Source organism: Phocoena phocoena, chromosome 11, assembly GCF_963924675.1.
Source record: "Phocoena phocoena chromosome 11, mPhoPho1.1, whole genome shotgun sequence".
Classification (NCBI taxonomy): Eukaryota; Metazoa; Chordata; class Mammalia; order Artiodactyla; family Phocoenidae; genus Phocoena; species Phocoena phocoena.
The window spans coordinates 59,464,422-59,525,369 of record NC_089229.1 but is presented as its reverse complement, the minus strand read 5'-3'; the positions used below and the strand labels follow the sequence as shown (position 1 = coordinate 59,525,369).

Sequence of the window (60,948 nt, the reverse complement as noted above, 5' to 3'; positions counted from 1 at the left end):
CGAAGTCCTGCCGCCCGCCGCCTGCGCTGCGCTCCGTGAACACGCACTCACATCCACCCGCGTGGGGCACACGCAGGCTCCCGCACCCGGTGCCAGCGTGCGTGCACTCGCCTTTGGGCGCTGCCGGCTGTGTCTGCCCCAGGCTGCCAAGCGTTCCTTTGGGAGGGGGAGGAGAGGCTGCAAGGAGTGAGAGACGAGCGCGCCGGCAGAGAAGGGAGGGGGAAAGGGAGGGGAAGCCGGCCCGGGGAGGAGGAGAGAGGCGAGGAGGCGGCTCCGGCAGCGCGCGGCGGCGGCGGCGGCGGCGGCGGCGGCGCGGAGGGCTTGGACTGGGAGGCCAGAGCTCGGCTGGGCAGCGGGAGAGGAGGAGCCTCAGGAACTGCAGCTCTGCCAGCTTGGGCCGAGCCTAGAGACACCGGCCTGGCTGGTCCCCGCCAGCCGCAGGTGGGAAGGGGCTGGGATGGAGGGCGCGGGTCTCCCGGCTAGCGGCTGAGGCTGAGCCGCGGGGCTGTCTCCTCCCTCTGTTCCGTAGACAGAGGCTGAGCATGGAGCTGTCCCCCCGCAGCCCTCCCGAGATGCTGCAGTCGGATTGCCCGTCGGCCCTGGAGCTGAAGTCAGCCCCCAGCAAGAAGATGTGGATTAAGCTTCGGTCTCTGTGAGTCCCCGGGCAGGGGAGTTGGGGGAAGGGATCTTAGGGAGCCCTGGAAAGGCGGGGGATAGCCGGAGCCAGGCCGGTGGATTCTCTCGGGCACACATGTTGGCAGGTGAGAGGAAATAAGCTGCCCTGACACGCGAGGCCAGACGACATGTGCAAGGCATAGGCATGTGCGGAGCAAGCCGGCCGGTTGGAGGGGGTTTAGGAGTTGCAGAGCTAACGATGTGCCTGCGGACCCCCCGGGTGACACATACAGCGCAGAGAGGCGGCACAATATTTGCGGTGTGGCAGGGCCGCGGACGGGCAGCATTCGGGAGGTGCCAGGCTGATTCACACGTATCCATGTGCAGGGGTGTGCAGATGTGAGACACATCACATGTGTGTGCATGACTGTCCCCGGGTCACAGAGATGTGTGTAGAGTGATTGCACACAGATGCAGATCTACGGCATGGGGATACTTGTGCTAACCTGTGGGTCATATGTATCTCGACTGGGATTGGTGGTTTCTGCCTCCTGCATCCAACGGGGGTGGGGGTGGGGGGGAGGGAGGGGATGGGCCGGGGCGGGGCACCCCATACCTGAGCTGCTCACCTCTCTGCATATTAATAATGGGGGACCCATCTGGGATCTAGAGAAGAGGTGGAACCCCTACCTGGGATCTGCAGGAGGGGGGGGTGGAGCCCCTACCTGGGAGCTGGGGTGGTGGTGAAGAGAGATTTGTTGACAGGGGCAAGGTAACTGTCAAAGCCTTTTTGTTGCTGTAGGGTCTCCCAAGGATCTCCAAGCACATTTAGGCATCTTTTCTTATTGTTGCAGGAAGAGGGCATGTGGGGAGGCATAAATGGGAAAGGGGAGGACTCCGGTGTCCCATACTCCAGTTCCAGGGAAGGAAAGGAACTTTTCTTCCTGCTCATCAGAGAAGGAGAGGATTGAGTCAAAGACAAGCCATGCATCGTGTTTATCTCCCTGGCAGCTGCCATCGGGTAATCTCCGCAGTCTGTTGATTCTTAACCAGAGCTAGGGAAGTGCTCCTCTCCCTGCTAAGACTTTCCATGGCCCTAGGAAAGAGGCTGCAGGTGTTTGGTGAGGAAATACACCTCACAGCCTCCAAACCCTCCAAACCCAGTTCCTCACCAGCATTCTCAATGGTGAGCACTGAAGCTTTTCATTTCTGGGCTCTGGCAGAGGGAGAGATGGGGGTAGAATATGGATAGATGTTTATGATTGTGTTTTTTAAAAAGCCTTCACCTGTGGTGATAAGATGATGCCTTTATATTGGGCCCGTGGGTCTGATTTACACACTAGCTGCTTAGAGAGGCCTTAGGGAGAATGGAGGCATAGTGGGCAACAACCGTGCCGTAGTGGAATCCAAATATGCTTCCAGGTCCCCTCCTTTGCTGTCTCTGACCAATGCAATTTGCGGGCTCCATGAAGTGCAGCCTTGGAATGAGGTTCTGGGATGGAGAAATGGAAAGCCGGATTGAACTGTTTTTTGTTGGGAGGAACACTGGGTGATTCTTGACAGAAAACACTGCTCTGTTAACAGGAACTAAGCTGGGAAGAAGGGTAGGTAGGGAAGTGGTCAAAAGGTAAAGAAGGGCCCACAGGGTCTATAAGTGGCAGAATTCAAGGTGTCCCAGGATGCTTCCCCACAGCACTAGTGGCTCATCATGTACTTCCCTCGCCTCCGTTCCAGGTAAGGGACGCTGCAAATGAGCAGGTTCTACCATTTCACTCTCTCCCACACCTTGCTAACCACAGGTCTTTTCTGGAAGCAAATTGCTATTTCTTCCTTTAGTGTGAGAAGTGGTCAATGGCAAGAGAAGAGGAGCCTCACAAGGAGGCACTGAAACCCAGGGAAAGAAGGGAGTAGAGGCAGCTGCCCCTACAGAGCGTGTTGGCTGAGATGTCCTTACAGGAGATCACTGTGGACAGGAGTCACTAATCTTATTGATGAGACTGTTCCGGTTTTCACTCACTCCAGCAATCTAGTCCTTGAGAGTGCTAGCTACATGTAATAACTTACCCAGAAAAGTACCATCTCCTCAATGTTAATTACCAGGAATAGATTCCCAGTCTCACTTTTTCAAAGCAGAGGCAGATCTTGATATCAAGTTAGATCCCGAGTCGATAGCTTACTAGATTTGGCCCTGTTTGAATATTGGGCGGGGCGGGGGGGGGCGTGCTTTGCCAATCAGATGAAGGGAAATAAAAGGATTTAGGACTTTTGCTTGGTAGGAGAGGGAAACAGCTCTCAGGGTCGAGTGGTTTCTGAAGAGGTGAGCAGAGAGAGCATTTCTTCCTTTAAATGGAAATAGAACCCTCACCCTCACCCCCAGTCACCACTGTCCCCAAATAGGCCTGGGTGGGAAGGGGCTATTTAGTCTGGAAATAGGTAGATGGATGTGATTATCTCAGGACTAGATACTGAACAGAAATGAAGACAGATGGAATATATAGATTCCCACGCTCAACATATCCTATCTCCCCCACCCCTACGACCCTTTTAATTTCTAATCTGGGACATCTAGATTCTCTTTAGGGAACCTGGGCCTGGTGTTTTTTTCCTCCGGTTAAAAAAGCCCATAGGAATATAAGTGTCCAGGGCAATTTCTTCTTGGGAAGGGCATCCATCCAGGAATTCTGTTTCCCGTACTAGCACTCTGCCAAAGCTAAATTCAGAATCTGGAGCATATTAGCTGGAGAGTCTCTAAGTGTGGGATTTCACCTCTACCTAGCAGGAAGATTTTCCTACCTAAGCAGACTAATAGGCTGAGGCATGAGAGAGGCTGAGACAGGCAGTTCAGGGATGATGGGTTGGCCAGGTGAGTTTCAGCATCTCTAACCTTAAGATGGAGGACTGGACTTGCCTACCCACCCTTCTCTGAGACCAGAGGGCCTTGAGGAGTGTGGGGAAGGGCCAGTAGAAGTTGAAAGGGTTTTCGGTGTCTTTTGTGAAACAAGAAAAGCTATGAGCAGAGATTGGTTTGCCATCCTTAGCTCATTCATTCATTTAACAACTATTAATTGAGTGCCCCCTGTGGGGCAGGTGATGTGCTGGATGCTGGGGATATAGTGGTGGACAAAACGGACTGAGTCCCTGATTCTGCGGAGCTTGTAATATGGATCAACTCCAACAGATGGAGTGGAGAGTAGAGAAGGCCTCCTGCTCCTTGTTTTGCCACACCATCCAAGTGGTAAAATTCAACCATTCTGGTGTCTGCCTCATATTTTCCTTTGGGGGGGTTACCTACACAGGAAAAGCACATATATGATTTCTCTCTCTCCCTCTCCCAGGATAGTACAAGCATCACTCTCTTCTCTCTGCTCCAGTTCCTCCTGGAATTTTACAGACAGAACTTCCCTCTTCCTTGGGATAGTATAGACACAATCCCTTTCTATTCTCCTTTCTCCACATGGTGTACACTCAGGCTCCCATGGTCTAGACCCAATGTCCTAAGCTGTGGTTCAAGGTCATTTCAGGGGACCTGGAGCAAAGACCCAGCTGGAGATTATTTTTGCCCATCTTTGTTGCATCAGAGTCTAGCGTGGGACCCAGAACATAATAGGCACTCAAAAATTGCTCTTAAATAAAGGAATGAACAAATGAGTTAATGAATATACCTGTATATGTCACAGAGCCCAGTTCTGTCTCTGATTGTGTGTTGCGTATGTTCCTGTGTGTAGGGGGTGAGGGGAGTAGGCATGGGGATGGAAGAAAGGGAGAGGTTGTTTTTGTTGTTGCTTTTAGAGGGTGATGTTCAAAAAGTGTGGTCCTCTCTTTTTTTTTTTTTTAATTTATTTTATTTATTTATTTTTGGCTGCGTTGGGTCTTCGTTGCTGCGCGCGGGCCTTCTCTAGTTGCGGCGCGTGGGCTTCTCATTAAGGTGGGCTCTCTTATTGCAGAGCACAGGCTGTAGGCACGTGGGCTTCAGCAGTTGTGGCATGCAGGCTCAGTAGTCGTGGCACACGGGCTTAGTTGCTCCGCGGCATGTGGGATCCTCCCGGACCAGGGCTGGAACCCGGGTCCCCTGCACTGGCAGGCGGACTCTCAACCGCTCTGCCACCGCAGGAGCCCTGGTCCTCTCTTTTGAGGACCCCAGACCAGAGCCTGGAACTGAAGGAGTTACAGAGAGGATACAGAAACAATCTGGATATATGAACGAGATGTATCAGGATGAAATTGTGAATGCCTGACGTGTATACATATGAATCTGGGTAAAGGCTGATGTGAGTGACAAGGACATTTGGTGGAGTGTGAGCTCCATGACGATGTCTGTTTTTATGTTTATAAATGGCATGTGTGATAATAAATATGTTGGGATAATAAACACACGCTTACCTGAATACCTGAAATTGTCCTATGTATGAATGAGATGATGTACGTGAGTGTGTGTATAGGTAATGGGGATAATATGTATGTGTGATCTGGTGCATGTGTTTGTGACACACCCAAATTTTGGACAATCCTGGGAAGATCAAATGCACAGGAGGAAGAAGCCCAGGGACTGGACTGGGTGCGTCACTGATCTATCCCACCTTTTGTCTTCATTTTGTATATGACCCACGGACTGATCTTCTGTGGCTCTGTTTTGAAAACTGTGCTGCTCTCCTTTCTCTGCATATGGCTGTGGAGCTGCCATGAAGACTGCTGGATAAACTGGCTCCCTGGACCTCTGGAGAAAAAGGAGCATCATTTCTCCCAGGCCTTGGCGGGAATGATTTTTAGTGCCTTCCTCCCTGGATTGGCCCTTCTTCCTTTATATTCAACCATGGCAAAGGGAATCTCTCCTCCCTGGGTTTTATATCCCCCTCTATTGTCTTGAATGAGGCAGCTATTGCCCCCACCAGCTTTGTCTTGAATGAGGCATCCCTCGATGGTAGAGGGTGGAAAACACCTGCAGTAAGGTGAAGGGGAAGGTGCAGAGATACGGGAACTCAAATTTAGACCAAGGGGAGAACTTCACAAACCTCTGGTCAGAACAGGTGGCTGGAGGGGACCGGGGACCGGAGTGGTGGCAGTGGAAGAGCAGAGGGAATATTGGGAGACTTGAGCTCGAGTTCTTGTTTCCACTCTGCCAAGTATTAGCTGCATGACCTTGAAGTCACATAATCTCTGCGTCTCTATTCTTTATTTGGTAGCGTCCGTATGAAAGTGGCTGTTAAATGATAAAGTCTGAAGTTCTTTCAGCATGGGAGTGCTTGCTGTGTGAAGAGGCAGCAGAATGGGAATAAATGGGTGGCCGTTGGCTTGGATGGGGAGAAAATAAAGACTCAAGAGGCAGGAATATGAATGACTTAATAGTTTCGAGTCCTGGTGTCTGGGACCTGATTTGGAAGAGTCTTGCTGTTGAGTGGTTGTCTGGAGGGGGTGAGGCAGGTGACTGAGAGCTTAGAGAATAGAAGGCCGGGTGGGATGCGAAGAGGGCTGTCCCGCAAAGGGTGTGGGCCCCTGAGGTCAAAAGAAAAGAGAGAAACTTACTCCTTGTCGTCTCTTTCCGATTGGTCAAACTAGAAGTGGATGGAGCAATTTTAAGTTTTGGGGGGTGTGGGCAGCCTAGGGACTGCGTTGGTGAGTTCCGTGAGCATTGGAGGAATTCCCCTCTGGCATTTATCCTAAGTCTGTAGGCCTGGGGGTGATATGACCAGGTATGACACATCCTATTCTAGAGAATCTCTAAAGTCCCTTAGAACCCAAAAGCACTCTGCTTGCCTGGGAGCCCCAGGAGGCCGGTTAAAAAAGGTAGAGGAGATCCCACGTTTGAGGTTGCCACTTATCACTTTTGCCAGGAGGAGGGTGAAGTAGGTTGGGGATGATGCTATGGGACTGGAAGGCCAGGTGACAGACTCAGGAAGCTTGGATGTCTCTAGACCCTTTCCACCCGCCCCCAGTCCAGGGAGCTCCTGAAGTCAATGCAGTGAGGGGTTGTGTCTCATCTTCTCCTCTTTATTTTTTTGGCTATTCCCATCAGACTGGGATGGAGGAGCCGGGAACCTTGAAACAGATCTTTCCCTCTTTTTTGAGTCTTTACGGGGATCAAGGATTTGTTTGCAGCTTCTCTGCTCCCTCTGCTTTCCTCTTCTTTGATTCTTCCTGCAGCCTTTCCTCTGCCCCTTCCCTCCTTTGTTCCCATCTCTTTCTGGTTTCTCTTTCTCTGCTGGGCTCTATTTTGCTCTCCTCTCTTGTCCCTCTTCCTCCGTTTCTTGGTCAGGAGCCAGGACCCCACCCCACCCCCCAATCCCCCACTGGCTCAGGTGTTGTTGCGGTGATTGCGGTGATGGTTCAGGGCAAGTTTGCTGCAGGCACCCTTTGGGGCCGCCTGATGAGTCCAGCCTCAACTCCTGTATTCTGCAAGGCTTTTCTTTTGCTATCTCAGTGACCTCATCCTCCCAGCTCCTCTGGGGAGGAAGCCAGGTAATTGCCTTTGGATCTCAGGGGGCTGATTTTCGCAGGTATGGAAGTTGAGTAGCTATTTTCCAACTCTCTTCAGGACAGCAGCAGAGAAAGGGGGACAGAACCAGGGCAGCAGGTGGGCTGCAGGCGAGACCACTGGGAGACTGGTCTCCCAGTTGTTATATAATGAGATTGTCCCCTAAGGGAGGAAGACTTAATGGTCTGCGAGAACTGGGGGAGAATCCTGGGAACAGTGAGTGGGGCAAAGATGGGACTTGAGGGGGAAGAAGGGCTACTGAGAAGGGAAAAGGAGAAAAGCGAGTTGTGATCCATTCATTGCAGGAAGGTCCCTAGTGCCAGTGTTCTTGCCCCTCTGTCTCCCATGCCCCCCGTCCTGCAGCTGCTCCCCTCCCCTCAGTTCCAGTGGCATCCTCTCCCTCTCTGGGAAGAAAACAGCAGGTTAGGATATGCTTCAGCATCTCAGACCTGGCAGAGGTCCACCGAGGGAGCTGGGATGGGGTTTTGGTGGAGAAGCAGGCTTGGGGGAGAAAGGGCATATCCAGGGAGAGGCCTGGGGACTCAGAGCTGGGAGAAAAGCTAGAAAGGGGGTACTCAGGTGGTACTGTTGGATCCAGCCAGACCCCCAGGTCAGCTGACTCCGCAGCTGCAATGAGTGGTCAGACTTGCAAATAATTACAGTGGCTGCAGCGGGATTAGCCTGCCAGCTGGTGTTGGCACCATTTAGGTTGGGAAGGGAGCTTGGCTTCCAGGGGGCTTAATGATTCTCTGGCAGGCAGGACCTGGGGACAAGAGAAGCTTCTTTCCTTCCTGTTCCTTGGCTTCTCTACTCCCCTGTTTATGATCTCTTGATCATCTAACTTGGCACCATCCGCCTAGTTCTCTCCTCTGCGCCCACCTTGTTTGGAAACTTCTCGGGGCCTGCGTTGAGTGAGCACACATGCCAACAGTATTATCAGGCTCCCTAAACTCCAACCATCTCTCTACAAACAGTAGCTTTAGAAATTCCAATCTGAAAGAAATATAATTAATCAAACTGCACCAGACTCACCCCAAAGACTTCTTCGTCCTGCCCATTCTCTTCCTTTCTGTTCTTCTTTGAAATGCCAAGAAAATGCTGTTGTTTTCATTGCAGCGAGATGGACTAAAGATAGATATGCAGGAGAACTTCCTGGAAATTTCACGGAGGTTAGAATGTAACCTTCCTACGGTAAAGAAGAAAGCCACCCTCCTCCTTTAAAGCATCAGGTTAGGGCTAAGTTGGGGGAAGCAGTGAGCCAGTCAGAAAGATAAACTCCAACCAGGGACTCGAGACCCAGGCACCCTACTTCCCTAGTGCCTCCAACCCAGGCAGTGACTCTGAGAACCATAATGTGTTACAGAGGGGGAAACTGATGCCCAGAAACAGTTGGTGAGGTGGGGGGCAGGGCTGAGACCAGACTCAAATCCTGCTGATTCACAATCTAGAGCTGCTCCCGTCACACTGGCAGTCAGTACCTTGCCAAGCTTCCAACTCACTCTCCCAACCCAGGCGCCCTTCAATATCTGTCAGGTCCCCTGGAAGCAGGGCATCTGCTGGGAACATCTGTTGGGATGTGGTTTGGAGGGCCGGTGGGGAGATCCGTGCGCAGGAGGTTAATGAGAAGAATTAAATAGTGCAGGGAGGGCGAAGAGGAGTGAGCGAGTGAGCCAGAGACGGAGTTCTCCTGGGCGGGGTTCTGGGAGCCTCCTCTCTGGCTACCCTTCCCCTGACCTTCTTGCCCACCCCTCCTATTTCCTCCCTCTTTCGAGGGCTGAAGCCTGAGGGAGACGGGATTCATTTGTGTGCTGGGCAGGCAGCTGGGGTATCTGGGTTCTTATTAGTCTGGCCTGAGGCTCCAGCTGCTTAGATTACCCCTGCCTCAGCGGATCTGAGCTGTGCTGGGCTGTTGCTAGGAACACCTGTTAGAAAGGGCTTCTGGTCAGGAGGCGTAGGGGGGGAGTTGCCTTCAGACACACGTTGGGTGTGAGCCGACCACTCCCCCTCTTCTTCAGTGTTTCCCAGACCTTCTTCAGCAGCGCTTTTCAAGTGTCCTTTCTTTCCTTCCCTGCCCCCTTAATACCTCCTGCCCCTCTCCCTCATCTCCCTCCACTCGCCTGGCTCCTGTCCTTTCCCCACTACCCACCAGCTTTCCCCAAGCCCTGCTCAATTCTCCCTCGACCATCCCTCCATCCAGCTCCTCTGTCCAGTACCTGGAGATCTCTCACCACCGCTGCCATGTCAACCTGAGGCCTGCCGCCTCCCGGGATGGCACCCCAGCTCTGTCACCAGGGGGGCTATTTTTATCTCTGGAGCCACCCCCGCCACTGTGCCCAGCCAGCTGCCAGAACTGGGGCTGCCTGTATAGCAGTGGGAAGCCAGGGGAGTGAGGGAAGCGGCAGTACTTGGGTAAGGTGGGGATCTGGTTGTTCCTGGTCTCTGGAGCTCCATGCTGTGCATGTCCCCAGCTTCCGCTTCTGCTGATTCCCTGGTCCCTGGAATAAGGAGCCAGGGAGGAGACCAGACATCTGGAATGGTGGTGGCGGGGAGACTGGGCTTTTCCACATCAGGGGCCCTGGGTACAAGGGTGGGCACGGGGGACTTTATTCATGGAGGAGTTGTAATGAACCTTGCTGAACTAACTAAAATAAAAGCTAAATAGTAATCTTTTGCATTTATGCATCACTTTATAGTTCCCAGGGTGCTCTCATATGATCTCATTTGATCCTTGTGAGAATTCTATGAAGCGTGTACTTACCCATTTTACAGACAAGGAAACTGGAGCCCAGGGTGTCTTGTCCAAGGTCACACATAGTGCTCAAGTCCAGGAAGAATCTCCTGATTTTAATTCATATCCTTTTTCTATTGGATTTAGATGATTTCCTTGATTTTTTTTCAGGTTCTGAGATTTTGGAGGCTTTAGATCAGCCGGGTAATTCCTTCCCCAACACCCCTCCACCCACTCCCCCTCACACCCCTCTTCTCTGACCACAGGCAGAGGCTCCTATGCTTTGCTCATCCCCTATTCCAGCTCCTGTTCTTCAGTGCAGGTGGGGAATGGTGGGGATGGACCAGGGAGGGAGGCATTATAGTTGGGCTCCTTGCTATTTTAAAACTACATTTAAGGGCTGAAGGAAACTTCATGCTGGGATCATCACATCTATGCCCTGCCTCCCATCCAGGGAACAGTCTCCTTAGCTCAGACAGAGGTAGAGTGTGGCATGTGTATATATGTGTGGGTGAGTGGATACGTGTGAAAAAATTTTTTTCCCAGGAAGGGATGGTGGTTGATCAATATCCTTTCTAATTAGGAACAGTTGATAATAGGCTGGGATGAGCATGTACGGGGTGCACGCTGGGATGATGCAGCATGTATCATGTGGGGTGATGTGGTAAGCCGTTATTTGTCCAACAATCTTTGGTTCTACTGGGCAAGAGAGCAGAGGGATGGACAAGACATCCTCTCTAGAGCTTTTCTAGTCTAAGAAATCTCTACATTTCAGTAGGATGGTTGAGGTTAGTGCCTACTTGGCTCAGGGCGCTGGGCCTGGAGTCAGGTGAGGGAGGGGAGCTGGCTTGGGTTGGTGTTTGCTGGTGTACCACCTGCCCCCACTCCCACCCCATCTGTATCTCTCCAAGCGAGCTTGTCTACAGAGCAGGCTGAATAACTTGTCCCTCATCCTCTGGGTGGCAGTTCTAGGTCTCTGACTCTGGGTCTAGTCCTTTCTCTCTAAAAACACTACCTAGCGCAGCGCCCTAGGTAGGCTGCGCTGCATGGCTACCAAGAGTTCACTAGAACACAACTTTGTAGACATTTAGCCTGCATTGCTGCTTCTTGCTGCTGCTGAAGCCCGCTTCCGCTGGTCCCAGTAATTTCCCAAACTTCATTTGTTTATAAGCCTTCAAGGCTACGGCACAGTGACAAGGTATTTTGATTTCTCCCTGCTTTTGGTGGGGAGGAGTGCGAGGCGGGGTGTGTGCGGGGGATGGAGCAAGACTTCCCGTCACAAAATCCTGGCTCTTGGCCCGTTTCCTTTCTTTTCTCTTTCTCCTGTCATACTCATCCCCTCTAGTCGCTTTTCCTCATCCCCACGTTCCCCCCAGCCCTAGGCCGTAGATTAAAGAGACTGTAATCGAGCGGAACTCTCTTCGCTCGCTGCGTTTGGCTTCACTCCGGTTCTCCTCCTTAGCCCCGCCTCGCCCCTCCGCTGACCAATCGCGGCCCCAATGCACTTGTATTGGTGACGTCACCCCACAGCCAATCCGGAGGCGGGCTGGAGCTGTATGCGCACTTCGCGCCGCAGAGGCCGGGTTCTCTTCTTCCTAACCTGAGCGAGAGCAAAGCCAGGAGGAGAAAGAGGGGTCTTGGTTCCCAGGCACTTTCTAGGCTATCTCATCACTTCCCTTCTCCCTCTGGGCTGGATTGACCTCTCTCCAGTTAATTCACGGTTATTCCCCAGTCCCCGTTTTACAGATGAGGAAACTGGGGCTGGGAGTATTAAAGAAACTTGCCCAGCCTCTCGGTTTCGATGAGCAAGTCCTTCTGACTTTCAGTCACCACTTGGGCGGGGGCTTCCCTCCCTGTTGAGCGGATCTCTGGGTAAGGATCCCCGGATCCCTAGCTTTAGCGAGCCCCTCTCCTGCAGTTCCTAGTTCTCTTCCGGTCTTGCTTCCATACTTTCAGGTGGGTTAAAGCTTATTTTGAAGAATGGCCCCGGAAAAAGACCCTGGGAGGGAGCCGAATCTGCCTTAGCCTCGCTGAGGGGCTCTTGCAGGGCCCTTTCCCTTCACTACAGACTTCCTCTCATGGACAAATTCAGGATGGTTCCCTGTCCCTGCACCCTTAAGCCTCCTGCTAACACTTTCCTTCTCCCCAAAGAGGAGCCCCACCTCCTCAGAGCAAGGGGCTGGCCTGTACTATTTCTGTCCTTTCTGGGATTCTTCTGAGAACAGATTCTTGTTTTCAGTCTGATTCAGATGTGAAACTTTTCCTGCGGCCTCTCACCCACTTGTTGTGGGCTGGGTCTCTCCCTCATCACTCCTTCCTCCAGCCAGGCTCCTCCTGTTCTCCTCCCCCAAATTCTCTCTGGTCAGTCACTTTTGCTGAGACCTGGAGGAGGAAGTCAGGGGCCCAAGAGGGAGCCATTCCCCTCAGGGGCCCAGGGGGCCTGGGGGCAGCATTTTGATACTTTGAAGTAGGAAACTTTGATTCCCATGGCAAGCCCTGTTCCTGTGCCGAGGCGCCACCTCCAGGGCCCCATCCTCAGGTAGGCGCCAGGGATGAGGAAAGGGGAGGGGAGGAGGCGGACAGGCTGCTGTGGGTCTACCAGTTGTAGTTTGGTGGAGGGGAGGGATCAAGACCTGACAGCCCCATATGCTGTGTGTGTGTGTGTTAGCAGGGGCAGGTGACTTAGCAGTGTTTCCCCTCTTTCTCTCCTTCCTGACCCCCAGCATCATTTAGGACCTCGTATTCCTCCAGTATCTCCTCATCTGGTTTTAAAACCTCCAGAGGGAAATAGGATTCTTCTCTCAACTCCCAGCCTCTTAGCTTGAGGCCGCCCTGTCCTAAGCCCTCTACTTACAATGATCTTTCAGGGAGTGTGGGTGCTGGAAGTAGTGGCAGGGGACTTTGGAAATTGTCAGATCGTCCGATGGGGGCTGGAGAAGCTGCACTCTTCTGGGGCGTTGGGATTATTACTGCTCAGAGCCCCCTTTTCCAGCTGGCTGCCTAGAGCTGGGAGCGACTGGGGCCTCCAGCAGTCAGGACCTGAGGCTTTCCCGTAGTGGTGTGGGGACTGAAGATAAAGGAGAAAGAAGTGGTGGTGGTGAACCAAGGCTAGGAGTGGAGTGGAAGGACTGTTGGGAAGCTTCCAGGTTTCGCCAGGCCAGGAAGTGTCGTGGGGAGACACGTGGGGAGAGTTATGTAACTTCAGGAGGGAGAAGTTCACCACCTGGATCCTTCCAGCTGCCGGAGTCCAGGTCCCTTCCTTGGCCTCCCCATTTGTCAAATTTATTCTTTAATCTTTCTTTTCCTCCCTCCTCCCCTCCTTCTGGTATCTGGATTTCAACAGGAGCTATAAAAGAGCTCCTGGACAACATCGAGAGGTGGAGATGGGAGGAACTTGGAGGGAGGGGTGTCTTGAAAGCCAGCCTACAACCGCACTCTGCTTCCCAAGCCCTGAGATCTCAATTGGGAGTGCTGGCAGATAGCCCCCGACCTGATTAATCTGCTCCCTTTCCCTTTTATTGTTTAATGAACATTTACTGAGCATGTACTGTGTGCTCTGGGCGCAGCAGCCAGGATAGAAAAGTCACTGTCAGTGCCATCAAGACACCCCCAGTTTCCTGGGGGTCTGGTGGTGTCTGCAGACACCATCACCCCAGGAAGGCTGGACGACTGACCCTGAAGGAGCTGTGATGCAGTGGGGTCCAGCCTCGCTTTTGGTGTTTGGGACACAGTTAAGCTCCAGTAGCGTGAGTTGTAAGCTTGCCGACCTGAGTGAGATTGACAAGTTGTGTGACCTCGGACGAGTCTTATAACCTCCCCCATAAGGAGACTGTGAGGCTCAAGTCAGGTTTGTAATTATAAAGGAGAGATCATGGTCATTATCATCCTCTCATTTCCTCTGTTAGGGGGCTTCCTAAGTACCAGCCTCCATCCAAACTAGGCTCACTCTTCTCCACCTGGACTTGGGATCAAGAAGGCAGGTAGGGGCTTGTTGGACTTGAAGGGAGTGAGGCGTGAGCTGGGCCAGCATTATGCTGGTCAGTTAATTCCAATTCAACTCATGTTTAAAGAGCCTCGTTTTATATGCCAGGCCTTTCACATACATTCTTTCATTTACTCCTCTTATTAACAGGTGGTTTACTATTATCCTCACTATTTAACAGATGAAGGAATTGAAGCTTGAAAATAAAGGTTCTCAAACTTTAGTGTGAATGAGAATTATCTGGGATGTTTGTTAAAAATGCAGATCCCTGGACCCAAACTTCAGAAATTCTGGTTCAGTAGGTGTGCAGTGAGGCCCAGAATCTAAAATTTTCACAAGTATCCCAGGTGATTCAGAGGCAGTGGTCTACAGGCCACACTTTGATAGACACTGATGAAGAATTAGTGACTTGCCCAGGACTCAGAGCCAGGAAGTGAAAGGTCTGCATCCAGGAGTCCTGCCTCCCAGAGTTGTGCTGGGAGCCTGGGTTTCTGCATTGGAAATAAGGACAGCACTGCCTTCCCGCCTCCCTCTCTCCCTCCCTCTAGGCCCACTGTGAAGACAAAAGGAGATAATGTAGGAGAAAGCCCTTTTTAAAATGTAGAGCGGGCAACATAGTCAGAGATTATGCAAATACATGCAAATGAGCACCCGTGGGCTTGGCTGTTCACTTGGGAGCTTGTGCTGGGAAGTGAGTTTCCCTAGGTGGCTCAAGAAAGAACTTTGGTGGTGGGCATTGACCCCTAGTGGGCAGAGTTTTCCGCTGTAAAGGGGGCTGATCGAAACGGAAGACTGGGGCTGGGATTGGGAAGAGATGGGACCAGAGGCCTTTTTTTCTTCCTGGGTTGTGTGTCCCCAGAGTTGAGGGTCCCTGGCCATGGGGACTGACCAGGAGAGGGAAGCCGTGTGCCCCGATGGCAGAGTGTATCTCTTTCCTCTGTGATCTCTGGTCAGCTCTCAGTTGCTCCTTTCCAGCGCATTGGCTGGAAAGCCTTTTTTTAAAACTTTAATTAATTAATTAATTAATTTATGGCTGCGTTGGGTCTTCATTGCTGCGCGTGGGCTTTCTCTAGTTGCGGTGAGTGGGGGGTGGGGGGCTACTCTTTGTTGCGGTGCGTGGGCTTCTCATTGCAGTGGCTTCTCTTGTTGCAGAGCACGGGCCCTAGGTGTGTAGGCTTCAGTAGTTGTGGCGCACGGGCTTAGTTGCTCCGCGGCATGTGGGATCTTCCCGGACCGGGGCTCGAACCCATGTCCCCTGCATCGGCAGGCGGATTCTTAACCACTGCGCCACCAGGGAAGCCCCCGGGAAGCCCCCGGGAAGCCCCCGGGAAAGCATTTTATCTTGTCAGCCTCTATTCCTCCTCCCTAATGAAGCCTGAGCTGGGGCTGAGCTTTACTGAACCCGGACTCTTCCTTGTGGAATCACCTGCTCTTTCCACATGGAGATGGTGCAGCAGGAAGGCTGGAAGTGATATTTGAAGATAGCCCACCGAGGAGGCTGCAGTGTCACCCTCCAACTTCCTTCCCCACCCATTTTCCCCCTTTCCCTTCTGCCCCATTTGCATTCAGACCTGTCTTTGGCCAGGACTGCTGGTCCCTGAGGTGACAGTTGGCCAGTGACGCTTCCTGGGGCTGGCTATTCTGGACGCCCCTATTCCAAAGCTGCTGAGACCCCGGGATTCTAGAGCTGCTTCTGTTCAGGAATACCATTGTTCTCCCTCCCCCCCACCGCCACCCCCACCCCCACCCCCACCCCGGCATCCCTGGGAATCGATGCTAATTTCAGCCTCCAGTCCCTGACTCATTCTCTTCTCCTCCCTGACTCATAGGGTGACCTTGGGATTCTGAAGCCCCTCTCAGTGGGGAACTGTGCTGGCCACCATTTCACACCATCTTGGTTTTAGGTGGGATGGGGTGAGGCAGGGCTGGGGGAAGGAGCCAGAGGGGAATGTTTCATCGCTTTCTTTAAAATCATCATCTAAAGTCAGAGAGCTCTGTTTGCTTTGTGACTGCCTGGTCTGGACTCAGGCAGTCACAAACCAGACTTTTAAGAAGCCTCCCTGTTAACCCCCCGGAATTCATGAGGGCAAAATATTGTTCCTTCAGGCAAAGCATCCCGAAGTGAGACCTCCAACCCCACCCTCCCCACTTTGGCTCTGTGGGAAGCTGCCACGGGGCAGAGGTAGGGGATGGGTACAGTCCCCCTTGGCCAGAGGTTCTCTCTGGAGTGGCACTGGGGAGGCAGGGGTTAACCCTGCTTTGTCCTGGTTGATGGATTCTGGAATCATAATCGATTAGCTCTGCCGGGATGGAGTGAGGCCAGGCAAAAGACCAATCCAGATTGGTCTTTGTTCTGTGTCTTTGCCATCCCTGCCAGAGACAGCGGGGCTGTGGACACGTAGCCCCTCCCTGCCAAGACCAAAAGACATAATGAAAGAATGCTGGGGGCTCTTTTGATGGCTGCTGATCCCAAAGCCCTCTCTTAGGGGGAAATAAGCAGTTTCAGCTCTTGGTTATTCAGACTATGAAACAGCTCATCCCCAAAACATCACCCCGGGAGCTTGTACCTGCCTAATTCTGCTGGGCCCTGGGCACTCTAAACAAGAGTTTTCAGGAAACACTGACTAAAATGGGGGCGTTGAGAGGTCAGAGGGGGTGGGGACCATGGAAGAGCCCGAGATTTAACTTTGGGGGCTAGGTAAACTTAGTAAGGCAGTGGCAATAGCCTGTGATGAAAAACATTAGCTGCTGTTATATTTTAAATTCCTTTTTTAAAAATTAATTAATTTGTTCATTTATTTTTGGCTGCATTGGGTCTTTGTTGCTGCACGTGGGTTTTCTCTAGTTGCAGCGAGCGGGGGCTACTCTTCGTTGCGGTGCATGGGCCTCTCAGTGTGGTGGCTTCTCTTGTTGCGGAGCATGGGCTCTAGGTGCACGGGCTTCAGTAGTTGTGGCACGCGGGCTCAGTAGTTGTGGCGCATGGGCTTAGTTGCTCCACAGCATGTGGGATCTTCCCGGACCAGGGCTTTTTTAAAAAAAATAAATTTATTTATTTTTGGCTATGTTGGGTCTTTGTTGTGGTGCGTGGGCTTCTCATTGTCGTGGCTTCTCTTGTTGGGAAGCACGGGCTCTAGACGCACAGGCTTCAGTAGTTGTGGCTTGCAGGCTCTAGAGCGCAGGCTCAGTAGTTGTGGCGCATGGGCTTAGCTACTCCGTGGCATGTGGGATCTTCCCAGACCAGGGATCGAACCTGTGCCCCCTGCATTGGCAGGCAGATTCTTAACCACTCTGCCACCAGGGAAGCCCAGCTGCTTTTATTCTATTAGAAAGATTAATGGGTTATGGAAGACTGAGGCTGTTTCTGTAAAATGCATCCTATTAGAGGTATCCTGTTCTCTTGACAAGGTGGCAGCGCCTAAGCAGGTTATCTGTACCCGGGCCCCTACAGGCTGCGCTACATGGTGAAGCAGTTGGAGAATGGGGAGGTAAACATTGAGGAGCTGAAGCAAAACCTGGAGTACACAGCTTCCCTGCTGGAGGCCGTCTACATAAATGAGACGCGGTGAGAGTGGTGACAGGGGGCTGCGGGGGAGAAACTCACACACAGAGGAGAAAGATACCAGACAGACACAGTGATTCAGGGAGGGCCAGGGAGTCAGACAGAAACCTGACCCGGCCAGAGCAGGGAGGAGGGGCGGGAGGGCAGATAGATCTATAGGTAGAAATATCGGCACAGGTACAGGCATAGAGTTGCAGAGACGGAGACAAACACAGACATCAAGAAGAGAACACTGTTCCAGAGCTGGAAGGGACCTTAAAGCTCATCTAGTCCTAACCTTCTTCCCAGTGCGAGGCCTTCCAGACCTGCGCGCCCGGGATGGGAGCCACTGGTCACACATGGCTGTGGGGCTTGAAACGTGGCAAGTGTGAATTGAGATGTATGTGTATGTAAAATACATGCTGGATTTCAAAAGATTTTGAAAGAATGTCAACTATCTCATTAGTATTTTTATATTGATTCCACATTGGAATGATAGTACTTTGCGTGTATTAGGTTAAAGAAACGTTATCATTAAAATGGATTTCACTTGTTTTTTTAACCTTTGAATGTGGCTACTAGACAATTTAAAGTAACTTATACGTGGCTTGCATTTTATTTCTGGAGGACAGTGCTGCTGGTCTGTAGCGTCCTCGATGGGTGGTATCCATTCCACTGTCTGCTTGAATACTTCCAAAGTTGGGGTGCTCACTACCTCGCATAGTCACCTGTTTCATTATTGGAGACATCAGATAGAGAAACAGAAGTAAAAAGACTTAGCGAAAGAAAGGAAAGGGAGGGTCAGAGAAGGGAGAGAGCTGGTGTGAGAGTTTCCAAGGTGTGGCTGGGCCCGGGCCTCTAGGCTGTGGAAGCACCTGCCGTCTTTCCTCTGTGACTCCCCTCCTGGGGCTTCAGGCAAATCTTGGACACGGAGGATGAGCTGCAGGAGCTGCGGTCTGACGCGGTGCCTTCGGAGGTGCGGGACTGGCTGGCCTCCACCTTCACCCAGCAGGCCCGGGCCAAAGGCCGCCGAGCAGAGGAGAAGCCCAAGTTCCGGAGCATCGTGCACGCGGTGCAGGCTGGGATCTTCGTGGAACGGTGAGGCTCACCCACGCCCTGCCAGCTTCTACCCCTAGCTGTGTCCCTCGTTCCCAGCCACCCTCGTCTTCCAGGACCCCACTGTACCACCAGCCCCACATGCCCACGGCCTATCCGCACAGCCCCGCCGGATCCGACCCCATTCCCAGACCTCACACCTGGGCTCCTTTTCGTTCTTCTCCCTCAGGATGTTCCGGAGAACGTACACCTCTGTGGGCCCCACCTATTCCACTGTGGTCCTCAACTGTCTCAAGGTGATCCCGGGGGTTTCAGGCAAGAGGAGAAGCTTGGAGGGGGGTGGAACAGTCCTTGGGACTTTCAGACGCTTTACGGGATGAATTTTGCCTTCCCTTTTAACTGTTGTTTCCGTATTCCTCAAAACAACTTTTCCCCACTCAAGAGACACACCCCTGACTTCTTGTCACTCCCCTACTGAATGGTATCTGGGAAGAAAGAGGCCCATTTACCACTTCTTTGTTTTCCTGCTTCCCAAGCCTCTGTAATCATTGGGAAGTCCTCCTTGAAGTCTACCTGCAGCCCTCGCTGCTGCAGGAGACGTCCCCCTTGGGAGTCTCCCTGCCTAGTTCCTTGTTTCTCCACAGAACCTGGATCTCTGGTGCTTTGATGTCTTTTCCTTGAACCGGGCATCTGATGACCACGCGCTGAGGACCATTGTTTTTGAGCTGCTGACTCGGCACAACCTCATCAGCCGCTTTAAGGTTGGGCAGCATCCTACCCCTGCCTCTGGGTAGGATTCTCTACTCCCGCCACCCTGTTCTCAAAGAGTCCCGACAAGCAGCAGATTCCACAGGCTCCCTGGCTCAGTCTCACTGTCAGGGAAGTCGCCCCGTGCACACCCCAGTCTAGCCTTTCCTTCACTTGCCGCGGTCCCAGCCTCTGGCTTCATGTACTGCTTTCTAGGGGAAGATTCTAGCCCTGCAACTGGCCAGCCTAGGATTCTGCACTCTCGCCCTTTGCTCTGTCCCCTAACTTGTCCTCTCCAGGCTGGCTGCAAGTTCAGCTCCCTGTTTCAGCCCTCCTGCCCCTGTCCATGGACGCTGGAGGCTTAGAGGTCAGAAGCTCTCAGCTGGTGCCCTGCAGGACTAGTGTCTCTCCACTTGTTTCAGGGAGGCCTTTCCCTCCCCTCCCCCTCCAGCTCTAGTCTCTGTCCAAGGAATTTTAGGGAGAGGGTCAGCTCTTGGCAAGGCTATGTAGGGCTGTAGGAGGGGAGGGAGGGTGTGAACTCGATTTGCTCTTCAGCTTGGCTGGCCAGGAAGTGTACAGGATTAACGTCCTCTTCAGATCCTGTGCCAGGAGGGAGGGTCTTTTGAGAACGGGGGCTGGTTAAAGATCACTTGCACGTGGAAAAACCACACTTGGAAGTGGAGGGTGAGGGGGGCTGAGGAGTCGCCATGGGGATATTTGGCGAGCACTTGGGTGAGGCGTTAGGGTGGAGGAGAGCATGTGTGTTCTGAGGGGTTTGGCGGGGGGGGGGTCAAAGGAGTCCAGCTGGAGGGCCCCTCCCAGAGGGCTCTGGGAGGTCACCCGGCCACCTGTGCCTCCACTTCACTGTAACAGACTATTGGTGTGTGAGAGCCTTTCCTCGACCTTTGACTCCTCCCTTTACAACTCCCAAGGGGTTTCCAGAACGTCCCTGCGATGCTCAGCTGAGATTTTCTTCAGTGCCTCCGGAGCCCTGTTCTGCAGTTGCGTTTTCTTCTTCTTTCCAATCCTGCCCTCTCCAGGACGGAGAACAGCAGGCTCTTATTTTTCCTAAGACTTTTCCCAGCTCGTGTTTCTCCAGACTGGTTCTCAGGCTTACTCCAGACACCAAGTTCTCCCACAGGTGCTTCCTCACCCGGAAGGACTGGTTCCGGGGAACTCCGAGAGTAACTGCATCAAATTGGGTTTGGCCTCGCCCCAGCCCACCTTGCTCCAAAGCAGTTAGAGAGAGAGGAGCCTTCTTGCTCTGGTAGTAGAGACCCCCTTGGAGCCGCCCTTTTCAAGCTCCACATTCCCTTCCTGGGTACCCAGCCCCTCCCATGCTCCTCCCCTTCCCTTCCCTTCCTCCAGGGACACCATGGCAACGCAAAAGCAAGGGCGGTTGTCGTGGAAACAGTCCTTTAAAATTCCCTGAATTTGGGGCACAGCCCTCCAGGGGTTGGGGAGGGGGACATTAGGGTCCGACTGACTAGTGGCACATCCTCTGTTGTCTCGTCACTACTGCACATCTCTACAGAAGCTTCCTCAAGTCCTGAACCCCCGCTCTCCTTGCAGCCTCAGAGATCTAGGGACAGGTACAGACACCAGCCCCGCCCTCTGGGAACCTTGGGCCTTTGAAGGAAGCAAACGTACCCCAGGGCACATGCAGAGACCGAGACAGGATTGAGACAGGATTGAATAGCCCGCAGCCCGACAGACCTCTGGTTCCTGGTGCTTGGGTGTGTGTGTGTGGTGGTCGAAGGGTGGGGAAAGGCTTCTCAGAGGAGGGGGTGATCCACATCTGGCTAGAGGGGCCTCTCCGGGTCATCTTATTCTTTCATTTGCTTCTGAGCCCCTCTCCATGGTATTGGCTTGGGGATGGGGTAAAGTGGTTGGAAGGTAGGAGGGAAACTTTCTTTCCTCTTCTTAAAAATCTCCAGGGAAATAATAATAATTATAGCTACTCTCTAGAGAACACTTACTGAATGCATTGTGCTTATCTCATTAAATTCAAGGTAGGTGGTATTATCTTCATTCTGCAGTTAAGCATCTGAGGCACAGGAAGGCACGTGACTTGCACAAGGTCACACAGCCAGCAGGTGGTAGAGCCAGGATGTGAACCCAGGTTCACCCGACTGCAGAGCCAGCGCTCTCCTATGCCCTGTTGCCTTCCAAAGAATGGGCCTTGCTGACCTCCGTCTTCGGCCGCCTGCCATTCCCGCACATCCGCCACAAATCTCGATTTCCTCTGTCCTATTGCAGATTCCCACTGTGTTTTTGATGACTTTCCTGGAGGCCTTGGAGACAGGTTATGGGAAGTACAAGAACCCTTACCATAACCAGATCCACGCAGCTGACGTTACACAGACGGTCCATTGCTTCTTGCTCCGCACAGGGATGGTGGTAGGTGCCCTGGAAATCAGTCTTCTGTGACTCAGGGTCTTATGGCCGCAGAACCGGGAAGTCTAGACTTTACTCCCATTTCCTTTTTTCTCTCTTTGGTTCCTCTCCTTTGGCATCCCAGAGTCTTTACAGATTCAGATTGGGCTTACTCACTCTAGAGTATTCCTGGGTGGACCGTAACTTCATGGGCAGCACGGGGGATGTGTGCCGGGATGTGATGGGAACGTTGCTGGTTGGGATGGAGGAAGGTCTTTGGCCATTCCGGGAGCTGAGAAACGTGGCTGCATCAGCCCAAGAGCTGGCCTCGAAGAATGGAGGGGCTGGGCTGAGCAGTCCTGCCTGTGTGTGGAGGTCTTTGGGCAGCGGCCGGCAGGGGGTCCGCCCCCTCTCATCGTCTGTCTCTTTCTCCCAGCACTGCCTGTCGGAGATCGAGGTCCTGGCCATTATCTTTGCTGCAGCCATCCACGACTATGAGCACACCGGCACTACCAACAGCTTCCACATCCAGACCAAGTGAGGGGTGGGGACGTGGCAGGGGCAGGAGGGGCCGAGTGGAGGTGCAGAGGGCCGGACACGGTGACTTGGGCTTTGCAGGTCAGAATGCGCCATCCTGTACAATGATCGCTCAGTGCTGGAGAATCACCACATCAGCTCTGTTTTCCGAATAATGCAGGACGACGAGATGAACATTTTCATCAACCTCACCAAGGATGAGTTTGTGTGAGCAGAAGCCAGGAGTGGGCATCCCTAGGGACCCCCTCACCCCAACCCTTTTTCCCCACTTCCCGGAACTCCTGCCTAGCAGTGCTGATCAATACTTGGGTTCTGTCCTTTCAGAGAGCTGCGGGCCCTGGTCATCGAGATGGTGTTGGCCACAGACATGTCCTGCCATTTCCAGCAATTGAAGTCCATGAAGACGGCCTTGCAGCAGCTGGAAAGGTGAGATATGATGGGGTGTGGCTGGGCATAGGCCAGAGTGAGGTGTGTGTGAATTGGGGGGGGGGGCATCCGCATGGGTAAAGGGTGTGACAAGTGTTTACCTGGATATAGAAACTCTCCTGGCTCCAGGAATCTGAGTGTATCTCGTGTATGTGATGTGTACAGCCCAGGCAGCCAGTCTACTGGAGAGTGCTTGGGCTGGGGGTCTGAGACGGGCGTTCTCAGGGCAGCTTCAGGTCAGGCTTACTCCAACTCTTTGGACTCATTTCTGTATCTGTGAAATGTGATAATGTAATGCCTCCTTCCACAATAGCTTGCCACCAGTTCCTACTCTCATAGGGCTACTGGGAGAGTCGTGTGAGGTTAAAAAAAAAAAAAAGCACAGAAGAAATGCCATAATTACATCTAATGTTGCTTAAAAGTGGGTGGGAGTATATAAATGTAAGGGAGAACAGACTGTGTTTGTGTGTTCTGAAGGTGTGTGTTAAAAATTATATGGTGTCGGACTTCCCTGGTGGCGCAGTGGTTGAGAGTCCGCCTGCCGATGCAGGGGACACGGGTTCATGCCCCGGTCCAGGAAGATCCCACATGTGCTGCGGAGTGGCTGGGCCCGTGAGCCATGGCCACTGAGCCTGCACGTCCGGAGCCTGTGCTCCGCAACGGGAGAGGCCACAACAGTGAGAGGCCTGCGTACCACACAAAAAAATAAAAATTGTATGGTGTCTGGGTGTGAGAGAGTGTGCAGTGTCAGAGCGTGTCATTGTTGGGAAATAATAATAATAATTATTATTATAGATTACGTCTACCGAGCACTTATTAGGTGCCAGACACTCTTCTAAATACTTATATGCTGTATGTCATTTAATTCTCAGAACAACTCTATGGGGTGGATTCTGTTATTGTTTCCACTTAGGATTGAGGAGAATGAAATATGTAAATTTTAAGTAACTTGCTCTTTGTCACAGCTAGTGTGTGATAGGTATGTGGGGATTCGAACCCAGGCCCTTTGATTCTGAGAGCCTGGGCTGCTTCCTATACATATATGTGTGTGTGTGTGTGTGTGTGTGTGTGTGTGTGTGTGTGTGTGTGTGTCTAGCCTCACAGGGTGTTTGAAGTTTGATCTGAGAGAGGGCTTGTGATGGGAAGTTAGGAATGGTCCAGGCTTCCTTCCCCTAAAAGATCAGTCTCCCTCCCCTTGCCATCTGCCCCGACAGGATTGATAAGCCCAAGGCCCTGTCTCTACTGCTCCATGCTGCTGACATCAGCCACCCAACCAAGCAGTGGTCGGTTCACAGCCGCTGGACCAAGGCCCTCATGGAGGAATTCTTCCGCCAGGTATGAGGCCTCTTTGCCTGCCCCCGCCCCCGCCCATGGGGCCTTCTCTCCCCTTTGTTCTCCAAGTTCCCTGTTCCTACTCCAGTCCTCATTCAGTGGCCTGCAGCTGCCAACCTGATCCCAAACCCACAGGATATAATGTCATCTCCGAAAAGCTTAACAGTAATCGCTAGCAGTGGCATTTGCATGCCACTCATTTCCAGGTCAAAGGCGCAGAGATCCCTCTTCTCTGCCAGAGATCCCCCGGCAGCCCCTTCTACCCCCAGCTGCACCTTGATCTGGTAGACTGAGGTGCTTCCCCGCCCTGTCTGCTCCCCCAGGGTGACAAAGAGGCAGAGCTGGGCCTGCCCTTTTCTCCGCTCTGTGACCGCACTTCCACTCTCGTGGCACAGTCCCAGATTGGTGAGTGTCCCTTCCCGCAGGGAGGAGAGAGTTGCGAAGGCTAAAGGGTGCTGGCTGGGCCGGGTCAGGACCTCTCCAAGTCCACCTCCTTCAAAGCCATTCTTCCCGTAGCGGCAAGCCCGCCGTGCTAGAGCATGGGGTCCTGGGGTGGAGTTCTCTGGGGTCGTAAAGACATCATCGCAAAGGCTGCCCCCACCAGGAACTTTTCAGCCCCAGGTGACCCTGTTTTACATGCAGCCGGGGGCACAGCTGTGCCGGCCATATCCTCTGCCCGGGCCCCCAGGTCAGATGGCTCCATTGTGTTACCCCTGCACCGCAGGTTTCATCGACTTCATCGTGGAACCCACGTTCTCAGTGCTGACTGATGTGGCCGAGAAGAGTGTCCAGCCCATGGGGGAGGAAGACTCCAAGTCTAAAACCCAGCCCAGGTGAGGGTGGCCGCAGCAGCCGGGGGCCCACAGAGAGCACTGACTCCCAGGGAGGAGGTACAGGTATGGCGGGCGTGGAGAAGCAGGGGACTCCAAAAGTGGGAGCCCCTCTACTGTGAGTCACACACAGGGGCGGAAGGATGGGGGCAGGGAGTGTGGTCTGCACCTCTGTTCCCTCCACCGTATTTATATCTCTCCCATTAGCTCTGTCTTTATTGCCTTTCTGCTAATGTGCTTTTATTTTCCTTCTAGTAGGAGGGAAGGTGTGGAGAGGGATGGGGACTGCGGGTACCTAGCAGAGGGAAAAGAGGAGAAGGATGGGGGGTGCCTGAGCCTACTGGTCTTCTACCCCCTCTACTCCGAGGGCTGTGAAGATGGCTCTGGGGTGGGCAGGGCCTGACCTCTGCAATGTTGGGGTCCGGCTTTTAGCTTCCAGTGGCGCCAGCCTTCTCTGGATGTGGAAGTGGGAGATCCCAACCCCGACGTGGTCAGCTTCCGCTCTACCTGGACCAAATACATTCAGGAAAACAAGCAGAAATGGAAGGAACGGGCGGCAAGTGGTGGGTCCATTGGGAGGATGAGGCCTTGCGGGGAGGGTGGCTGATACAGCAGTAGTGGGTCCCTTTTCCTTAAGCCCTTCCTCAGGCAACCCTTTGTCTGACTCCTTCCCTGAGTTGGGAAAGGGAACTGACTAGGCTGCAGTAAGATCACAGGAACGACTGACTGGCCGACTGGCCTGGACCGTTCTAGAATGCGGACTTGAGAGAGGATAGGGACGGCCACATGCCACGACCCGAGGGACCCCATGCACACTGCGGTCTGTCAGTGGTACCCTGTGGATATGGTAACCTGGTGGCCCTGGCTGGGACATCTCTTCCTTAACGTGGGAATTGAGGGCTGTGCGTTTCAGCAAGGTTGGAGAGGCTCTCCCCAGGTAGGCGTGGGTTGAACGTAGCTCAGCTGGAAGGAAGGGGGATGTGTGAGAATCCCTCACTCGTTGGGTTTGGGGGAAACATACTGCTTGGTCTGGTCCCAGCTTCCTTCCTGCCCCTTTGCAGGCGTCACCAACCAGATGTCCATTGACGAGCTGTCCCCCTGTGAGGAAGAGGCGCCAGCCTCCCCTGCCGAAGATGAACACAACCAGAACGGGAATCTGGACTAGCCTGGGGCTGGCCCAGGTGAGCCTGTCGCGGCAGACAGGGAGGGCTTTGAGGTTCTGCAGGGAGCTGGGCCAGCGGGGTGTGCCACAGCCCTCTTTGAAGGGTCATCTCCGGGGTTCAGTGGATGCAAGGTGGTCCTTCCCTCTTTCCCAGCAGGGATATGGAGGAAGTGAGCACACAGACTTGAGCGGGGCCTGAGTGGAGAGCAGAGTCCTCCCACCTGCAGGAAGAGAGGAGTGGGCTGAGCAGCTCCTTTGTGAGGGCCTGGGGAGAGGCGGCAGTCAGGGCCCAAGGCTCCGGGAGGTCAGCTGGGCATGACTTTCAATCCAGCCCCGCTCACGCCCTGGCTGAGCTCCTTCTGCAGGGCCTTTTTTGCTCAACTGTAAGCGGGACTGAGTGGGGATCCAGTGGGACCCGAGGAAGGTAAGTCAGGCTGGAGATGAAGGAGGAGGTCAGAGCACCGAGGTGTCTCCTCTTCCCCCAGGTCCTCACCGAGTCCAAAGTGTTCGATGTCGTCAGCACCATCCATCGGGACTGGCTCCCCCATCTGCTCCAAGGGAGCATGGACATCAAAGAACAGACACCCCACCCGAAGGACAAATGCCAGAGATTGCGGGATTGGGGAAAGGGCCTGTCCCCACCCGACACCCACTGGGGCGCACTTTAATCTCCCGGCGGCAAGACTGGGGAACTTCAGGCTCCCAGTGGTCACTGTGTCCATCCCCCCCCGCCCCCCCCCCCCCCGGCCTCTGGACTCTCCCTATGGCCAGATGGTCGGCTGGAGGGGAGCTTCCTGGAGGCTTCCCAGGGCCTGCGGGGGAGGGTTGGAGATGCCAGCCCCCTGGGTCCTCCCGCATCCTTTTTGCCTCCAAGTTTCTAAGCAATACATTTTGGGGGTTTCCTCAGCCCCCACCCCAGACCTTAGCTGGCAGGTCTGGGTCCCCCTTTTCCTCCCCTGGGAAGGGCTGGAATAGGATAGGAAGCTGGGGGTTTTCAGAGCCCTATGTGAGGGTAGGGGAGTGGGCTCCTTCAGGGCATGGTACCTTTCTAGGGCCTGGGAATGGGGGGCATCCTCTTTACCCCAGACCTGCACTGCTTCAGTCCCATCCCCAGCCCAGACCCTGCAATCTTCCCTCTCTCCCATTCTGAAATGGTGACTGGGGGAAGAGGAGCCATTGCCACCAGGGGCTGAGAGGAGGCCTTTCCTGGGGTGGCCAAGGACTCGGGACTGGTCTAGGCCCCTGGGGCTTGTCATCTGCCCTGGCTGAGTCCTGAACCCTTTGCCTCCTTCCTCTCCCCTGGGGCTGGGAGGCTCCCATCCGACCAATGTCTGTAAAGTGCTTTGAAGTCTCCCCAGCAAAGCACCTTCAGGATACATCCTACGGGCGGCACAGGAGGGGAGAGCTGGGTTGGGGTCAAGGGCGCATGGGGAGGGTGAGGTGTAACCCAGTAATCCTGTGTTGCCGACAGAGAGGGTCCCTCCCCCTCCCAGCCCCGGCCCAAGAGGCCCCTCCCCAGGACAAGTGGGGAGTGGCGGGTGGAAGGCAGACGGGCAGGGGCTCAGGACTGCTGCTCTCATGTCCTCTGGAGAGAGCCCGGCCAGGCCCCTGCCCCTTCCTCTCCTCAGGCTCCTCTCACCCGGCTTTGTCCCAGGAAGGGCCCAAGTCCAGGTGACTGCCCTCCTCCTTTCTTGTACCAACCATGCATTTGTACAGTGGGCCCTGTTCCTGTGAAGTCATATCCACGGTCTCTTCGACCTGCCACCTGCCACTTGTCCCTCCTGCCCCACCCTGAGTGGGGCAGAGACGCATGAGACTCACCCCCACCCTTGGTCTCCCAGAATCCTGCTATAGCCAGAGATCAATAAAGAGGGGAGACCTGGCCTGGCTGTGTGTGTTGTTTGTCGGGTGAAAGTGCACTGGGCATCTTCACGTGCGCTGTCTCTTCAAAACGATGAAACCCTGGTGCGGTGTTCATCCTGTTATATATGGAGGCCCAGAGAGGTGAGGTCTTGCCTGAGGTGCACAACAAGGGTGGCAGAAGGGGACCTTACACTTCTGAAGTTCTTTTTTCTCTCCATCACACTACTTCTTCAGTAAAGAGGGGTGAATCTCCCCTCCCCTCCTCTCCTCTCTCCACTGCCTGGAAAAATCAAAAGCAGTAGACAGGAGAGGCCTGGCTGTGGGGTCTGAGGAAGGTTCTTCACTTCTGCTCAGCTTTCGTCGTTTACCCCGGCCCCTTGGTGTCTTGGACAAGGGGGAGAGGTGACCTTTCCAGTTCCCAGCAAGGGCCTCTTCGTGAATAGCCACTGTGTCCTCAGTCTAGCTTAGCTAAGAGGTTGGAGTCTGGGTGGTGGTCTCCGCACAGCTGGAGAGGGAACACATCCTGAAGCTTGGGAATCACTGAGGTTTGGAGGGCAGGCAGGGAGGCATCCACGCAACGCCCCGCCTCTTTCCCATGGGCCAAGTGCCAGGGTGCAGTTCCCGGCTTTGTTCAGCAGATGGCGCCCACAGCAGCGTCGCAGCCATACGGGCCTTAGGGCTCCAAGGCCTCAGCGCAGCCCTGCCAGGTGGTTGTATCTTTTCCTCAATATGAAGAGAGCCTGGGGCCATCCTTCTTTCTTGGTACCCCGGAAGTCAGTCCTCCTACCTATCTGACCCTCAGCTCTCTTCCCCCAGCAAGTCAGGGCAAGGCTGGGGAAAAACTCCTCCTTTCTCAAGGCTCCTGCCCAGCTTCCTTATTTCCTCCTTCCTGGAGGCAGCTGGGCAAGAGGGAGGGGGGCTATAGAGAGGGCAGGACAAGACGGGAGGGAGAAAAGATTCTCCAAGTTGGGAAAGAAGGAGACCACCAAGGACTTAACATTAAATTTATCACTTTTAAAAACAAGATATTTTCCCCAAAAGTGAGGAAATAAGAAACAAATCCAGTGTCCGTGCATTCCCAACTGCAGTCTTGATTCCAAGATACCTCCTTCACTCTCAGACCTGTTGTGAGGGAAGCAGGTAGAAAGAGAAGGTGAGTGAGAGGCCTGAGGTCCTCTTGTCCCCTCCCCTGCTGGTGTACCCAACCATCCCGTTAGGCATCTAACTCCTAATGTCTGACTCCAGTCCCTGGCCCCGTGTCCAGTCTACACAGGGGAGGGGAGACTGTAAAATCAGAGCTCACAGGGTTATTTCATCAGTGTCTCCACTCCAGGCAGGACCACTGCTTACCAGCCTGGACAGGTGAGGATCTCCCTTTGGGTTCCAAATGCCCTTTATCAGAAAAGCCATGGTCTACTTCCATCACCCATTCCAGGAGCCAGAAATCCTCAGACAGCATCTAACCTTACTGCCTCCTGCTGCACTTTTATCCTGTTTCTCTTTGTCTGTCCTTCTGGGGAGATGCAAATCCTCTGGCCACAGACGACAGCTTTTCAGTGACTGAAGCTGGTCCTTTGTCCCCCTTTTCCTTGACTCCAGATCTTAGCCGTCCCCCTCCCCACACAGCCTGCTCTCCTGCAGACTGGGCAGCCCAGCCCTGGGGTCTTACCGAACTGGCTCCCTTGGAATCCAATGGTGGTCTATGGGTTGAGGGTTCCTCTGTGCTGGGTTTCTCACTGCCCCTCTCCTGAGTGTTAGGGATGGATTCTGCAGGCTCTGAGGAGGGAGAACAGGTGGTGGGAGGGACAGGTAGTATTCATGAGGGCTTGGAGAGAGGCAGCTGCTTCTACTCACCCTAGCCCATACTTCAATGAGCCCTGAGAAGAGCCCAAGACCAAGCGGAAGGCAATGGGGCAGGACCAACAGGGTTTTCTCTGGTCACAATGACTACTTAGGTTCACTAGTTTTTAAAAAATCTACAATCGGAAATCGAAAAAAAAAAAAACCCTCTAAAAAAAAGCTTAAAATTTGGGGTATGATCTCAAAGTGTGGCTAAATCTGACCTGAACAGAGATGAGCTTTTGATAGCCTATTTAACCCACTTCATGTGACCACTCATTTCCCTGCAGAAATCTTCATGTGTTTGATTACAGGGGGCTCTGCTGGGGGTATTATGGAACATATGGTGTATATACCGTGTCACCTTCATAAAACTGGAAACATTCTGACTTCCGGCCCACATCTGGGATAAGGACTCGTGGACAGGCAGGGTCCATTGCTTGCATACTTTGTGTTCACTGCTGGGCTAAGGACCAGTCTCACTGAATTTTCACACACAACCCAAGGCAATAGGCGCCATCATTATCACTTTACTGATTGAGGTTAAGCTGCTCAAGACCTCTGGGCTGATAAAGTGGCAGAGCCAGGATTCCAGCCCCTGAAGGCTGCTCCCATGCCAGCGGGCTCCCCCGATACAATAGGGAGCTCTGAAGTCCAAGTTGGGAGGGGATGGTGTCATTCAGTAAAGAAAGATGAAGAGACGCAAACACACGCCGTCCATGCAAAGATCCGTACTCTCAAGACAGTTTCTGGCTACTGCTAGGCCCCTCCCTACAACGGGGAAGGCTGGCCTCCCCTGGGGTTGGTCCCTCCCCAGCCTGAACATACTGTGTGCTTTCCCAGAGGTGCCCAGCCACGACTCTGCTGCTGTGTCTCCGATCCCAGGTGGGCAGGACTCCTGTGTCCCTGTGCTCTCGGCGGCTCCTTCAGGCTCCTCTCCCTCCTGCTGTTGCCCCAGGTGATGTTCGACCATCATCTGGAGCTCTGAGGGCAAACAGAAAGGGAGAGAGCATTGGACGTGACTGCCCAGCCTCCTCCATGGACCCTCAGATGTGACAGCCCCACTAGAGGGTCAGCACACACTGCCCGTGTGGCTTGACTTTCCCTTCTGAGATTGAACAAGGAGGGACATCTGCTGTACAATAAGGAGGGACTAAAGTTAGACAATAAAATGTACTTTTTTGAAAGGTAAGGGAGGGGAAAGGAAGAGCCTTTAAGATCAAAAGAAGCTCCTGATTTGCTGGGATACCTGGTCTCCTTTGGGGTCAGGAGAAAAGACTCAATTTAGATTCAAGAAATATTTGAGTACCTCCTCTGTGCTGTGCACTATGCCGGGTGAGTTCACATACTTTATTTAACTGCCAAAGTGAGGTAGTATTCAGGGCCCCTGTAGGTTAAGCAGGTTCTCCAAGGCCACCCAGCTAGTGGGTGGCAGAGCTGGAATGCAGCCCCGGGTGGTCCAGCAACAACTCTCCTTTAATAAAGGCAGATGTCATGACTTCCCAAGGATTCCTTCCAAACGGGTCATCCTGGCCACTGCTCAGCATCAGGCATAGCGGGGAAGGGTCTTCCGAACCTTTCATTGTGGGTGTGGTCCTCATCACCTTCTTCTGTTGCCGTGGAGACATGGACAAAGTGGACTGTGAAGGGCACAGAGCACAGGTGGGCGTCCGCCCTTCTCGCCCTCCTCCCTGCCGTGCCACGCTGTGGGACTGGAGACTGGGGGTAGGTGTGGGCTTCAGCAAGTGGGGGAAGAAAACTCCTGCTTCCTCGGCCCCCACCCCTATGATGGTGAGCAAGGAGACCGTGTATGGGAGAACGTAGAGGACCATGTGTGTACATCCACTCAAGAACATTTTGGGGGGGGGTACAAGAAAGAGGGAGACAAAAGGTCCTAAGAGGGGGGGTTGAGGAATAATCTTCTAATGGGTCTGGGGGTTCTCTGTGCTGGGCTGAGCGGGAGGGGCCAGCTCACCTTGAGATGCGGGTTGGGGACCCGGTCTTCATCCACCTCTGAGGGAAGGAGGGAAAGGAGAAAGTGATGAGGATGGGAAACCCAGGGGGTCCCGCAGACTGACTTCCCAAGGGGAGGAGCCTCTGCAATCACCTCCTTCCTGATCCGTCCCTCACATCTCTCCCTAGGAAGCTGGCCCTGACTGTGGCTGTCCCCAGCCTCTTCCCTCCAGCTCCCTCCTGCTCTGCTGGCTGGCTTTACCTCCTCCTGCTTCTAGTCCTGTCCTTGCCTCTGTGGTCAGTCTGCATCTACATCCTTGCCTCAGACCTGGAGGTTCTCGAAGGCAGGCTTTGTGGTCCTTTTGTCCTTTTCCTCCCTGTCTCCTTCCAATCAGCCCCCCACCCCCGATCCAGAACTGAAACATGCCTAGGAGGGAACACCGGAGAGAGAACAGCAAACTTATCCTGTGCAGGGCCCAGGACAGTCTTTTTTAGTAGTTGGAGGAAAGTTGGAGACTCAGGTTTCCTGAATTCCAGGCCGGCTTATTAGCATCACTACCTCGCTTCCACTCTCTCGCCAGCACCCCTGACATTCTCTGAAACCTTGTTCTCTCCCCAGACCTTGATGGAGACACTGGTGACCAGAATGCCAGCTGCTCCCTGAGCTGTTTCTAACCTTCCCCTTCCCCTCTGGGGGCCATGAGAATAGCTGATGGCGGCGGTCCCTCCCCCTCACAGCTGTCACCGCCTCTGGCGGTGGGGGCAGCAGCCTCTCAGTTGCTGGAGAAACCTGGAAGGCTGTTGCCACAGCAACCAACACTCCGTTGACCACCCCAACTCCTGGGGGGCTTAGGAACCAGGTTGTCTCCCCCGCTTCCTAGCACTGCTCTGTCTTTCCAAAGCGGAGGAAATCCCCCTGCTAACCCAGCCACCGCTTCCCTGTCTCCAGGACTGAGGAGACCGCGGGCTCCTCAGATGTGCCCTCCTGTCTAGCACCCACCTTCTCTCACTGGGACCCAGCTGTCTTCAGCAGCCCCTACTCCCTTCAGCGACCCATCCTGGGGTTACCTGGGGATGACTGGTCACTGGTCAGCACGAGGGTGGCAGGGGTGGGGCGGCGCCTCCGGATCTGAGGGAAGAGGTCAAGTACACGTGGAAGCATCACAGCCCCGCGCACACTCAGTAACATAATGCAGGCCGCCCACTTAGCACACCTCCAAAAGTGCCACGTTACACTGAACCCACGGTCTCCGGGTGGACGTTCTTGGGCCCATCCCTCTGCCCTGGGGACCCAGAAGACCACCTCCACTCCCTGCTTCTCCCAACCCCCTTTCTGTCTCCGCATCTCCCCGGGTCCTGGCCCCAGCTCTCCATCTCAGCAGCTATATCTGCGCTAGTGCATCGATTTCTGGCCTGCTCTCCTTCCGTCCATCCTGGATCAATGGTCAGAAATAACCCGAGAGGGCACAAAACTTTCCCCTTAGTCTCCCAGACCACTCCCCAAATGGACATAAACCTGTGGTGGGCCAGCACCTGCGGAGAGCGCCCCTCGATCCTCACCCAGCCTGGGAGGACAGCACAGAGAAGGTGGGTCTGAACGTGCCTTCACCTGGCCCATGCCCCTCCCTCCCTCATCTCCTCCCTATCCTTGTACACACTGCCTTTCTGATTTGTCAGGAAATACGGCCTAGAGAAATCCTTGTCATGGTAAATATAATATGAGGAGAAGCGTGAGGCAGGACCCTGGTCAGGGACTAAAGCTAAACTGAAAAATCTTATCCTGGGCTCTGGGGTCCGATTCTAAGAAAGTAACAGATAAGAGCGGATTCACTGCTGGGCCTCTGAGCCCCCTTTCCCCGCCTCTGTTCTTTTGTCTTGCTGCCAATAAAGTTGACTGTTGTTGAAGTCAGTCCAAGGACTCTTGGGACATGTAGTTTTTTCCGTTTCTCTGGAGGCTTGAAAGTGAAGGGTACCGTGGGGTTGGAGTCCCTGCGGCTCCCTCCAGGGCAGAAAGTGGGTATCAGCCCTAGCTGGGGGCAGGGTTAATCTGAGAGAAGGACACCTCAAAGAAGAAATGGGTACATAGAATGCGGGTAGGTTGGGGTAGGGACTGTTTTCTTAGGAGAATCCAGCAGTATCTGTTTTTGGTGGCATTTCAAGGTCCCTGGCAATACCAGTTCTGTGTGTGTGTTTGTGTGTGCATACAAGCACGCACAGCATAGACATTATCTGTGAGTCCGTCGCTGGCTATTCCTGGTGCAAACGTGCTGGGGGCCAGCAGGTGGGCAAGTGTGTTTCGTGCATGTGGGGTGAGGCCATCCTTCTCCTAAGAGAGGACTCCTCTCTATTTCTTTCCTGCCTTGGGGGAGGGGAGCTGAGAGAGGGAGAGGGTGCGGTGGGGGTGGGGATTAATGGGGGTTGGGAGCCTGAGAAGGAGTCTGCAAGTTTGACAGAAAGGACCTCTGAGAGGGCAGCAGGGCTCTGTGATCTTGGAGAGGTCCCTTAACCAATGTCCTTGCCTTGGACAAGATTTCTAAGCACTCAGAGTCCTTGAGAATTTTGATGTCCTACAGCAGGAGGCAGTAAAGTTAGACTTCCTGAAGTACCTCCCAGGCACCTGGACTACTAGCAAATGAGTAGGCGGTCTCTTATTTTCCATGCCCCATCACAAATCCTAGTTCTCAAGGACACTTGGTGCCTTTGCCTCTGATTTCTTTCCAAACCAGTTATGCCAAGGACCTGGTAGCTGTGGGCACCCCTCCATCCCCTGCCACTCTGTGCTCCATAACTCAGAGTTTCCAACCCCTGCCGCCCTCTCATGTCACTCTGGGTTAGGTGTTCCTGCCAAGCCTGGAACTTTTTGCCTACACACTTGGGTAACACGGCAAGGGGGGGTTGAAGTTAGACTGCAGGTAGAATTTCAGGCTGAGCAGACACAGATTTCTGAAGACGAGAGAAAAGCAGGCTGAAGTCCCGGCTCTTTTTCCCTCTGGCTCTATAGCACTGCCTCATTCTCCTCCCCTGCTCCCCAGAACCCTGGGCCAGCTGGCCTGCCCTCCCCCAACACACACCTACACCTGCCACATCTAACGCCAGACAGAGGCAGGCGTCAGGCAGTGAGCACTGGCTGTGCCAGTGGAAGGCATCTCTGCTTGGAACCTCACCCCTGAGCCCGTAGCTCACACTCCTGGGCCCTTTTCCCTGGGTCTGAGGTTATCTTAGCCGGCCCCCTGCCTCTAGGCATAATAGCCTTTTTCCTGACCCCAAGGGGACACTCCCCATGCTCCTGGCTCTCCGCCCTCCTCATCCTCAGGAGGTTTGCAGTCCTACCACCCTCCCTCCTACTGTCACACCTTAGAGGTCTGGAGATCCGGCTCCCCCCACAGGCCAGGGAGAGGATGGAGACACAGGTCCCTAACCCCTCCCCACACTTTGGGAAGCTAACGTTATAGGGAGCGCGTGTGTACCCAACCTTTCCCTTCACATCAGACCTTATTCCACCAAACAGCTGGGGCAGCAGAAAGAACACTCTCTCCAGCCCATCCCAAGAGGTCAGAGTTTTCTCAGGTGGGGAGGCCCAGCCAGAGCCCTGGCAGCCGGTTGGGGGAAACAGAGAAGTGACCTTGTGGGAAATGGATAGTCTTTAGGAACAGGGATGTCTAGGCAAATGGATAGAGAACCCGAAAAGAGATGGAGCAATGAGCAAACGAGCAAATACTTGGCAAATGGGCGGTAGTAGCGACCGCGGGTGGTCACCGTCTCCACGCACAGGCTCACTCTCCCTGATACACACACTTGCTCACACAGTCTCATACACTGCCGCCTCTGCCAGGCTGCTCGGAGCTAAAAATAGGCCAGGCCCGGAGGCTGGGCCAGGGCCCTGGACTCCCACCCCTTGAGCCCAGCCCAGAACAGTGCTTCTCCCTTGCCCACGCCCAGCTAGGACCCCAGTCCCGAGAAAGCCCTCGTTTCGCGCTCCCCAGGGCCATTCTCTCCATGCCCTCCCCTTCCCGCCGCCCCCCCACCCCGCCCCATTACCGATCCAAAGGGCAGGAGACTGGAATAAGGACCCAGTGTCCAGACCCGAAGAGCGCGGAGTCAGCCTGCAGACACGACCACTCCTCTCCCCCAAGCCCCAGCCCTCGCAGTTTTCCTCAGCCCTTCTTGTCCTCACCCTCTGGGGTCCGGCAGGGTCGCCCCCAATTAAGAGCTGGGGGGGCTCTTTCTCCTCTTTCAACTCCCTCCATTACCTGCCCTCTCCCTTAGGCCCTCCGACACCTTTGGGCGCCCCTTCCGAGCTCAGAAACTCTGGCGGGGTGTTGACTGGGTGGGGGATGAAAGACTGGCGAAGGGGGGAGGGTCGTGTCCTCAGGCAAGCCCCCTCCCCCAGGGCTGGGGAAGCAGGGAGCGACTCTCGCGGGGACCGGCTTCGAGGGCAGGCTCTCGTCCTTCAGTCCGTCTCGAAGAAGCACAGACGGGGAGATGGGGTTTCCACGGTGGGGGAGGGGAGAGAAGACCCCCACCCCCCGCAAACAGCGCGCCGGCGCTCGCAGGGGCGCACCGCCAAGGGAGGACTGAGCGGGGGTCTCGGATCGCACAGTCCAGGGGTCCCTCGTCCTCTGTGGGGCGAGTTCCCAGCCGCCCCGCCCCGCTCCGCACCTGCTCCGACGCCTCGGGGTCAAGGTGCGGCTCTAGCAGCGGGACGGTGAACTGGATCTTCCGGGGGCTGTGGTCTTGCTCCATGGCTGGGGCGGCGGCCGCTGGGCCGGCGGCGGCGGCGGCGGCGGGCGGGCAGGCGGCGTACTCGGGGCTGGGGCGGGAGCGCTCCCTCTTCGCTCCGCTCCGGCCCGGCCCCAGCCGGGCGCGCTTGGCTCTCGGCTCCCGGCTCAGCGCTCCCGGCTCGCGGCCCCGGGGACTCCGCGGCCGCCGATTGGCTCGGCACCCGCCCCTCCCGGCCCCCTCCCCTTCCCCACGCCCGGAGCCTTAACCCCGTGGTGGCTGCGCCACCGGCTGGCGGGGGTCACCGCCCCGCTGGCGGGCGAACCTGAGTCCCGGTCGCAGTGGACACAGACCGGATGGGTATGCGGGGATCCTTAGAGTTCTGGGCGGGGAGTGGAGGTGGGGAGTGGCCACGAAGAACTTCTCCAGGCTGGGGCAGAATTGAGGGGCTGGGAATGTGGAGGGGCGCTGCCAGAGAGGAGGCTGCAAACGCTAGAGGAATATTTCCTTTCTGATCTTAAAGGGGTCGCTTCATAGAGAAAAGAAAGAAAGGGGATCTAGACTTGCAGCAGGAGAGATTAAAGTTAGACCAGGAGAGAGACTTTCCACTGAGAGGAGACTGCTAGAGCAGAGGTGGAAACTTGGAGGGGAGACGTGGGGTCTGGGCACAGGTCTGGGTTCACTGTGCAGCGAGAGGGGGAACCGAAGACCTTAGAGGGTATCCAGAGCCTCTGTCTTGAAGTGCTGATGGCAGTGGGTGGAGGGCTCAGGGAGCAGGACCATCTGGGACTCAGCAGAAGGAGAAGCGGGTGTGGGGAGCCAGTAATGCTTGTGAAATAGGTTTCTCTTCTTGCTTGCTAAATTCTGGGGATGTAAAGCAGGTGAAAGGCCTGCCAGGGGAGAACCCTCCCCGGGGATGGAGAGGGAAACACCTTCGGTGGAGTGGCTTGTTTATAGATGGGGTTGGTTTCCAGTTCCACTATTGGCAGAATAATGAAAAGGATCTGCTGTAACTGAAAGGATGGAGGTGAGACTACTAGTTTGGTGTAGGACCAAGATGTCAATACTACTGAATGAGGGAGATAGGATATTCACCGGAGCTGGTGGGCACTCTGCCAGGGGCTGGGGGCCACTGGGTAGAGGGAGGAGAGGTGCTGGGCACTGAGGAGGGCAGGGCTGGATGCATCTTTGGGGGAGGGAGTTCTGAGGGAGGGGCGGGGCAGAGGCTGGGGCCAGAGATCTGTTTCTTTAGTCTTAAACTGAGCAACTGGTACGTTCAGTACAGATTGATGCCTGGCTCTCTGGGAACCCTGGGATCATCCTCTCCTTTAAGTGGTCAGCCTAAATCCTCAGTTGCCTCCTTTTCCAGGCAGCCCTTCCCTGGCCTGGATTTCACATTGCCCCTTTCCATCTTACCTCCCCAAATAACCTCCCCTGCCCTTCCCCCTAACCATATCCCTTTACACAAAACAGGTCTGGCTCACTTTTCTCAGGGCAAGGCTGGGGCTATAGGCACCCAGTGGGCCAGCCAGACCTCTATCTGCTGTTAATTCTCTCCTGTTTTGCTGTCGCTTGGACTCCAGAAATGACCCCCTACACCCAGCCTACACATGCATGGTCCCTTTGTGCTCTCTTTGAGGTAGCGGGGCCAGTCTGGATAACAGCTGGTTGGATCCTCAGATTCCTCCCTTCCAGTTGCTTCCCTCCCCGCAGGTGACATTAGAAGGAGGGTGTGTGAAGGCACTGAAGCCAAGAAGTTAAGGCTAGGGTGGGGGACAAGGGGGCCCAATAGGACCCAGGTGCTCTCTCTGGCTTTCCCTCCGCTCACCCATCTCCTAACTACACATACACAGAGCAAGGTCCAAGGTGTCCTTTAAATAGGTGACTTGTCCCTCCCCTACACCATTCCACCAGGACCCTGGAACCTGGAACTTGAAGCCAGGACTCCCACACCCCCGTCTCTGGGGACTCAGATGCCCCTCGCTGAGGCTTGATTTCCACATTTGTAAAATGGGCAGAATTGTCCCTACCTGATAAGGTTCAGTATCATAGGAGGTAAGGCACCTGGCACATAGAAGGCCCTCAATTAATTGATAGCTGCTGTTATTATTGTCGCGTTATCTCCTGGCAGGACAGCAGAGTTAGGGGAGTCACCTTTCCAGGTTCTCAAAAGAAGACCCTCCACACCCACCCCAGTCACCCACTTTGCCGTATTCCCTTCAAACTTGGGTTTGGTCATGGAAATTCCTCCCAAAGCCTCACATCCACACTTCCGTTTCCCTTCTCAAGCTCCAGATTCTCAGACTCCCTTCCGCTGAAAGCTCCAGGTCAGGAGAGGGCCCAGAGCGCTCAGGCTTTGGAGACATGGCTGATGGGGGCTGTGTAGGACAAGGGTTCCTGGGAGCAGCCAGCGCTGGGGTAGAAGCAGAGGAGGGGAGAGAGCGGGAAGGGAAGACAGGCAGCTCCTGCTTCTGGCAGGAGCGTGGGTGTGGGTGGGCAAAACGTTTATGGATAGCGGGGAGGGGAGTGCGGCTGGCTGCAGCCGCTGGTCCTGGGGTTGCTACACAAGTTGGAAGGGGTCTGTCTGTGAAGGCCTGTGATGTCGTTTTGACCTTTCTTATGCCCGGAGCTGGGTGGGTGACTGTGGTGTCTGTTGGGCTTGTGGGTGGAAGAAGACGTGGGTCGCTTGCACATGAGGCTGGGAGTTGCAATGCCTGCTCTTGGAGCCCTTCGTAGAATGAGTAAGAGCAGAGCCTGCCCCGTCCCTGGCTTGCACGTGTCTGTGCAAGGTGTGCTTGTGTGTGTGCAAGCGTTCACATGCCTGCCGCAGTCCCGGCCCCACCGGCGGAGCAGCAGCTGTTCCACGTGGTGTACTTCTGGGTCCATGAAATATTTAAGGTTACAGGGATGTGACTCGGTGATGCAATTGCTTCACAGCTCCCGCCCGCCCCTACCCTCCAAGCTGGACTCTGGCTTAATGTGGCGGCTCTTTGTGGCTCTCAGCATTTCTGCTTTTATTTGTCTGTCATCCTCACCCCCCACTAACCTTCTCCTGCGTTAATTTACTAATCCCCACACCCAACCAGGAATTATGACTAGAACCCAGGAGGCCAAGCCCTTACCTCTATCTTTGCATCTCCCTGCTGGTCAGTGTGGCAGGGCTAAACTCCTGCCTGTTGAAAACATGATGTCAAATAAAATTCAAAAAACAAAAAAGAAAACATGGTGCATGCGTACTTCCCACGCATTCAGCTCTGAGGACGTTATACTCCCAAAGGAGTAATGACCTATCCAAGTGGTCCCCTGCGAAGCCATATGCTCCTACCAATTTGCCGCAGTTTCTCAAACATTTCTGGAAACTCCTTTGGAATCATCTCAGAACTGGTGGCATCTGCTCTGAAAAATCCTTACTGGGGAGCAAATCTTTGTCCTTTGGGGTGGCTTTGCTCTTCTGGAAACGAGTGAGAGTCTATAGGGGTTGTGCCTTGTGAAGAAGGAGGGAAACCAGGTGAGGAGCAGAACTGGATCTAGAACTGAGGTGCGGGTATCCTGCAGTGAGGCTGTCTGCCCCCTGGGGCTCCAAAGCCCACCTAGAAGCCATGCCTGCAAGAGAAGTTTCCAGAACTTCTTGTGAGCCCCAGCAGCACCGTTGGAGTAGATGTGTGGCCTCTCAGGGGATGACTTGGAAGGCCCAGCCTTCTCCAGCTGCATGAGTCTTGGTTTGCCTGCAAAAAAACCGATTGTTGCGATTCTGCCAGGCTTGGGTGCACACCCCCTTGCAGATGGCACTGTTGGGAATGGGGCCAGAGCTGGTGATTCAAATCGAGGGGATGCTCATTTCCAAAATGCTTTGCCTCTTCTTGAACCACAAACTGGTAGAGGTGGAAGAGACGTAAAGATCAGTCAACCCAACCTCCTTGAGCTAGAGAGGGGAAACTGTGGCCGAGAGAGAGGAAGCAGCTCTCCCAAGGACTTGAACCCATGCCAATGTTTTCCCCAATAAGCCAGATTTGGAGGCAACGGCTGAATCTGAAGCAGGTGCATAGACCAGAGGACCTCTTGAAATGCATTTTAACCCTGTGATCATCGCTAGTCTAGAAGACCCAATCCCTCGCCTTCCACCCCAGCTCTCTAACATGTTGAATTTACACTTCCAACCAATCTTTATCAGGTATTCATATGTGCCAGGCATTGTGCTAAACACTGGGGATACAGTGGAGCACAGAACAAGTACAGTCTCTGTCCACTGGCATCTTACAGCCTAGCAGGGCTCCGGGTGGAGTAGGGTAACTAGGTAATTATAAATGACAAATACTGTAAAGTGAAAGTACAAGAATGAGGTGCATCAGGGAAGGAGGAAGGTCAATGACCTCTGATTGCTCGGATAACCGTCTCCTGGGTTCAAATCTTAGCTCTGCCACTTTGGGCAAGATGTTTAACTTCCCTGAACCTTGGTTTCTTTATCTGTAACTAACAGGTATCTCTATTATCCTAGTGAGGGTGGGGTAAGGTGATGTCCACAGAGTGCCGAGCTCAGTGCCTGGCGCCCATCCAGCTCTTGTGAAAGGAACGTGAGTAACGAGGAGATCATCTTAGCTAATATTTTCTCCTTTGACTCTGGAAAAGGCAGGGATGAAGAAATGGGAGCTTCAAAACTTTCAGAATTGGGAGGGGGTCTGCAGAACACCCCCTGCCCCTTTTTAGCCAGACCTTGCTCTTCCCACCCTTGCCTGGTCAGCTGTTCTTGATGGCCAGCTGTGTCCTCACCAGCACGGATCATCACCCTGCCCTGCTAATTAACACCCGCCCTGTTAATGATTAAATCTACTGACTTTGACTTGGGGGTGGGATGGAAAATTCCCCAGCCACAGGATGGGACTGAGGTAGGTTACTGGGAGTAGGAGGGAAGGGCCCCCTGGGCTCTGGGTGCGCTGTTGATGGTAGGTGGCCGGGGAGCGGATGCCTGGTTTTCTCCCGGGGGCCGCTCAGCAGGGGAGTGTGGTTGGAGAAGGGTCATTTGAAAGTCACAGCCCATCCTCCTCCCGCACTCCTACCAAGCTTGGCGGAGGGCACTGGGCCCCAGCCCAAGCCTTGGCATTCCTCTTGCCGGGGGTTGGCCATTGAATACTGCTATAGCCGGAAGGACAGGGGGAGATGGTGTATTAGTTCCTAGGGCTGCTGTAACAAAGTACCACTAACTGGGTGGCTTAAAACAATAGGGCATTATTCTCTTACAGCTCTGGAGGCTAGGAGTCTGAAATCAAGGTGTCAGCAGGGCCACGCTCCCTCGGACGGCTCTAGGGCACAATCCTTCCTTCTCTCTCAGCTTCCGATGGCCCCAGGTGTTCCTGGGTTTGTGGCAGCATAACTCCAGTCTCTGCCTCTGTCTTCACATGGCTTTCTTCCCTCTTGTGTGCTCTCTGTGTCCTCTCTCCTCTTCCTGTAAAGACATCAGTCATTGGATTTAGCACCCACCCTAAATCCAGGATAATTTCATCTCAAGATCCTTAATTAATTACATCTGCAAAGACTCTATTTCCAAATAAGGTCACATTCTGAGGTTCTGGGTGGACGTGAATTTTTTGGAGACACTCTTCGGCCCGCTACAGGTAGTGAGACTGCCTGGCAGTTCGGTGAGGCGGTGAGTACTCTAGAAGGCTGCGCCAGGGCTGGTACAGGAGGCCAAGGCTCTGGGTACACCCCCCTCCCCCAGAAGTAGAGGAAGTGCTCAGGACCCGTAGGTGGGGTTGGACTGGGTCTCAAGTGGCCTAGAAAGAAAGGCTACTGGTGGTACAGAGGCAAAGGGTTGGGAATAGGGCTGTTCTAGATTGGAGTCAAGAAGGCTGAGGGGACTTTGAAGGGAAAACCCTGGGTCCCTGTAATTTAGTCCCATTGGAGGGGAGAGTGTAACTCCCATTACATTATACATTGTATATCGTACATATTCTGTATTGTATACTGTACATGTTATTGTGTTATTATATACTATCTATTATATGACAACCACAACTTTTCATGTAATAAAAGAATGAAGTTGCATTCTGATTACCTGATAAGTTTGATTTCATGATGCAATCCTTTATACTTTATTGGGCCAGTGGGCAGAGAGAATTTATTCTCTTGCTCCTGGGAGAAAACCCAGGAAATCTTCTTAACTATTCTGCTCACTCTTAGATAAGAGACAGGCTCAATTCAGAGATTAGAATGACCGGCCAAAGTGTGAACCAAAACCTAAAACTGTTTATTTTTTGGCTTGCTGTTCTAGTCCTTTTTTTTTTTTGAAGTCTAGTTGATTTACAATATTGCATTAGTTTCAGGTGTACAGCATAGTGATTCAGTTTTGTTTCTTGTTTTTCTGTTTTTACAGATTACATTCGATTACAGGTTATTACAAGATACTGGACATAATTCCCTGTGCTATACAGTGCGTCCTTGTTGCTTATCTAGTTTATGTAGAGCAGTGTGTATCCGTTAATCCCATACTGCTAATTTCCCCTCCCCACCCAGCCCTGCCCGGTGCGGGTGGTGCAGAGCAGACAGAAAGGGGTAGGTGCGTTTTTTACACCCTTTGGCACTCAGCCTCCTCCTCCATCAGCTGACAGTGGCCTCGCCCTTCCTCTCTGATGTTCTCTGGTGACCATTCTCTCCTGGGTGCTCTCCTGGCTCCTCAGAGCTTTGCCGTCAGCTCTGCTTACCTGTGTTTCCTTATCCTAGAAACTTGAGCCTCCTTCCTCAGCTGCTGGGGTCTCTTTGTCCCTTGAGGAAGCCCTACTGGACAGTACCCAAGATGCATGCGTGGGGATACACCTGTTTCTCCTCCAGGACCCATAGTTGGTTCTTCCTTTGCCAGGCACACTCTGGGAGCCCAGGCTGTCCCGGAGCGTCAGCTCAGCCAGCCTGCCTACACGCGGTTCCCTGGTGCTTGTCTCTCCTTCTAAACTTCTGGGAGGCATCCAGCCCCCAGGACATGCTGCTCCCCACTCTAGGGGCCACATATTCAGCTCTTGGGGTAACCCGTGCCAGCATCCACTAGGTTTGCTGCAAGGGGGTAGGTTCCCTTCCCTTCCTTGGGAGAGAGGGGATGGGGCTCACAGCACAGCTCCCTCCATGCATTTCCTCCTTGCAAAATCCTCCCTTTGTTACTGGATGCAATGGGTCCATCTCTTGGGGTGCTTAGCCAATGAACACGCCAAGTACTTTTGATTAAAGCAGAAACATTTATTACTTGTGACAAGTAGGGAGATAGCTCTCAAAGCCTTGTCTCCCAAAACATCAGGATCAGGGAAGTTTTAAGCTAAAGGTGCACGCATATTCATGAACGGTCGAGTGTGATCTTCCACGTAGAGGTGGAGCTCCAGACGCGCTTGTGCAGTATGACACGTTCAAACATATGTTGTGCGTTCCAAAATGGTGGCAGTCCCTGCCCTTGGAGTGGAGATTTTAGCATTGACGTGAGGCAAAGGGCACTCTAGGCTGACAAAATCCAGGCACCTCGTTGAGTGAAGTCACGAGGGTCAGCAAAGGTCAGTATTGTCATTCCCTGGGCTCCAGTGATTCTGGTGGTTGGGTGGTTGAGGGCTTTGGATCCTACAGAACAGCTCAAGAATGTGCTTCAGGCTGACCTTTGAAAGAGAACTGGGTGTCTTTAAGGCTGATTTATTATCTTTGCTATGGTCACTTCATTTTCTGATAATAGTTTCTGCATTCTTTTTTCTTTTTAAAATAATTAATTATTGAGACTGATTCTTTCCACATGAAGACCTAGGAGGCCATAGTTCACCTTTCTCCGAATCATCAGTAAAGAGAACAGAGAGGGGTTCTGAAATGTTTGCTCTGGTTCTGAACGTAAGCTTGTCCAGGCGTGTTAATGCTTTCTCTTATTGCCTGGTACTCTACTTCTGCAAGATATGACATACTCTGGTTTAACCCCATCCCTTCCTTGTCACTGTCTCGCTAATACCTTCTCTCTCTATAATGATGCCTTTCTGTCTCCTTGATCTGGCTGAGGGGGTCAGAAACTAGTTCTTAAACACTTCTTTTGAAATTCTTCCTATGATGATTTGGTGCCTCTCTTTGAAACTCCATCTATTGTATCTTCAACTGGTGCCCAGTTGAAATTCTAATTTTAATATTCTGTTACAAAAGCATCTGGGACAGTTACGATTGTGTCGGGAGAGAGGGGCATCAGGTTTTAAATTCATACCAGCATCTTCTCTGTGTGGGGAACGAGAGGACGTCAAGTGAACGGCCCTGAGGTGGAATGGCCACCAGAGGGCAGCAGATCCTGCTTCAAACCCTGTTTCCTTCCTTGGACTCATTCATTGGAGCTGGATTGTTTTATTCAACTCCCAGAGACCAGGTGGCGCCCAGGTGCTGGGTCACGTGGAGGGGCTGAGCTCTCCCGGTATCTCAACCGGCTCTTCAATGTTGATCCTGCTTTCTGACTTTCTGCAGTCTAACCGCCATTCTTCCAGTTGAAGGATCAAAGATGTCAGTCAGCATTTGGCAGTAACAGCCAGTTACTAAACACCTACACCGTAATGGGCTTGGACATTAAAGTCACACTTTCTGCGCTTCCCTGGTGGCGCAGTGGTTAAGAATCCACCTGCCAATGCAGGGGACACGGGTTCGAGCCCTGGTCCGGGAAGATCCCACATGCCGCGGAACAACTAAGCCCATGCTCCATAACTGCTAAATCTGCCCTCTGGACCCTGCGGGCCACAGCTACTGAGGCCCGTGTGCCTAGGGCCCGTGATCCACAACAAGAGAAGCCACTGCAATGAGAAGCTCGCGCACCGCAACGAAGAGTGGCCCCCGCTCGCTGCAACTAGAGAAAGCCCGTGCGCAGCAACGAAGACCCAGCGCAGCCAAAAATAAATAAATAAAGACACATTTTCTGCCCTGGAGAAGCCTAACCAGTGCTGTGAACACATGTGATGGATTGCAAAATAGCAACTTCTGCTGCAGAGGCAGGAAAAAGGGCTTTGTATCAAACCCCTAGAACCAGAGAGCAGGCTGATGGTTGCCGGGGAGTGGGGGTGGGGAAAATGGGTGAAGGGGGTCAAAAGGTGCAAACTTCCAGTTATAAGATAAATAAGTTCTGGGGATGTAACATACAGCATGGTGACTATAGTTATACTGTATTGTGTATTTACAAGTTGCTAAGAGAGTTGATCTTAGAAGTTATCACACAACACGATTGTAACTATGTGAGGTGATGGACATGCTAACTAAACTTATTGTGGTAATTACTTCACAAAATATACATATATCAAATCATTACATTGTACACCTTAAATTCATAAAGTGTTGTGTGTCAGTTATATCTCAATAAAGCCGAAAAAAGAAGCAATCAGGGCTTTGGGAGCACTGAGGAAGGGACAGGAGCTGGAGAAGGCTTCGTGGAGGAGGGGGAGGGGAGTTGGGTTTGTTTAAGGATGAGCAGGACTTTGGGAAGTTGGGAAGAAGAGGCGTGAGCTAAGGGGGAGCCGGATGGACAAATCCTGGGGGACAAGGAAGTTGACAGGTGATAGGGGAGGTGAGAGTTAGCAGAAACTCGAGGGTTGTCAGGGCTGCGTTTGAGGACTGAAGGGAGACTGGGGCCCAGTGGGGGAACTTTGGGAAGGCTCCATTTTCTGCTGTTCCAGAAGCAGAGCTTCCTTTTCCATTCTCCAGTCTCCAGGAAGAGGGTCTGAGCCTAGATGACGCGAGGATTTTACTGAACTTGGAAGTTATCGGAGAAAATGGGGAGATGGGCGCCTTGAGCGTCTCAGAGAAGAAACGCTTGAAGGATTTGGTGTTGTCTAGCCAGGATTAAAGACGACTCTGTTAGGGATGGGTGATCTTGCATAACAGGAGAAGTGAGGGCATGGGCTTTGGATGGAGTCAGACGGGTCTTGGAACAAATCCTGATTCTTCCAATACCTGGGTGACCCTGGGCTGATGGCTTTACTTCTCAAGTTTATTCCTAATCCCCAGAATGGGAATAATAATTCCTACATGCTAGGGATGCTGCAAGGGCTGAATGAGATAATATACATAAAATACTTAGCACAGTGCCTGGTAACCATTCATCAAATGGAAGCATTTATTATTAGAATAATTGCCTTCATATGTTTAAAGGCTGTCACATGGGCACAACCAGCTCATCTGTGCTGGTCCACCAGACTGAACTAGCAATGCTGGTGTGAAGGAGACAGATTTGGCCTGGCTGTGAGGAAGAACCTCTTATAATCAGAGCTGCCCAAGCCTGGAAAAGGCTGCATTATGTGTAAGGAGAGCTCGGTCTCTGAAGTACCCAGAGGCTGTCTGGAAGCTCCTTACATTAGGCCCAAAGCTGGACCTTTAATGACTCTTCCTAACTCAATTCTCTGGGATCCTGGGTTGTTCTGAAACTGTGCATCAGTGTCTATGAGTGGAAGATTCTGTGATTTCCCTTGGAGGAGAAGGGCCCCTGGAACAGGGGAGATGGAACCGGCAGTGGAGAGAACCAGCGTCTGTCCTGGTTCAAGGCCAGATGACCGGAGGCCTTAGCTTTCCTCTCTCCTTGGGTGAGGGAGTGCAAGCAGGAAGCTCTGTGGAGGTTGCCCTGTCTTCCCTCCACGTGATGGAGTTCCATATTCTGTGTAGGAAGTCTGGGAATGGTGGGGAATATTCTTTTTAAAGACACTTCTCTCAACCCCAATAAAAGAAATTCCCAATTCCGGGGTCCCCCTCCCTGTGCATGTGTTGAGAAGCCCTTTCCGAGACACAACCTCAGGCTTCCGCAGTGCAGTGCCTGAACCTCTGACGCTTGTTCTCTGGGAATGTGGTCTCCTCATCTCTGCATAAACCCTGTAGAGGCTGGGGAAGAGAGCACTGGGCCTTTGAGCAAAGGCTTCTCAGCCCTTCCCAGGATCTTTTCTTCCCACCACTCCGACGAAGGGAGACCCTTTTCTGCTGCTCCCTCCCTGTGCCCCTTTGCTCCCTTCTTCCGCAGGGGGTGGGCATCTGAGTGAACCCTTCTCATTTCTCTCTGTCCCTTACTTGCTCCTTCCTAGGAAAGGAGTAGCTAATTTCACCATTCATTCATTCCTTCATTCAATTCACCCATGAATTCAATTGGACTTCATTCATTGAACTCTGTTTGCCCAGTTATTATTGTTCAAGGCACCAGGGAGAAAATGGTGAATACTAATGATTGGCAAGTTCCCAGGTTTCATGGAGCTCACATTTTTCTGAGGTAGAAAGCATATACACAAGTAAACAAGTGTATAAATAAGATAATTTCAGACCATGGTAAGTGCAATGAGGGAATAAAGAGAGTGAGGTGACGGAAGTAACGGATGGGAAGGGAGGTGGAGCTAAGCGCTGAATGGGGTGGCCAGGGAAGCTCTCTCTGAAAAGAGACATTTGAGCTGAGACCTGAAGGATGGGCGGGAGTCAGCTAAGCAAAGAGCAAGAGGAACGGCATTCTAGCAGAGGGAACAGCCCTGAGGAGGAAAGCCCTGAGCTGGGAAAGACGCTGTGTGTCCCAGGATCATGAAGGATGCCAGCGTGGCCATGAGGTACTGAGCAGGAGAGTGGAACGTGAGAGGTTGGGGGGATATAGGCGGGAACATGTCGGCCCTGGGAAAGGGGTTGGATTCTACGTGATGTGCAACTGGAAAACACCTAAGGGTTTAAGCAGCAGACTGGCTGACGTGATATGATATACACCTTAAAAATATCACTTGGGGCTTCCCTGGTGGCGCAGTGGTTGAGAGTCCGCCTGCCGATGCAGGGGACACGGGTTTGTGCCCCGGTCCGGGAAGATCCCACATGCCGCGGAGTGGCTGGGCCCGTGAGCCATGGCCGCTGAGCCTGTGCGTCCGGAGCCTGTGTTCCGCAACGGAAGAGGCCACAACAGTGAGAGGCCCACGTACTGAAAAAAAAAAAAAAAAAAAAATGTATCACTTGTCTAAATGCTGAATGGAGGGTGGTTTGGAAGGGGTAGGAGTAGAGGCAGAGGGCACTGCAGACATCTGAGTGATGAATCATGGTGGTGGAACTAGGGAGACGGGAGAGAGGGAGGAAGTCAAGTATATTCTGGAGATAGAGTTCAAGGCCTTATTAATGTGGGCATTGAGGGAAAAGCACAAGTCAAGACTGACTCAGATTTTTGGCTTGAATAATTGATTATGTGGAGGATATATTTAGTGAGCTAGCAAGATGAAGTGGACAAGTATATTAAGATATTAGTTCAGATGCCGTAATAAGGTCATAATACTGCAGCTTTAACAGAAGTTAAACAGGGGTACTAGGGTGGCTCCACGATATTCAAGACTCAGGCTTTTTCTATTTTGCAACTTTTTAAAAATTAATTAATTATTTTGTTTATTTATTTTTGGCTGCGTTGGGTCTTCGTTGCCACTCACTGGCTTTCTCTAGTCGTGGCGAGCGAGCGCTACTCTTCGTTGCGGGGCACGGGCTTCTCATTGCGGTGGCTTCTCTTGTTGTGGAGCACGGGCTCTAGGCATGGGAGTTCAGTATTTGTGGCACGTGGGCTCAGTAGTTGTGGAGCACAGACTTAGTTGCTCTGCAGCATGTGGGATCTTTCAGACCAGGGATCAAACCTGTGTCCCGTGCATTGGCAGGTGGATTCTTAACCACTGTGCCACAAGGGAAGTCCCACAACATTTTTTTACCATGTGGCTTCCATTTAGTGGCCTACAATGGCTGCTACAGCTCCCACCTCTTCATCTCATTCCCATCAGTGGGAAGGGGAGCAAAGAGAAGGGGAGGACACACTCCTCTTCTATCAAGGATCTCACACATAACTGCCCTTATCATATTTTCTCATATCCTACTGGCCACAGTCTAGTCACATGGCCATATCTAGCTGCAAGGAATCCTGGGAAATGTAGTCATTAGTTACATGGAAACAATAGCAGAGTCAGTAGATTGGAGGTCCGGACAAGGTGAAAGAGTTGTTACAGCTGGACTTCTAGAGCAAAGGAGATGAAAGGTCAGGAGGTTGTAGACGGAGGATGGGATTCCTGAACTGGAGATTTAGGAGGTTACTGGAGCAAAGAGTAGGCTGAGGTACAAAAGTCAAGGGCTGAGAAGCCAGAGTGGATGAGAGGTCATCTGTGTGAATGTTGAACATCAGGAATGGTGAGAGGAGCAGGTGGGGAGAGGAAGGCCAAGTGCTGAGGTTGTCAGTCAATGAGGGGCAGTGGGGTAGAAGCAGAGATGGGGAGCAAGGAGGACGTCCCTTCCCACCTTCTGGCTCTGAGGTTAATGGCAGTAAGGGAGACAGCGGCTTCCACTTGGGAGTCTTGTAGACGCTGTGGGATTCTTAGGAAATCTTAAAATGTCACTTAAGATCAGGCACTTGAGAGAACATTCAAAACAAGACATTGGCTCAAGGAGTTTGCTGATCACAGATCAGCAATTCTAGAGGGCGCAGGAAAAGGGTTTGGGAGAGAGAGGCAGAGGACTGGGTTGGATTAGGGACAGACAGAGTCAAATGGAGATGGGAGTCTGGATAATAGCGTCCCAGAAGCTATGGTTTTGTTCCAGTGATGACTGAGGAAAACAGAACAGGCTTGACAAGAGTGACTCAGTTGATCATCTTCCTCTAAGAGCACTTGGGATAGGATAAAGACCTGAGTATCTAGCTGGATGGTTGGGGCCTCTGGTTGGAGTAACCAATTCCTGTGGTGCCAAGAACTAAGGGGTGTGAGTAGTGGCCAATCCCATAGGAGCAGGAGATATGTGGTAGCAGAGTAATGGCCCCCAAAGATGTCCATGTCAAAAAAACCCCCAAACAAACCCAAAAAACAACCCAGGGGGCTTCCCTGGTGGTCTAGTGGTTAAGACTTCCACTGCAGGGGGTGCGGGTTCAACTCCCCAGTCGGGGAGTAGCACATGCCATGCAGTGAGGCCAAAAAAAACCCCCAGAAAAACAAAAAACAAAAAAACCTCAAAGATGTCCATGTCCTAATCCTCAGAGCCTGTGAATATATTAGATTATGTGGCAAAGGGGAAATAAGGATTTGGATGGAATTAACGTTGCTGATCAACTGGTTTCAAATAGGGAGATTACCCTAGATTATCTGGTTTAGTCCAATGAAATCTCAAGGATCCTTAAGCATGGAAGAGTGATCCAGAAGAGAGAAACAGATTGATAGCAAAGTGAGAACCTGGATGGATGTTGCTGGGTTTGAAAGTGAGAGAATGGGGCCATGAGCCAAGGACTGTGGGTGATCTCTAGAAGCTGAAAAGGTTATAAAAATGGATTCTCCCCTAGAGCCTTCAAAAAGGAGTGTGCTCCTGCGGACATCTTGATTTTAGCCTAAGTGAGACCCATCTTAGACTTCTGAACTCCAGAACTACAAGATAATAAATTTGTGTTGTTTTAAGCCAGTACATTTGTGGTCATTTGTAATTAGAAATTGTAATTAGAAAACTAATACAACTCCCTCACACCATACACAAAAATAAACTCAAAATGGCTTAAAGACTTAAATATAAGACATGACACCATAAAACTCCTAGAAGAGAACATAGGGAAAACACCCTCTGACATAAATCGTAGCAACGTTTACTCAGGTCAGTCTCCCAAGGCCATAGAAATAAAAGCAAAATACAAACAAACAAACAAGAAAACCCAAACCAAATGGGACCTAATCAAACGTATAAACTTTTCCATAGCAAAGGGAACTGTAAACAAAACGAAAAGACAACCTATGGAATGGGAGAAAATATTTGCAAATGATGCGACTGACAAGGGCTTAATTTCCAAAATGTGCCAACAGTTCGTACAAGTCAATAACAAAAAAACCTAACAACCCAATCAAAAAATGGGCAGAAGACCTAAATGGACATTTCTCCAAAGAAGACATACAGATGGCCAGGAGGCACATGAAAAGATGTTCAACATCACTAATTATTAGAGAAATGTGAATCAAAACTACAATGAGGTATCACCTTACATCGCTCAGAATGGCCATCATCAAAAAGTCTATAAATGACAAATGCTGGAGAGGGTGTGAAGAAAAGGGAACCCTCCTACACTGTTGGTGGGAATGTACAATAAGTTGGTGCAGCCACTATGGAAAATGGTATGGCGATTTCTTAAAAAATTAAAAATAGAGCTACCATACAATCTAGCAATCCCGCTCCTGGGCGTACATCCAGAGAAAACTCTAATTCAAAAAGATACATGCACCCCACTGTTTATAGCAGCACTATTTACAATAGCCAAGACATGGAAGCAACCTAAATGTCCATGGCCAGATGAAGAGATAAAGATGTGGTATATATATATATATATATATATACACAATGGAATATTAGCCATAAAAAAGAATGAAATAATGCCATTTGCAGCAACATGGATGGACCTAGTGAAGTCAGAAAGAGAAAGACAAATACCATATGGTATCACTTACATGTGGAATCTAAAATACGATACAAATGGACTTATTTACAAAACAGAAGCAGATTCACAGACATAGAAAACAAATTTATGGTTACTAAAGCAGAAAGCGGATGGGGGAGGGATAAATTAGGATTTGGGGATTAGCAGATACAAACTACTATATATAAAATAGATAAACAAGGTCCTACTGTATAGCACACGGAACTATATTCAACATCCTGTGAAAAACTATAATGGTTTGCTGTACGCCAGAAACTGAAACTAGTACAACATTGTAAATCAACTATACTTCAATTACAAAAAAAGAAAAGTATTACAAGATGAAAGTGTCTCCTATTCTGGGTGACTGCTGGGCGAGATGCTATGGCAGCTGGCGAGGCAGAACACTTCTTGGACCATGTTTCACCAGGAAGTGGAGCTAAGGCATGAACGGGAATGTTCCCAAATAGCATTGCCTCCTTCTCTGCTACCCTCTCCTGACGCAAACATACACACTTGGACAGGCTTCCCCTCCCCTCCTCTCCACTGGGGGATGTCTGCTGTTTCCCTCTCTGTTTAGTGGCAGGCAGGCAGAGAGGAGACCCCTTTTGGACTCGTGTCTCAATCGTATTCTCCAGCTCAGCTTGCCAGGGAGGTCAGAGTGCTGTGGGTTGTCTGGAGCTGGTCTCGTCCTTAATAAAACTGATACTTTGTTTCATTTTTGCCCTCTGTTCTCTGGGCGCTTTCTCCACTGGCCGGATTCAGAGGTGTGGAGGGATGACACCAGGGTGGGCCCTTCTGGAGCCTTGATGATAAAATCAAGGACTAGCCTTGGGGGACACAGTACAGTGGATTTTAAAAGGCAAAAGCCTCTGAAGTTACCTCTGACCTGCAGCCTTATAGGTACAGTTGAAGGCGGAATGAAATTACCCCAGTTCCACGTGGGTACAGAGCACAAGACTTAAATTTTGGCTTTAGATTATTTGTGCTAATCTTTAGTAAGTGAGGCTATAGGTTGGCTGTCCCAGATCCTGACTGTCTACTTTGTTATGAACTTCACTTAGGGCCACAGAAGGAGCCGTAGAGGGATTTTATTTATGGACTGTCCATAGGTTCCTAGAATTATTTCCTGCTGCACAGTCTCAAGTTGGCTTGGGGTTGTACCTTTATAAATCAAGCCCTGCCTATTTGAGAAGTTGTGTATTTCAGACGCCCGCTGTGGGATTAACCACAGAGGTGTGGTGGACTTCATACCAATAAAAAGGACCAGGACCCCTTAAATGGAGGAAATGCCAATGTGCGTGAAAGTGGAGAAAACTCAATTTGGAATTATCGCAAACCTGAAAGGTAAGAGAGAAACGAACAAGTCTTGTACCTGGAACATTCTGCCTCTAGAAAGTAGACTTACTCAGGCCATCAAGGAGGCATGGGGTCCAAGAGAGATACAAGTCTTGGTCTTGTGGTGAGAAAAGTCAGCAAGAAAAGGAAAGAGAAAAAGAAGGAACTTCTGTTGTTCAAGCTGGGGGAAAAGATAAGATTTTCTTGGGAAATAGTTTGAGTTTTTAGAGGGCGTGCTTGAGATGTTTGAAGAGAAAAAGGAAGTTTCCACACCTAAATGCTTTTAAGGACAGAACTAGAAAAGAGCAAAATATTTATTCATTTCAAGATCAGGGAGGATGAATGGGCAGATTTAACAACGATGCAAAGAGGAGAGAGGCCGCTAGAGGGAGTGTGGACCCAGGAAACTAGTGTAGACAGTTGCTTGCCCAGCATGAGGGAAGAAAGGACCAGTTGGAGCATTGTGAGTGTTGTTATATAAGTTTCAAAGGGTCACAGTTATTTGTGTGTGTGTGTGTGTGTGTGTGTGTGTGTGTGTGTGCGCGTGTGTGTATTGCTCACGTCCTGAGAGGCCAAGCCCAGGAATTTGTATTGTCAGGACTGACCCTCCACATAGTTACTGAGAAGATGAAATGCACACTAAGGGGAATTCATACAGGAAAGAAATATCTCTAGTCCCACCTGAGTTAAATTAGTACTATTGGCAGCATTATTTAAAATTTCTACGTATTGCAAGATGACAGAAGTGTCTTTTTTTTAATTAATTAATTTTTGGCTGCGTGGGGTCTTTGTTGCTGCATGCGGGCTTTCTCTAGCTGCAGCAAGTGGAGGCTACTCTTCCTTGCGGTGCGCGGGCCTCTCATTGCGGTGGCTTCTCTTGTTGCGGAGCACGGGCTCTAGGCGCGCGGGCTTCATTAGTTGTGGCACGTGGGCTCAGTAGTTGTGGCTCACAGGCTGTAGAGTGCAGGCTCAGTAGTTGTGGCGCACGGGCTTAGCTGCTCCGCAGCATGTGGGATATTCCCGGACCAGGGCTCAAACCCGTGTCCCCTGCATTGGCAGGCGGATTCTTAACCACTGCGCCACCAGGGAAGCCCCAGAAGTGTCTTAAAGGTGCCTCTTTGAGAGAAGAGATAGTAGGCATGCCCCGGCCCTCACCCCATGGTAAACAATGCCCAAATCAACCTCTCCATGGGTGGTTTCTCCCAGTTGAGGTTTAAGTTCACATGTTGGGAAAAAGCTGGCACTGACTGAGAGCATCCTGGCGAGGTGCTCTTCTCTCGGGTACCACTGAGTTTCCACAGTGCTGGCATTGGCAACTTGATTGGCTGAGTTCAGTGCCCCCCGTGTCAGGAGGAGACTGTCATGGAGATGACTGGCCATCACCTCTTGTGTTTCAACTGCAGTCTGCCCTGGCTGAGTGAGCCACCTTCCAGCCCCTGTGCTGCCATGAGCTGCCCACTGAAGGTCTCATTCAAGGGGATCATGGATGAGAGGCTCTTCCCCAAGCAGCAGCCGAAGCAGCACTCGAGACCCTCCGTGAAGTATGCACTCAGGACGCATCTCCACAACATCTTTCTCTTGCACCTTGAGCCCCCATTAAGCGTTTCTTGGCCCCCATCCTCCCCCAGCAAAAGAACCCCAGAAAAAGCCATGCACTAGGTCCTGGGCACATCATTGCCCTGGAGCCTGAGAATATGCTTGTGCTTCTAAGTTCTGTGATGTGGAGCTGGTGCCATAGTATTCTGTGTCCCAGTTACGCTGGCCTGGAAAAAGCAGAACCCAGGAGCTACTTGGGGATGGACTAAGTCAGCGTTGGAGGTGCTGGAGGAGCTGCTCACAGTTCATGGGCGGGAAAGACCAGGATGCAGCCGGCCCCCTGCCTCTAGGCATAATAGCCTTTTTCCTGACCCCAAGGGGACGCTCCCCATGCCCCTGGCTCTCCACCCTCCTCATCCTCAGGAGGTTTGCAGTCCCACCACCCTCCCTCCTACTGTCACACCTTAGAGGTCTGGAGATCCGGTTCCCCCCACAGGCCGGGGAGAGGATGGAGACACAGGTCCCTAACCCCTCCCCACACTTTGGGAAGCTAACGTTATAGGGAGCGCGTGTGTACCCAACCTTTCCCTTCACATCAGACCTTATTCCACCAAACAGCTGGAGCAGCAGAAAGAACACTCTCTCCAGCCCATCCCAAAAGGTCAGAGTTTTCTCAGGTGGGGTGGCCCAGCCAGAGCCCTGGCAGCCGGTTGGGGGAAACAGAGAAGTGACCTTGTGGGAAATGGATAGTCTTCTTCTTCTTTTTTTTTTTTTAAATAAATTTATGATTTATTTTTGGCTGAGTTGGGTCTTCGTTGCTGTGTGCTGGCTTTTCTCTGGTTGTGGTGAGTGGGGGCTACTCTTCATTGCGGTGCACGGGCTTCTCAATGTGATGGCTTCTCTTGTTGCAGAGTATGGCTCTAGGCACGCAGGCTTCAGTAGTTGTGGCTTGCGGGCTAAGTAGTTGTGGCTCACGGGCTCAGTAGTTGTGGCTCGCAGGCTCAGTAGTTGTGGCTCACGGGCTCAGTAGTTGTGCACGGGCTTAGTTGCTCCGCGGCATGTGGGATCTTCCTGGATTAGGGCTCGAGCCCGTGTCCCCTGCATTGGCAGGCGGCTTCTTAACCACTGCACCACAAGGGAAGCCTGGAAATGGATAGTCCTTAGGAACAGGGATGTCTAGGCAAGTGGACAAAACCAGATTCCTTTGGAGTGAGACCTCCTGGAGCAGAATAAGAAATTAGAAAGAGAAGAATTTTGGACTTTCATTTCCTTATATTTTACTTTAAAAGAAAGTGTATTTAAATTTTGTTCTTTGTTACTTTTGAAATTAGGAGGGGGTTTATGTTCAAACGTCCTAGGCCTGGTTCTGGGCCTAGGACTGAACTAGGTGACTTCCTGTGCCCTCCTCTGGCTGGAGGTTTCGAAGATCTCTCTGTAACCTGTTTTTTGGATCATATCCTGGAAGGTGAGGGCTGCTACCCGCCCCGTGATGGAATCTCCTGTCCTCAGCAGGGAGCACGACTTGCTGGGCATGTGGGGTTCCCACAGAGGGTAAAGTCCCACCTGTAGACCACAAAGAGCTCTGGGCTGTGCCAGCCAAGCTGGGGCATTCTCCTCCCTCTGGAGGCAAGAGGGAAGAGCCCGGGGGTTGGCCGTAATCCTGTGATGGCTCAGTTGCTGCTCTCTCCTTAGGCGAGGCTGTGAAGTGAAGGAAGCTTGTTTTGGGCTGCCTCCTGCCTCCCCTTCCTCCCCGGTTTCCCCCACTGACTGGCCACCTCCCCTGTCGCAGCCCGGGGCACTTAGGAACAGGGCATGGACAGGGGAGGGCATTCACAGCATCCTCGAGAACACGGCTGCAGCCCTATAGGCTTATTTCCATTTCCAGTCTAGGCTATTTCTCACTGTTTCTCACTGCCCTTCTGGCTTGAAGTCTGTCTCCACTCTAGTCCATCTTCTGTGCTGATGCTGGAGGAATCCCTGAAGTTCAGGCCACTTCCCTGCTCAAAAGTCTCTAACGACCATCATTATCCATTGGATAAAGTCCACACTCCTTGGCCATGTGTTTGAGGCTCTCCACCTTTCGAACTTCAGCTCTTGGCCCTTTGCATTATTCCCTGCTCACTGAAGTGTTATTCCTGTTCAAGCTGTTCCTCTGTCAGGAGTGCTCTTTCTTCTCCATCTGCCAGCTGTGTTCCTACCTCATAATCCACTTCAAATAATACCTCCTCCCTGGAGTGAACCCCACCTCACCATGACCAGTCTCTTGGTTAATCGCCGCACGTCTGTGGTCCCATGATACGTGGTTCATATCTTCGCCTTTTTGTGATTCCATCCCACTGCTATTTATTGAGTGCCTGCCATGTTGCAAGTTTTGGAGATATGGTGAGCAAAATTTCCTGGCCCTGGTCTGATGGCCTTTGTTGTTTAGCATTTATCACACTCGATTGTAATTCTCTGTTTAGATGGATTGCTCCTACTGGTCAATTACAATTTTGAGGACAAGAGCCATGGTTTATCTCTGAATCTCAATTTAGTTAGCACAGATCCTGACACTTGCTAAGTGCTCCAGTCTGGTAAACTGAATGAGTCAATTTGTCTGTTCAAGGCGGGCCCCTGGGGGATAAGTTTACCGTTAATGGGGAAGGAGGGACCTCTGAGAGGCCTTCTTCAATAATTGAATATTTCAACAAGAATTGTATGTGTCTGCTATATACCAGGCATGTTATGGGTACCTGAGATTCGACACTGAGCAAAACAGACTGGATCCCTGCTCTCCCAGGTAGGATTGCCAGATAAAATGCAAGTCACTCAGTTAAGTGTGAATTTCAGATAAGCAGTGAATAATTTGTTTTTAGTATAAGTACGTCTCAAATATGCATGGGACATACTTAAACTAAAAAGTTGTTTATTGTTTTTCTGAAATTCACATTTAACTGGGTGTTCTGTATTTTGCTGGCCAAGTTTGGCAATCCTACCCCAAGGCTCCAGACCAGCCTCCACCCTCCACCATCTATCCCTTCAAGACGGAGACTTGTCCTTTGTACTTAAGCGTTCAAGGGTAGGCAGAAGATGGACAGGAGTGGAGCCCGGCTGCCAGGCCTGTAGCTCTCTTCTGAGAAAAGAGGTCACAGTGGTTCTTTACACACAAGTTCCCAACTTTGTGTCAGATGGCCTTGTTCCTCTGGCCACTCCTATTTGGTGAGGAAGTCTGGGTCTTATCCAGAGGCAGCCATCACCAGGCTGGACATAGGGAAGACCAGTGGCTTCTGAGGAGGCCAGGGTGAGAGACGTGTCCATTTCTGGTGCTCCCTACTGGATGGTCCCTAACCAAGTCAACGAGATCCCTCTCAGTGAATTCGGAATGTGAGACGGAGAGAACGAAAACTCAATGGGATGTAAAAGCAGTAGATACAGAGGAGGAGAGGAGAGGCAGAGAGATGCCAGCAAGACAGAGAGAGGTCATTATGTGTGCAGTACTTGTCCTGGGCTGACATTTAGGGCAAGATGACTGTCACCAGAGCAGCCGGAGGGGCACACGGCCGAGCCCCAGTTGTACTCTGCACAGCACTCCACTAGGCCTCCTGAGATGCTTTCCCGGTCGTCCTTCCTCCTAATGTCACTTGACATAACCTGAGTGAGTCTTATAAACTTGAAAAAGCCTATTTTGTTTTTTTAAAAATTAGCTTTTAGTTGGGACACCTATGTCCAAGGGTCAATCTGCCGTTACTTCACTGTGTGGCTCTTGGCCAGCCATTCCCCCTCTCTGGGCCTCATTTTCCTCCTCAGCAAGGAGAGGAAGGGTCCACAGGGATCTCCAAGGACCTCTAGGATTCCTGTTCCAGGATCTGACACCCTCTTGGGTCAGGGCTAGAGTCTTTTTTGGAGATTGTCATTTCAAGAAGTATAACGGCATTGGGCTGGTTAGCCTTGAAATTCGGTGCACACCAGAGTCAACTGGGGAACTTCCCTTCCTCTCCATTTAGTAAGTTGGGATGCAACCCAGGAATCTGCATTTTAGAACCAGCGTCCAGGGCAATTCTGATGGACGCTGATGGGAGATGTTGAGGAATACATGCCCTTTGGCTGACAGAATAGCTTCTAAGCAAATCTCAACCATTTATTCTGGTAAGGATTTTGGAAGGCAGAGAGTCTGTGTGTGTGTGTGTGTGTGTGTGTGTGTGTGTGTGTGTGTGATTACTATGGTGGCTGCTGGCCTGAGGCGCTGGGGGTTGGAGAGGAGGAGAAGAGATTAATATTCTGTGAGGTCTGACCTTGAGCCAGATACAAGATGATTTAATTCTCACAGCAGTTGGCAGGGTACTATTAACAGCCTCTGGCAGATTGGGAAAACTGAGGTTTTTGAGCCCAAAATTGAGGCTCAGAGAGGTTAAGTAAATTTACCAAGGTGACATAAATGTCAGCTGGCATGGCTGGGATTTGAACCCAGATCTGTTTGATTCCCATGCTTCCCATAATGCCCTCCCCACCCCCACCTCAAGCATCACCGGAGTCAACTCCACAGTACAGCAACCATAAACCCTTGTTTTCCCAGCGGGGCTCCATTTTACATGTTCTGTGCTGTTTCCCACAAATCATTGACTAACCAGGAAAATCACTGTTTCTGCCTCCGAACCCTCCCAGACTGCCATCTTATCCTCAGGGGATGAGAGTAGGGGAGTCTGTTACTAGAACAGGGAGGAACAGAAGACCATTGACAGGGGAGCTCAGAGGGTGACAGAGCCAGTGAGAGCAGGTCCACATTTGATGTGGGGGAGTGCAGGGGGTCAGGAGGGGGTGAGCATGGGACAGCCAAGTGCGGAAAGATTCCACTTCCACGGGGCCTGGAGCAGGTGCGGGGGAGAGCAGCTCCTGTCTTGCTTCTCAGTCAGGATCCATAAGTTCTTCCTGAATGAATCTCTAGTTCCCTCCTTCAAGGTCCATTGCTGACAAGTCCACTCCAGCCATATCTAGTTTCTCTGCAGGAGGGTCTGAGCCAGACTTGGAAAGTGGTCCCCATGTGGGAGATGGGGCCTCAAGAATGTTGTCCATGTTGCTGGCTGCTCAGTGCTCCCCACGCATGCTCAGTGGCCCGCACGCAACCTGGTGTGCTGGGTTGGGAGTCTGTGAGCGTTGTGGGTGTGAGAGCTGATGGGCCGGCTACGCTGAGAGCTGCAGTTACCGGGATGCCTTAGGACCACTCACCCACCCTTGGGGATCTGAGCAGGCTTTTTCCCTCTCCTCTTAAAGCCTTTATGAACCATTCCTCAAACTACATACACAATATCTAAACTGGATGTTTTCTGTCAATAACTCTGATCTGTAAGGTTTTATTCCAATGTGAGGATTGCAGGCTGTGGGAAGGGGCTACCACAAATAAGGATAGTTGGAGGTTAGACACCCTGGAGACCAGGGGTCTGTCCTCCCCACTTTGCACATTGGGAGGTGAAATAAAAATGGCAGAGTGCACAGTGGGAGGGAGGGAGGTTGTTCCTGGGGCAGACTGAGCATCACAAAGTTATGGAGTTTTGGATTTGGAAGGAATCATGCCATTTGTGAACCTATAGTGAGGACTCTACGTGAGGAACGACACTAACAGGTAGTGGTTGTGAGACATCATTGTCACATCTATGGGTTAGGGGCACTTCTGTATGGCTGTTAGCATAACTGACGCCATCTTGGACGCTTACAGTGATGTGGGCACTTGGCTGCCCCTTGCTGACTCCCTTCTGTTCCCTGCACCCCCCCACATGACCAAGGAGTGTACTGTGCCGTGAATCACTTCTCTGCCATCAAGGGCTTTGTAGTTAATAGATATTGTTTAATAACCATTAGGACCAGGTGGACTCTCTGCTCTGTTTACTGCCCTAACAATGATGAAAACTTTCCTTGACATATTCCTGGCACCCATGAGACTAGTTACCCATTCATAAACCTTGACTTAGGAATGCATGTCCTGTTTCCAAGCTCCTAACCTCATACCTTAGGTTAACTATAAAATTATCCCGGGGTCCCTTGGTGGTACAGAGCGCAGCTGTGAATGCTTCCAGTCTGCCTGATGCTGACCCCACCCTGTGTGTAAGTTACCCTATAGTAAACCGATCCATTGATTATATGGAGCTGCCTGCCTCATTTTACAGTCTCAAGATGCCTTCTCAGTTCGGTGGGCACTTTTTGTTCCCTCCGTCCTCCAACAACTTCTAGTCTCATTAATTCCCTCATGGGAGTGGGGTGGAGGGTTTGACATTGGGGACCTTGTTCAGGGATGTACGTGCTTTGAAATATAGGTTTTGAGTGCAACCCAGAGCACTCAATTTTCCTGGCTACCCGCAGATAGGATGCTTTCACATGTGAATAATGAACAATCCAATTCAACTGGCTAAAACAACGAGAAAGGTATTATTTCTTGTCACAGAACACTGGAAGTAGGATTGGTTAATTCATCAGTTCAAACAAATCATCAAAGGCTTAGACTCTTTCCATTTCTTTGTTTTATTTTTTATTTATATATTTTTTGTGG

The 60,948-nt window shown here is 52.1% G+C and overlaps 2 protein-coding genes across 3 annotated transcripts; one reads left to right on the top strand and one right to left on the bottom strand.

The window, feature by feature from the left end:
- Positions 1-542: 542 nt before the first annotated feature.
- Positions 543-26,723, top strand: PDE1B (phosphodiesterase 1B). 2 transcript variants are annotated; one of them, XM_065888317.1, is made up of 15 exons: positions 12,174-12,351; positions 17,243-17,356; positions 18,248-18,430; positions 18,618-18,684; positions 19,033-19,149; positions 21,395-21,535; positions 21,948-22,048; positions 22,130-22,255; positions 22,373-22,474; positions 23,689-23,809; positions 24,130-24,211; positions 24,531-24,639; positions 25,069-25,199; positions 25,698-25,817; positions 26,284-26,723. In XM_065888317.1, exons 1-14 carry the CDS (start codon positions 12,299-12,301, stop codon positions 25,799-25,801), a joined length of 1,551 nt encoding a protein of 516 aa, XP_065744389.1. In that variant the 5' UTR covers positions 12,174-12,298; the 3' UTR covers positions 25,802-25,817; positions 26,284-26,723. The 2 variants fall into 2 exon arrangements, with proteins under 2 accessions (XP_065744388.1, XP_065744389.1); XM_065888316.1 differs by lacking the exons at positions 12,174-12,351; positions 26,284-26,723 and adding an exon at positions 543-652 and having other exon boundaries at positions 25,698-25,801.
- Positions 26,724-28,653: 1,930 nt separating this feature from the next.
- On the bottom strand, positions 28,654-36,196 carry PPP1R1A (protein phosphatase 1 regulatory inhibitor subunit 1A). The gene is made up of 7 exons (XM_065887819.1): positions 36,113-36,196; positions 32,522-32,582; positions 31,476-31,513; positions 31,077-31,140; positions 30,329-30,484; positions 29,331-29,437; positions 28,654-28,783 (listed from the first exon to the last, which is right to left on the bottom strand). Exons 1-7 carry the CDS (start codon positions 36,194-36,196, stop codon positions 28,778-28,780), a joined length of 516 nt encoding a protein of 171 aa, XP_065743891.1. The 3' UTR covers positions 28,654-28,777.
- Positions 36,197-60,948: the final 24,752 nt, after the last annotated feature.

What these genes read in the sequence shown, in the direction of transcription:
- PDE1B (XM_065888316.1), top strand. Translation starts at nt 543, where the DNA reads ATGGAGCTGTCCCCCCGCAGCCCTCCCGAGATGCTGCAGTCGGATTGC. An exon ending in GCTGGGATCTTCGTGGAACG is followed by an intron (nt 18,431 to 18,617) that starts GTGAGGCTCACC and finishes CTTCTCCCTCAG; the next exon opens with GATGTTCCGGAGAACGTACA. An exon ending in CTCACCAAGGATGAGTTTGT is followed by an intron (nt 22,256 to 22,372) that starts GTGAGCAGAAGC and finishes CTGTCCTTTCAG; the next exon opens with AGAGCTGCGGGCCCTGGTCA.
- PPP1R1A (XM_065887819.1), bottom strand. Translation starts at nt 36,196, where the DNA reads ATGGAGCAAGACCACAGCCCCCGGAAGATCCAGTTCACCGTCCCGCTG. An exon ending in ACCCCGAGGCGTCGGAGCAG is followed by an intron (nt 32,583 to 36,112) that starts GTGCGGAGCGGG and finishes CTCTTCCCTCAG; the next exon opens with ATCCGGAGGCGCCGCCCCAC. An exon ending in CAGTGACCAGTCATCCCCAG is followed by an intron (nt 31,514 to 32,521) that starts GTAACCCCAGGA and finishes TCCTTCCCTCAG; the next exon opens with AGGTGGATGAAGACCGGGTC.